This window comes from Pleurodeles waltl, chromosome 2_1 (assembly GCF_031143425.1).
Source record: "Pleurodeles waltl isolate 20211129_DDA chromosome 2_1, aPleWal1.hap1.20221129, whole genome shotgun sequence".
NCBI classification, from domain to species: Eukaryota; Metazoa; Chordata; class Amphibia; order Caudata; family Salamandridae; genus Pleurodeles; species Pleurodeles waltl.
In genome coordinates, this window is record NC_090438.1 from 54814025 (window position 1) to 54886113 (window position 72089).

The following is a 72089-nucleotide window of genomic DNA, read 5'->3' on the forward strand; positions in this document are numbered from 1 at the left end:
AGTAGGAAACACAAGACCAGCTCTAGTGGAACGGTTTCTCCGGCCCTCGAAGTATATAGGGCCTTTGCTGTGGCTTCTTATGGAGCAGAGATATGGGGTTGTGAAGATGGGGCCTCTCTAGTTCTAACTAAATATTAATTCATCAGGTCACTGTTTAGTTTGCCTTCAAGTGCACCTTTTGCACCATTCCGCTTTGGTTTAGCATTAAGTAAGGTAGACTCTGTGGTCCTTGTGAAAACTCTGGTATACTGGATACGTCTCTGGACAACACTGGAATTGGCCCCTTACCGGGATGCCCTAGTGGGACTTATTAACTTAGACAAAAGTGTATGCACCCCATGGCTCAAGAAGATGAAATACCTCTGTGTAGTCATTAAAATGGGGGAAGTGTGGCAAGCTCTATCCTCAATAGACACAGATATAGCTATCAAGGTGAAGAAAGCCTTTTGAGAACTCATACTATCTAGAATATGGATGACCCAAAAGAGGTGAGTATCACTGAGAACTTTCTTCAGCATAAATGTGTTCCCAGTTTTGAGCCCTATTTGGAGAGGATTAGGCCTGACCAAGCCAACATTTTTTATATTAAATTTACAAGTAGTAACTTACCGCTCAGATTTTTCACATGCAAATGAGATAACGGTATGACATCACCTAGTAATTGCCCTTTTTGCCTAATTTCCCCAAAGATGGAAGAACATTTCTTATTTTGTTGTCCAGGTTCCACTCTTCCTCCAAGAAGGTGGATCGTTCCACTAATGAGCACAACACACTGTTAGGAAGCCCATAGGCTCTTCAGATGTGACACAAAGGAGCAAAATGTTTTTGCCACCTCTAGGTTTCTACTCTGGGCATGGAGAATTAGATCATGTGAGCTTGCAAAAGAGGCTTGATGGCTCAAACTGGGGAGTGATGCTTTTAATACATGCCGTTTTCTGCATAGGTGGCATGTGCACTTTAGAAACTCTACTATTGTTATTTCACATTATTTACTTTAATGACGTCACTTACTAATAATGTGTTTTTCTAGTATTGAGAACCGGCTGGTATGTAATAATGTTTTTAATTTATTTATGAATGTACTACTTTTATGGTTTTTAAAAGGCGAGATAAAGTAGATATTAACTATTGGCACTTCTGCGTGGTGCCCGCAGTGGGAAGGGTATGCGCAGGTGTGGGTTCCGTGCAAGCTGTGCAACTGGAACCAAACTATGGGCCTCATTTACCACGCCCTACTGGCACACTGTGCCACCGGACCATCATTTTTTTGATGTGGTGTTCCCATGCAACACCCATGGAATGCTAAGGAATCTGACGCATTCCCAGATTTACAAGTTTGGGAATGCGTCGGATTCCTATGCCATCTCAGATGTGGCGTACAAGTGATGCAATGGGGAGAAATATATTTATTTCTATATGTGCTATTCTGCAGCGCACATAAATAGAGGAACACATCTCTCTTGATTGTTTTTGTGCAGGAAGGTGCCCCTTCCTGCACAAAATCAATCATCCCCACAACGCAGTCATCCTTGCACCACGGAGCAATGGTGCCTGCGTTGGCGCTAGGCAGCAATTTGTGCACCAGCGCAGGGCGAGACGACAGAAATACGATGTATCTTGTAGATACAGCATATTTCTGCCCTTTCCCGGTGGAGCAGGGCAATACAGAAAGACACTTGCTGCACCGCCCTGTGCCACGGGGCTTGTAAATAAAGCCCTGTATCCAGCTGATGAGGCCATAACAAGGGCGAAACCGGACCTGGGTTGCTTGTGTCCTGGTTCAGGGAGGACCTGGCCTGGCGGTTCGGGCTGGACTGACCCTAGAGCAGGGAAAAGAGTGATTTGCACTTGGCTGTGTCCAAACTGAGGCGACCTGGTGTGCAACATAACAATGGAGTGTGATGTGGGCCCAGAGATTACCAGTGGCTGAGACTAATTCACGCATTCCACCCATCACTTTTTTTGTGTTCTTCAGTTAAATAATAAACAAAGGCAGAAAAAGGGGGGAGATGGAGACAATCTATGGCAGCAGAAATGGAAGCAGCCTACATTTTGTAACTGGGAAACAAAAAAACACAGGAGTATTGCACATTGAATGCCTGATTTCATTTTTAAAGATAGCAAATTGTGTCCAGTTCTTGGGAACATACCCGAGAGGCATCATCTTTGTTTTGTTTCATCCTATCACATCACATCATAGCAGAGCACCTCACTTACAAAGGTATCACCCCTGTAGCTTCGAGTAGGTCAGAACAGTGTTTACTTTCTCCCTAAAGGTCATAAAGGCAGGATCACTGTGGACATTTAAGGAGAGGTTGTTCCCCTAAGATGGGCCAGCAGTCAAGAAGCCCCTGTCTCATCCTGTGCTTCTGGTTCTTGGGCAAGTAAGACGCGTGGTTGATTAAATTGGATCAGGTGTGATGATTGGGTGCACCTGATTTCCCTGCAGGTAAGGAGATGCAGAAGCTCCGACGTTTTTGTGGGTCGCGCAGTGGGGCCTGAAGCAGCCCTGAGGATTCAGTACTTTGGGTGCAGTAGAGTGACAGGTGCATGGAAGCACGTGCTACACAAAGCGAGTAAATCAATGTTCCAATTGGCTGTTCGCAGTGGCCATCATCCGCTTGTACCGCGCAGGTGTAACTGACCTGAGCTGCAGTGTCCTTCACCTGTGGCTGCAGTGTCATTTCCCCAGGAAGACCTGGCATATTGTTCTAAGAGGAAGAACTGTGATTAGCAAACTCAGGTAGACAGAGATTTGTGAGAACGGCCTATGCCCCGCCCCCATCCGTCCACGGGTGCGTTTTAGGTAAGTGGGTAACTTTTTGAAACTAATCAATGAATGCCAGGGAACGCAAGCACTAAAAAAAAAAACATCCGAAAACCAAAAAAGTTTGCTAACATATTTTTGAAAGAAAAACAATCAAAATGTGGTGAAAATGAGAGGAACACATTGCAAACCATTTAGACGAAGGTACACAGATACACGTAGAGGGGGATGGAGGTTATGGGTGTATTCCTATTTTCCAAGATTTAAAGAGACGATAAGAACGTCTTCAGACATGAACCACTAAGGTCGTACTAGAAATATATCAATGACCAGCCATGCACAAGCAGCCAACAGGAGTGTGGTAAACAAGGGCTGCTGCACAGCAAAGCCCAAGGTGGTAAAACCATCTTCTGAGGCAGAAATGACCAACATCACTAGACATGCAAAGAATGAAAGGAAGTAGAGGTCACTGGAGAAAAAAGGACGTCGACCAATAAAAAGTTGGTTACTGAAATATTTGCTTTAAACTTTTATACCAGTCGAGGTGAACAGAAGTTTTCGAATTTATCAATTAGATTTTTTTTTCTTTTCTGAGAGATGAGTTTGTATTTCACAGATAACTCCTTGGTATGCGAGATTTAAGTTGCTTCGGGGTATATTAATGTCGACTACAAAGTGATCAAGTGTGGAACAGAGGTGAAGAAGAGGCCCACCGTCCTTTCTGATTCTGGGGCACAAACATTGTCCATGCTGAGGGCACTCCACGGTGCATTATATTGAAGCAATCCTTATACCCAGGATGGTGAGTCTCCTTCCTACTGCAGGATATGGCATGGGCCAGAGTCTTCTCTTCTTGGTAATCATCTTAAATAAAAATGTAAACACTGCATATGTATCTTTCTGAAACTTACCATTTTTTGCATATCGCAAACTTTGCCACTTTTGCAAGTATTCCCCAGCAGGGAATGTTTCCCGTAAAATGGTTTTTGTTGAAGGATTCTCCCCATAAAAGATCATTTTTGCAGTGATTCTCTATCACATAACTTAAGTTTGGCAGGTATTTTCTGCAGACACCTTTCTTTTATGCTTCGCAAACGTTCTGAACATCTGGAAACTTGCAAAGTTTTAAGAGGGGAAAACCTTAATAACTTTGTAAACTCTGAATGAGATATGAAATGTTGTATATTTTAAGTGAGTTGTCTCAATAGAGTTCATGGTTACAAATGATCTCTCTTAAAAAGTTTAGTATGTAGACACCTTGGTGTTAGACCTGCGCAGAAAATTCATTAGCTGTTGTGACAGGTGCATTAATAAAATGCAATATATTTTGTGGAAGGCAGACAGCATTGGAAGCATGTTAAAAAGTGGGTTTCATGATTTGAAGCCGCCTCTGCACACTTGTATAATAACCAGGGACTGAAACAACTTTCCATTGGACTTCAGTTCCTCCCCAACCCTGCTCCACTTTAGGAAAGAACTGAAGACACAACTCTTTAAAGAGCACTAATTCACCTTTGACCTTGTACAGCCCTCTGATGTCTTTCGACCAGTTGTGCTCTATACACATACTACACGCATGCGTACAATACAGCTTACATCTGCACAAACCACTCTGCCTCTCAGTCTGAACCTCAAACCTTAACCCATCAACCACTGCCTGCCTAGAAGACCCCCCGCTGCTCCTGCCACCAGAGAAGACCACAGACTCTGGGATGTGCAAAGGGAAGCTTTTATTCAAATGCCAAGCAGCATTAGACAGGAAGAGATGGGTAGATGCACACAGGGAGATGTATTCTGTCTCCTCGGCCTGCTCTACTCCTGGGTTACACCAGCTAGTGGTGGAATCTCAAGCAGCCTTAACATACTATAGGACAAATTTATTAAAGTTTTGTGCCGCTCTGTGCCACTCAACGGAACACAAGGGCGACACAAAACCTAAAATGAGATTTACCAAGGTTTCCAAGGCCACTTGCATGGCCCTGCATGCTCTGTAAATTGAAAGCACTGTAAGGCAGCACAGATCCCTGCCTTGCCTTACTCTGCAGCAGGGAGACGTGCGTGGGTGGAGAGAGGGTGTTACCACGCACCCACCCATGGATTCTTACACATTCCCAGATTGACTCAAAATGGTAGGCCTGGAAATGAATCAGAATTGTACACCTCCCCACCAGAGACGCAATAAGAAGAAATATCTTTATTCTCCTCAGTGTTTCCTCTTTCTAAGTGTGCTGCATTCTGCAGGGCTCTTAGAAATAGGAAATGCCTCTGTGGATTGTTTTTGTGCAGGAAGGTGTACAGCACCCTTGCACCATGGCACATTGTGTGCCAGCGTAGGTAGAGAATAGGATAATAATGTTATTATCGGCACGTTCCTGCCCTCTCCCTTTCACGTAACGCAAGGTGGCATGCCAAGTGGTCTTGAAAGTAGGGGATCACAGCAAAAGCCCAGAAACTTCAGCAAAAAGACGCAGGGCATGAAGCAGGTGCGGGATGGACCTGCTCCTAGTCGGCATCCTCCAGGCATTCCTCTTCCTGGCCCTCACTGCAGCTCAGACGGTATTCGCAGATAAAGGATTGCCGCACCTGACAATCCCAGTTGTTCCACGTCTCTCTCCCTGTAAAAGAAATACTCAGTGTCAGACAGGCACCAGACATCTAGGGGCAAAGGAAGTGAAGCAAAAGTGGAAACTGGCATAAAAACATCGGGGGAGGGATTTATCACACTCAGGGGCATATTTATGTAGCTTCCATGCAGTGCTGTGCAGCAAGCAATCTTGCTGCGCTGAGCCACGTGAAATGGCAGAAATACGCCGTACTAATCATTATATGGCGCATTCCTGCCTTGTCCTTATGCTGGCACACAATGTGCTGCCTAGTGCCAATGCAGGCACTCTTGCATCATGGTGCAAATGTGCCTGCGTTGTAAGCGGAATCATTTTCATGCAGGAAGGGCCATCTTCCTGCGCAAAAACAGTCCCCTGAGTCATTTTCCTCTTTCTCTGTGTTCTGCAGAATGCAGCAGTCATAGGAGGAGGAAAAAACAAGGAGAAATAAACCTATTTCTCCTCGTTGTGCCTCTCCTGGGGAGGCGTAGCAGGTAGGGGACACTTTCCCCGGTCTACTGGAGGTGGTAAATCTGGGAATGCATCAAAATCCATGAGTGTTGCATGGGAACACACACACTCTACCCATGGAATCCTCTCCGGGTCAGAGTAACACAATACAGTGATTTGCACTCCATTGTCTTACTACAGATTTATCAAGCCACACAGGGCCATGCACCGCGGGCTTGCATGGCGTAACTAATCTGAATTAGAAGATGCGTCACTTATGCAACCCGTTGTATGGTGCAAGAGCGACACATCTCATTCATAAATATCCCCCTAAGTATGTAAAGTGAAAGATGGAGATGATGAAATGCTTGTCTCTAAAGAGCAGACCTGGCAAGTGAATACTGGGTTGAGAGCCTTATTTTGCAATGGAGCGAATCACACATGGTCAGACATACATACACACACGGTTACAGTCATGTCTATCAATGTGGCACACTTTATGAAACTCATTCTCTGAAAAACCCCACTCAGCACGAGTTAATTCGCAGGAACCCTGGTCAACTGTTTTGAATGTTATGGTTGCACTGTGTATGGAACATAGATATTTGAAGCTTTTGGTGCATATTCAACCTGCCAGGTTGGAGTCCATTGTGGAGTTTGTAAAACAACTGATTGCCCAGGTGACCCTACTCCAGAATGGCTATTCACACAGTTCACGCACCTGTGGACCCTTGTCTCCAGCCCTACCTTGAACTGCTCCATCCAGACCAAAACGTCTGAAAGAATATACCATTGTCTCCCTTTCCAAAAATCTAATCTGGAGCTCTCTGGTGCTGGCACATTTTGACCCCACAGTATTAGCAATAATTCTAGATACAATTGTTGTTACTTCACTCTAGTAGCATTTAAGCAATAACATTTATTATGATTCTAGACCAGATCTGTACTGCTTCTCCCATCTTCGGTCAGGCTCCACTCAAAGGAAGTGCTTGAATAGGTTCCTGGCGATTAAGCCTTTCAGATTGTGTGGATGATTTGATGTCCGCCTCGCTGTCATGTTGGACCTGCCTGCTGTCATTGATCCCATGTATAGGGTATCTACAGTTGCACGAGCTGAGATATCACCATCAGATAGTTCACACCTTTTCTCAGCAAAAGATCTCAGGTGGTCTCCTTGAATCATTTTCTGTTGCAAAAATGGCCACATCACTGTGGAACACCTCAGAGCTCCCCTTTTTCACTCAGAGATGATTTAAGGCCTGGTCAAATGGAGCATGGTCTGGGGCCTCCACCCTCTAAGGGCCCCCCCTCTCCCCTGCACATGAACATTCTCGCCATTTGACCTCTGGCTATTCTATTTCTCTCTGCCTACCTCTACCACTGGCTCAGGGCCTCATTACGACCCTGGCGGAGGTATTTACTCCATCACAAACATAACGGATATCCCATCTGCTGCATTATGATCTCATTTAAATATAATACGATCATAATATGGCGGATGAGATATGCGTCACGTTGTGGTGGAATAAACACCCAAGCCGCAGTCGACATCAGGCCCAGAGTCCCTCTACCCAGCGTCATCTTAATGATTTTAGGCGTCCCGGGTAAAGCTTTTGTCAACTGTTTTGTCACCCTGTAAAATATATAGGCCATCATTATGACCCTGGCGGATGGCGTTATTTTGGCGAAAGGTACTGCCAACAGGCTGATGGTAACTTTCCCCAAAATATACCACTCCATCCGCCAGGGTGGTAACGGCCGCTGGGCTGGAGACTTCAGTCTCCAGCCAGGCGGCCATCACAGTCCCACCCTCTGGATTATGACCCCGTCTACCGCCATGGTTTTCGTGGCAATCTTACCGCCACAAAAACCATGGCGGTAGGCACTATCAGTGCCAGGGAATTCTTTCCCTGGCACTGATAGGGGTTTTCCCCGCCCCCCTCCCTAGAGTCCTCCCACACCCTCCCCCCACTGCCCCCAACCCTCCCCGCATACACACAACTACACCCACAGACATGCACACGCATACTCACACGCATACCCACAGTCACCCACGCATGCATATATTCATACACACACATCACCACACACTGACATACATCCTACCACACACGCATTCACACAACACAACATACAAGCACACACACCCATTCATGCTCACATGCATTCCACACGCCTCACACCCGCATGCATGCATTAAAGAACAATTATCCCCCCCACACACACAAAAGACGCCCCACCCCCTCCTTGCCGCTGTCTGCCGCCATGATCATAGCCGGAATTCCGCCAGTATTCTGGCGGAATTCCGGCTACGGTGATATTATGGTGGACGGTAGGTAGCCACGCCGACGGTCTTTTGGAGGCTGTCACCGTGGCAGTAGTTGAGATTTACCATCAATGTTATAATGAGGCCCATAATGTAAGAATGCTTGGCCTCATGGATGGCATGAATTATCAGGAAATGGGTAATACAGTTCAAATATTTTCCATACAGGGAACCCAAAAATATGTAATGCCCCATGTCTCCAAAAACTACTTAAGATGACACTGCTTTCGCTGCCTAGTTTATCCTCTTGTTCACTTGATTCAGAATTCACAAGTATGTGCGGAATCCTCTGCAGGAGATAGGCAAGTGTACCGAAAACCTGCCCAATAGGATTCCTCGCTAGCGGATCTGGGGTAAGTCGCACTTGAAGAGCTTCATCATTGAACTTTATTTTCCTGATTCCCTCATATTTGGAAAGGGGTCAAACCACCTAAACACCCTCTTTCTTTCACTCAACTCATAATAGCTAACAACTGACAACAAATTATGTGTCTCTGTTTACTTACTGTTCATCACCAAACATGATCGTTTTCCACAGTGGTATCTGGGGTGTCCGTTAAACCAGTTCCGATAGTTGAAGGCAGTGCCATCTGTCCAAACATAAGAGTGTCTCTATAGATAAAGAGAGAAGATGCTTAGATAAGAGGCACACAGAGGTCAAGTGAGAGGGTGAAATAAAAAGACCAGCAAGAAAATAGCTTTGGAGGTAAGGTCTTCAAGGCACTGCAGCGACGTGGAGATGAATTGCAACCAGGAGAAAAGAAAAAGGTTACAAGTATAGTGCTTCATTTTCTGGTACATCCAAAACATCTTCCACCACACAGAATTTTCCATTGGGAATGTGACCTAATGTGACTGGGCCAAGTAATGTCTATTCTGGACCTATGCTAGTGGTTGGTCCATGTCTGCCACTTTATACCCATGCTTAGATATTTTTTTAGACTAATTGGGTCTGATGCACTACTTGTTGTCCTCCAGTCTTTCACTACTTTTTGAAGTATTGTTGGCATTTTTCTGACACCAGCGAACTTGTTTTAATTTTTTAATTTGAGCCTAATGAAAGTGGCTTTATTTGCTGTACATATCCTGTATGTTGATTGAAGGCTTAGAAACTATGAAAAACATTTAAAGATCTAAGAAATGGATTAAGACATTTTTGCAGTAGTTCAAGTGCCTTTTATTATAATTTTATTTATGTAGTGGTTACTACCCCTGACGAGACGTCAAAGCCCTTCTCAGTAAGTAGTATGCTACTCCTGAACCCAAAAAGGATTAGTGGTGGATTAGTATAGGGAACTATAAGGTAATTTGAGAGGTGGATAGAATAATGGTGGAGTAAAGGAGAGAGGAGTTTAGAAAATGTCATTTGGGAGATCATAGCAGTAAGATGAGGTTTGGTATGAGTCAAAGTAGAGATGGAGGAGGGAAGAGTCTAGAAAAGGGATTAGGGAGATCATCATAGTAAAATGAGGTTTGGGATGAGTCAAAGAAGGGATACATGAAGGAAGAATCTAGAAAGGGCTATTTGAGAGATCTTGGTAGCAAAATTAGGTTTGGGGTAAGCCAAGGAGGGATAGAGGAGTGAAAAGTCTAGAAAGTGTTATTATGGAGATCACAGTAGTAGAACAAGGTTTGGGCTGAGTCAAAGAGTGGAGGTAGGAGATATATTGAGAGGAGTGTAGGATGAGACACAGATTAGTGGATAGAAGACAGCCAAAGGCTTCTTTTGTGTTTTTTTTTCTTTTATAGTAGGAGTAAAGTATTAAATACGTAGATACATAACAACACAGTACATAAGTACATAGAAAGGGTATACATGTAAAAGGGAGATTATATATTGAGATATAAAGTTGTATAGGCTCAGAAATTCAAGTGTTGCTGTACTTGAACCCAATTTATTTGTGCGTTATTATATATATAAATATAATTTTATATTTTCCTCAATATGTCAATAGTGAAGCACTTGTAGAAACAATTTTTATGATAATGTTTACATATTTTATTAGACAAATAAAACAGAGACCCATAAGCATCTAATCAAATAACATATGAAAACCATGCAGTGACATATATACATGTTAAGCACAAAATTATATATATTAAATTTTTGGAAAAGGTATATTGATGGCTTGTTTGTCATTTGGGATGGCCCACAGAGCACATTGAGAGCTTTTTTGAATTTTATTGCTGATAATGATTTGAATTTGAAGTTTACTCATAAGATACACAAAACAGAAATTGAGTTTTTGGATGTGATGTTGAGAGTGGAGGGGGAAACCATACTTACCAACCGGTTTAGAAAGAGCACTGCATGAATAGTGTATTCCATGCCCGTAGCAGCCATCCACACAAGCTTAAGTGGAGCATTCCTTATGGGGAGTTACTCCGTGTTAAACGTAACTGCAGTACGTATATGGAGCAACGTAACATGGTGAAGAGATTCAGAGCTAATGTAAATGTGACCAAGGAAGCATGCAATAAGATGGTGAATGTTACTAGAAATAGCCTGTTGATAACAAAAAGAAAGATAAAGGCCAGATTAAGATTAGACTAATCACTTCATTTAATAGTGAATCGAACAATGTCAGACGCATTTTGGGGGAGCACTGGCACTTGGTTAAATCAGATCAGTTGATTAGGAAGATGGTTAGCCCTTACCCGTTGGTCACATACAGGAAAAGTAGCTCTTTGGGGGGACTGTTTGGTTCATAGTAATTTTTTTCCTGAACAGGAGGGCAAAAGCAATTGGCTCAAAGAACAAAAAGGTTTTTTTTAAATGTAGGAAATGCAAAGCTTGCACTGACAGTACTAATAAGAAGAACTATACATTACCAACAGGAAAAACGTGTACTATCAAGAAATTCATCATTTGTAATAGAGACTTTGTTGTTTACATTGTAGTGTGTGTTTGTGGCCTCTATTATGTAGGTAGCACCATTTTTTCCAGTAAAGAAAAAAATCATGTCCCAAATTACCCCATTGCAAGACATTGGCATAAGTTTCATGAATCTAGTATTCAGAAACTTTCCTTATTTGGTGTTGACAGAGTACAACTTTCTGCGAGAGGTGGCGATAGAGAACAAACTCTCAGGGAATTGGAATCAAGATACATTATTTTGCTTGGGAGTAGATATCCAGGAGGACTTAATTCTGACGAGGAGATGTTTGTGCATATTGGTTAAATTGATTTTAAGGAACAGCATTTCTGCTGATACTGATCATTGTTCTTTATGGAGAAACAACGTATTGCATTATTGCTCTGTCCCCTTCCGTGTTTATCTCTGCTCGCAATTTTCTTTCTCTTGCTCTTTTTCTCTCTCTCTCTTTTTTTTCTATGGAACAATGCTGATTGTATATGACAATTATTGCCAAGGGTAATAATTGTAAAAGTAATAATTTGCTTCCATGTATATGGTAAATGTTTTACGTTTTTTTACTTTTTGAGGTATCTTTTCAAATGTGATGTAGGGCTGTGAGTGCCTTCAGTGATGTAATTATGGCCGATATACTCCTATATTGCCTATTGATACTTTTGATATGTCACCTGACATTTTATTGAGTCATGAAATCTGATTACTTATTGGTCAATCAATTATATGTGTATATTTGGCCACTGGGCATTTGATATTTTCTTTATGACTAGTTACAAGTTAGGTATATTCATGTATATTTATTTGAAAAATCATCATTTTTAATTTGTGAATATTTTAGATCTTGATTTGGTTTGTAATACAATTGTGAATGAGTTTTTTAACATGGGGATAATCGGACATTTTTGCTTTTGGAGTATTTTATTTATGTTCCTTACATGTGTTTGTTGGATTTTTTTAAAGCACTCAGGGCTTGTTTTCACTATATATGTGGCTCTGAGGAAGACCGGTTGGTCGATACACGTGAGCCAGGCGTAAATATACTTTGCCAAGACAATGTCATCCTGGAGTGCGGACTTTTTCTCACCGTTTTTGGTATTGATTTGCAGAACAAGCGTTCTTCATATATATATATATATATATATATATATATAAATATGCAAAAAAGAATAGAGAACTCTGGATAGTTCCCAAGTTTAGGTGGAGAGCAGCTCTAGTAAGGAGCACTCTGTAACACCAGCGACACTCTAGATTTGCTCACCTCAAATGTGTGTTTATCTAGCAAAGTTTTTATGCATTGGATCAGCACAGTGCTGTCCTCGCCAAGCTAGATAGTGACAATGTCTTTTGCCGTTCATACAGCAAAGTCTTTAAGCATAGGCTTGACACAGTGTCATCCTTACCAAGCTGTAAAATGACAAAAACCATTTACCACTCCAGGCTCAGCGTTACAGCTTTGGACTGGTAAAATACCGTCCAAGCCAACCAGGAATGAGTAAAAGCAACCCCTGACACGTGTTTCACTCTTGTTAGTGCCCATCAGAGAGGTTTAGCTTTGTCCAGACACAGGTGATAATGGTCAAATTTGAAAGTTGGGTCATAAGCCTGGTTCATGACTTTTATATTTACCAGTTAAGAAGAGGTACAAATACACATGCTTGCCTGCGACAGTAGTCTTCTAAGGGATATTATTGGGCAGGCTGTGCAGAGAAAACAGAGGTCAAAGTGAGTCAGAGGGAACACGACCCGTGTTTGTACTCCAGAAACTATCAAGACTCACCCTTTCTCCTACCACCATAAAACTTACTCCGCTTATCCAGCCATATTGCAAATATAAATTAGATCCATACATATAAACAATTTAGGGGAGTTCTGCATTTTCCAAAAGGGTGTGATGTTTCAACATTTGTCATATCCTAACAGCCGGGTGTCTCTTAAAAAAAAAATCAGAGAGCAGAAACCAGCATGTTTTTTGGAGGGCAGTGCATCACTTGTTCATTCCGCATCGCGAGAGAAGATTTGCGTGATCGAAGAATGAAGAAAAATAGTGGCATGGCCAAAAAGAGGTCCCAGAGTTTTATTAGTAAGTGGCTATTTACCCAGCTGCTGGCCAAATAATACACAATCTCTGCTATTTACCCAACGGATGGCAAAATAGTACATAATCTATGCTGTTTAGCCAGTCACAGGCTAAGTGGTAGAGATGACGTACAAGTAAAAGGGTGGCTGGATAAACAGTAAGATAAAGTAGGGTGTAAATTGACGAAATGTGGCGCTAAGGGTACCAATCTACCCTACGTAAATCATGGGGAACCTCGTGAGGGAACACACCCTACCCTCTGAGGAAAAACAACCTCCAACCCAAGAAATTGACCCAACAAGGGTCCCCTTCTTGTTGCCTAGAAAATAATTTAAAGTCAATAATTCACCTAAAAAATTAATTAATCAAGTACATAAGTCCATGTTACACAAACTATTCCTCGGTCCAGGAGTCAACCACTTATTAATCGATGAGTCCAAAGTTTATTCAGAATCTGATTTATATGTGACAATCTGAAATCCACAGGATGTTATCCTTCCAGTCTCTGATTGATATTCACAAGTAAACAGTCCACACGATATATTGATCCAGCCAACACGTGTTTTGTCTTGGGAAGTTTTTATATCCCATTCGACTGTAAATGTTTATAACACCCAAGGGAAGTGCAATTCTAATAAGCAATCATCAGAAATAAGTAAGAGAACCAATGCAAAAAACACCCACAACCAAAAAATTAATTAATTGTAAAATAAATGATTAATCATCAGCAAATCACAAATAACTTGCAATCATGCTATGTGAACGTGCAAAACCATCCTCATTGAAAGTTAGAGCCAAAGAAAAAATATCCATGTCACCCAAAGTACACCTTAGTGTCATCACTCAAAAATTATACTCACAAAAAATACCTTGTTAATCCATCACTAATCAAGATATACTCGATGAAATAAGTTACTCCAATCCACATATGCTTGCAACACTTGTAATATGACAACGTAAAATCCAATCCACTGTCAAGATAGAAAATTAATTCAAAAATGGTCCAGAGTAAACACGTTCTAGCTAAGCCTCTATAGAGATTACAAAAATCAATGTGTATTATTATGTCCAGGCAAGAAATACAAATAAACCAACCAAACGAAGATTCGACCGAATCAATTCTTTTAAGGTTATAAAAAGAATATTTAAATTCACATAACATCCGAAAAAATATCCTTGGAGAGTCAGCAATTATATCGCCTCACACAGTAACCATTTAACATGACTTAAAACCAAGTTCAAAACAAAGAACTCACCCTGTTCATCTACTTCTTTCAATATTATGGTAGGCTGCGTCTACAGGTACGGACGCTTCGCGAGTGCGCTACTCGCGCGTCTCAAAACCCGGAAGTAAATATACTTCCGGGTTCCCCGCGGACCTCCACGGGTAACAAACATCGAGAAAGGACCATAACACGCTCAAAAAAAAAGAAAAGGTATATTTTATAATACAACCAACACGCGTTTATGCAGACTATGCCTTAAACTGGGTAAATAATATGTTTTTACCAAATCTATTGTGACTAAGCAAACAACTACTTCGTCAAATAGCCCATTACAGTCCACAGAGTTAAAGCAACACATATAATAATGCTCAAATCACAACCAAGTCAACAAATTAATAATGTGTACTGTCAAAGTTATTTCTATTAACAATAACATTAAGAGAAAATATCAATTAATAACTGAATATTGACTTCACTACAACACAAATAAGAGTCCAATGAAATAAAATAAAATAAAATGAAATAGAGGAACCCAAGTAGGAGAGAGTAAGTTAAAAGTAAGAATTAAGTACTTATGTGTACTAAGAAAATACTCTGACGTTTGGGGATTTTGGTTATCAATTTATAGGAGCATAGATTACAACACATATTATACAATATGAACTTAGACAAAACGTTAACATACATTAATATAGAGTACTACATGATATTGCTATAGACTTAAATCAACATTTAATCACCCAGAAAAAATTCTAGTTCTCTATCAGAGTTCAATCCTACCTCCACAGCTCTTAACCTCATAATCCATATTGCTTCTTGTCTGCGTAGACGTAGTTCTCTGTTACCCCCTCTCGAGTCACGGGTAATATGATCAAGACCAAAAAATTCAAAACTTTTCTGGAATGGTTGTGCCTCACAAGAAACCATATGTGATACCAAGGGATATCTCATATCCACATTTTTCAGTGCCCGTACATGTTCTCCTATTCTAATTCTAAGTGGTCGTATAGTGCTCCCAACATAAACTTTAGTACATCTACAACGTATTATATAAACCACAAAATTAGAATTACAATTCATGGTGGAACGAATTGTGAATGACTTGCCTTCATGAGAAAATTCTTGTAACCTATTACATGCCCAACGGCATACCCCACAGAAACCACATAAACTGGATAAACAGTGTGAAGGAGGTCTTTGTTGAGTTGGGCATTAAGAAAAAAGGATCAACAAGCAATGACGGGATGGTGGCCACCTTGTAATGGGAATGCAACATGTGCGAGGCATTTGAATGTAAGTGTATATACAAATGTACAATAGTTTGTATGAAGGTGAGTGCATAAAATAATTATGGAAGGAAAAAACAGTAAAATCAACTTTGAAAGAAAACATTAATGTTATTTTAATATTAAGATATAGAAATATAGGAATCAAAGTTCTGTTTCAGGAGCTTCAAGATATGGCACACAGAAATTTTGCATTACAGCCTAGGAGTTTTTGGTGACCTGCCAAGAATAATAAGTATGGTTTAAAATGTTTTATGCCCTCATGACAATATACAGTGCTTTTTCAAATATTCACGATCCACCGTTTGATGATTTTTGAGAGGGGCTGGGCTCTTTTTGGACTTCTTATGTAAGGCCTTGTAATAGTTTTAGGCTTCTTTTTGAGGGGGATTGTGCTTTCTTAGTATTTCAGATCTGTCAACACTGCAGCGGTCGACAAGCAGCAGCAAACATTTAATGCAAACAGCTGTCTGAGGGAGGGACACAAACCAGGGCTGGCAATTATGTCAGATCAGCCCCCCGGGGTGAGGGGTGATTAGCAAGTGCAAGGCACTGTTGCATTTGTTATTGGGGGCTGGGTTAGCAGCACTGCTGCAAAACTGGCCCCCAGTAACAAAACTGGCCCCTACAGCTGCAAACCCAGACACCACCCTTCCAGCCTCCTGAGGAAATGCCGATGCCCACCACGGCCAGACTAGCCCATGACAACTACAATAGGCAATTGGTTCTTGGGGACACAGTGCTTTGGGAAACTTGCAGGAGGTAAATTGTGTAATGGGACTTCTGTGGAATGGGGAAGTGAAAGCAGAACACAGGAAGGTAATGCATATAGATTATTCACAGGAGAAGTCAACTCTGTAGTCTGTGATCAAACACACCTGTTCACAGTATTCACCCAGCAGAGTAGGTTTCAGGCACAAATGCTTATTGATCCGATGAGCCGTTCAGCCACTCTGACGTGTCACCTGCACAATATACCTTGTAAATGGTGGTTTTGATTTTTAACTTGCCAAGCAGTGTTTTAAGTGGGCAAGGCCCTGTCCCTACTGAGCCCTCATTTCTGTTCTTGAGAGTGCTGTCCCAGCAAAACAAATCATTAACTTTAAAAAAAATCTGGGTGACAGGATTTGAGGCTGTACCTGACTAAAGCCTTTGTGGAGGAGGTCCGGGGAAGGAAGGATTAGGTCCAATGTTGTGAGGCCCTTTCAGTACCCGGGTTGGGCATCAATGTCCTGGCATAGTTTCATGACTTGTGTCTTTGTTTACTTGTATTTTATAGAACCTACCTTTAGCATTTATTTTTACATATTCTATAAACTTCTTCTTCTAGGAAGGCAAGGTTGATGCTGCACATTTAATCAGCCGTGCACCATGTGTAATCTGTACTCCTTATCCAAGGCTGGCACATACAGAACATGATATGCTACCTTGTATTGCCAGTCAGGAGTAAGCTTCTATCTCCGAGACACAGCATCAGACCTGCTGTCCAAACGATGTATGCATCATTATATAACCTACACTTAGATCTAAGGGGGATTGAGGGCATTTTGGTCATGAACATCCTGGGACTCTTTTCCTTGCGACCAACAGCTTCACTGATGTTGGAGGTGATATATCAGCCTCTCAAGGAGATTGCCATCTGCATCACAGGCAGACCCCTGCTGTTTGAGTCAGATATGAGGTTGGGGATAATCGCTTAGGTTGGGCAAGGCAGCGGGTAACACCCACTATGCTCTCAGATTTAGACACAGGGTTTTGGTAGAAACATCTAGACTCTATATAACCACACAATACTCTGTGGTGCTGCCATCCTGACATGCAGTCCTATTTTTAAGATGGGGAACCACGTAACACCAGTAGGAGCAGGATGATGACAAGTAGGAGAATAAGCGCCAGAAGGAGGACCACCCGGAGGGCTAGGGTGACCACAGCCAAGAGGACCAGGACAAGCAAAACCAGGCCCAGGGAGAAATAATCTACAGGAATCAGGGTTATCAATGCCAGAGGGGGCCAGGAACAAATAGATGATAAAGAACAGGACAAGGAAAAACAGGACTTCAGGATTACCAAGACCCAGGTGAGAAAGATCAAAAGGGCCAGGAGGATGTGGAAGAAGGGAATCTCAGCCCAATAGATGAGGCCCCGAAGAAACAGAAACACTGGGATCAGAAGGAACAGAAGGCCAAGGACCATAACGAAGATGAGGTCTAGGAGGGCCTAGGAGCGTCAACCAGGATCAGAGGAACGAGGAGGGCCAGAGTTAGGAGTAGCAGATCCAGGTAGACAGACCAAAGAGGACCAGTGCCAGGAGACAAATGGAAAGAAAGACTAGAGACAGGTGGGCCAAGACCACAGACGTCAGATCAAGGAGGACGAAGGGGCCAGAAGTTAATTGACCAGTACCAGGAAGACTACGACCAGAAAGGATCTGGGCTAGCTAGACACGGAGACCCTAGATTAGGATGACTGGGGTGATATAAAGGACCAGGAAATCTAAGCCCAGTGGGGCCAGGATAAGAAGCTCCATGAGGGTCAGACTCTGGGGGATCCTATATCCAATTCATGAGGCTCAGACAAAGGAGTACCAGAACTAAGAACAGGACTGCATGGACCAGGAGAACCAGAAGCAGAAGGATTAGGAGCATGCAAACCAGGTGTGATGGAGGAGAATTAGGGTGAGGGGAGTGAAAAGGTCCAGGACTGGGAACTTGTGAAATATGAGACCTTTCTTGACCTGGGGTACCAAGAACTAGGTGAAGGAGTACGTGGGAATGATAACCAGCCTTACCAGTACGTACAGGGTCAATATGTTCTAAGGCTTGCATGCCGAACCATTTGGGCAAGGAGCGAGTGGACTAGGGCTAGGAGGAACAGGACCAGATTGAAGAAGACTATGAAAATCAGGACCTGCAGGGCAATGGCAAACAGAACCAGGAAATGAGGATACGAAGGATAGGAACTAGGAAGACCAAGGGGACCAGTACCAAGGCCACCTTGAAGACCAGAGCAAAAAGGACTAGTTGAACTAAAAGTATCATTACTAGGAGGACTGGAAAAGGGCTAATGTCGATGAAGATTAGGATCTAGGAGACCAGAGCTCGGATTACCAAGTGTGGCAGAGCAAGGGGCCTTGACAGTGGTGGCCAAGAGGACTAGGACCAAAATGGCAAGTCTCAGAAGGACCCAAACAAAGAGAACCTGGATCAAGAGGTCCAGGATCAATGGCTGCAGTACTAGTAGGACTAAAATGACAAGAGAAATATCCAGGAAGATCATGACAACCCACATCAGACAGAAAGACTATGAGGGCCAGGATACAAGAGACCAGGATGGCCAAAAGGGAAGATTTATGGCAACTAGAGCCAGAAGGAAGTGCTCTAAGATGACTAGGAAATAAAAGACTATGGGGAGCTAGAATATCAGGGCAAAGAGGATCAGGACTTTGAGTATCAGGACCAGGAGGACCAGGGTAGAGAGAATGAGGAGCAGGGACATCAGGACCAGGATGATCACAGCCTGGAGGTCTAGGCCACAGGGCTAAGAACAGGATTGCAAGAAAGATAAGCAACAGGATCGCCAGGCCCAGGCAAACCAGATAAAGCAGGAGTTTGTGAAGAAGCACAAGGACAAGGTGAAGGAAGACCAGGGCCAGAAGGATAAGAACCAGTTCCAGGAATACCAGATTGAGGCCAATACTACCAGGGGGCAGACTAAACAAGGGAAATTCGGGGACCTGTGCCAAGAATACCAGGTGGGCCACAGCCAGGAGGAACAGGACCAGAGCAAGAAGGTTTAGAAGGATCCTTATCAAGATGACCAGAAACGGGCCTTTAGAGTGCCAAGGGGACCATAACCATAGGACTTGGGTCCAGAGTACAAACTGAAGCAGAAAGAGTGGGGTGGGAGGACCAGGGTGAGGAAGATCAAGTGGACCAGAACAGCCACGACGACTAAGGGGACTGGACATCGATGTACAGGAGGAGCAGGACCAAAATTACAAGATTCTGAAGGGCCCAAACAAAAAGAACCAGGACCAGGAGGGCCCAGACCATTAGTGCAGTGAGGACCATGAATACAAGGCTCAGGGCCATGAGGCCAAGGATGATCCAAACCAGAAAGAGAAGGGCTAAAGGGGCAAGACCCAAGAGGGCCAGGACACAAAAGGCCAGGGAAATCAAGAGGGCCAGCAGGACCAGGAACTGATATACTAGGAATCAGATGAACAGGGTAAGAAGGAGCAGGGTAAAAAGGAGTAGAAGAACCAGGTCAAAAGGACGAGGGTCAAGAGAAGCAGCAAAGGAAAGGAGGAGGTAAGAGAATTGGGCTTGGAAGGACTAGGATGGCCAGTACAACTAGGATCAAGAGGATTAAGCATACAAAGATCCATACAAGGAGGACCAGAAACAAAAGGACATCAAAGAGCAGGATGAGGAGGAAAATGAGGACCACCACTAGGAAACCAGGGTGAAAGCATCCATAATGACCAAGCCGGGTGGCTAAGAAGATGATAACTCGAACAAGGACAAACGTGACAAAGTGACATGTATGACCAGGATAACAACAAGCAGGAGAACCAGGTCCAAGAGTATCATTACATGTTGGAGGAGGAACCAAAGATCTAGTCGTGTCAGGAGCAGGTGGACGAAAGGCAAACCCAAACAAAGAAGAATAGCAGTGCTGGCCCTAGGAAAACGAGGACCACAGGGCTAGGTGGATAAGGACCCAGCATACCAGCAGGATTCAGGTGAGGATCAGCATTGCCAGGATCATGAGGTGCGGGAAGGGCTAATACAAGGATGAGCTAGGGGCAGGGCCAGGAAGATCATGGTCAGGAAGGACTACAACCAGGAGCACTACGGACACCAACACCAGGGTGACCAGAACTAGTGAGACCAGGGGGAGGATGAGGATCAGGAGGACCAAAACAGCCCAGAAAATGAGAACTTAAGGCATAGAAGGACCTAGAAGAGAAGAAAGAAGACCAGGAGCAGGAGGACACTTATGTGAGTCTATGCAATATGTATTAGCATATCACTCTTGTAAAAAGTTTTTATTCACGCTTCTGATGCTGCCAACTCTGAGAAACCCCACCTCTTCAGCCCATGTATAGAACTGGTAAGCATTTGCTGAAAAATCAGAGCATGCAATAGGAATAAAAAACTAGGACTGTTACACTCTTACCATTGAGTGATTAAAGACACTGTCTGATACTGGCACAGTAGTCTGATGGTAGATCTCAGGGCATAGGGTCTGAAACTTGACAGAGGAGTTTTGAGCTGGATAGGTGCAAATGAGTGTGGTCTGTGAAGGATAGCAGAAAGAGTTTGAGAAACTCAGATGGCTGAAGTCAGGAAGAATGGTTGATGGTTAACAAAGGGGTCAAAGGGATCTGGCAATTAGCAAAATGGGGGGAGGTCTGGATCATAAGAAGTCTCTGATGAGCAGAAGAGGAGACTCCAGATAGATCATCTCAGATGGCCCGAAGAGGGTTTTATATGACTCCCAGTTTCCGTGTGTGTATGTGAAGTGGGTATTTAGCAAGTACGTAGTAGTAAGACGCCTTGTGTGATGAAAGTCTGAGTGCATGGACCAGTGGGATGCGTTTTGCAAGGTGTGATGGAAATTAGATACAGCTTCCCTGCACAGTGGGCTTGTATTGACTGCATCCCTGTGGAGGGAGGGCGGACAACCAGAACTAAAGTGAGGGAGAATAGAGAAAAGGCTACCCAAAGAACTTCTGTGAGTGCCTTTTTAGCAAAGGGCTGCTGATTAGTTCTTCCTGAGTGATGACAACGGGCAGATGGTATGAGTAAGGGATAGGTCATAGGTTTCTATTGTTAAAGGTGTCAAGGTTTCTAAGCATGGCAGCACTTTTGTCTGTGTCTGATGACTGTTCAGGAATGCTGATGACAGCCAGGTGCTGTGATCTCATGCTTCATTGTGTCCCAGTGTTGGATACGTGTGCTAGGAGCCAGAACTATTGCTTCTGTTGTGAGAGCCATCACATAGCACGTAGGCTATGTCTGACTTACAGCCAGAAAATGATAATTTAAAGAGAACCCCCCAAATTAGTTCTGAAATCTCAACAGTTGATCCACCTCCCCTGTTTGGAAAATGAGTATTAACGTGGAGCTGTGAAATGATCGATCCGTAGGTCGCAAGAATGGAGGTAACAAAATATCTCTGCTTATTCAGTGTCTTATTTCTTACAATGTTTGCAATAAAGTCAACAAATAAATATTTCTGTGAGGTTTTTTCTTCTGTGTCTTTGATGCCCATATGTGTATCTCTGATATACTGGGAAATGTAATTCATATTCCATTGACATTCAGTTCAACTAATTTTAGCCCCATTCCTTTGCTTGTGGTTCCTCAGCAGAATATGTCCTCTGCTGGTCTGACGGAGTAGGGGCCTTTGAAGGAAGGACTTTGTACTGTCTACCTTATTTAGAGTAAAACCTGGCTGAAAGGGACAGGAAAAATATAATGACCCCGCCACCCTGGGAGAAAACTGTAAGCATGCGGGACCTTCAGCTTTTTGTTTTTCATAAACAAACTCCTGCTTGTTTGGAAAGTTTGCTTGCAGGCCATCATGTCTGACAGTCCTGTCCCTCAGTATTTCCTTTAATAGCACTTGCATAGTTCATGGACGAACATAAATGTCTCTGGATAAGCTTAAAGTGTAGAGGTAAAGGGCTAGATTTACAAGGCCCTAGTGCCTCCCTGTGCCACACTACCGTCATATTTTTTTACGCTAATGTGGCTCAAGCAGGCAATTTTCGCTGCGCCATGTTTACAAATGCAATGCTTCAGGCATAATGTACGCAAGGGGGGTATTCTGGCGTTAGGAGGCACGCAAAAATGGCGCAATTAAATTTACAAGATTTCACTGCACCATTTTTGGCGTCATGTTTAACGCCTGCTCAAAGCAGGCGTTAAAGTGACGCACCCATTTTAATCAGTGGGCCTCCTTGCACTTTGCTGCACTAGCGTCCAAAATTTTCATGCTAGTGCAGCAATGCACCACAATAGCGTCAATCATTTTTACACTATTGGCTTAACATGCGCCATGGTGCGCTGTATTGTAAATACGGTGCATCCATGGTGTCATTAGGTGGGGCAGGGGTGACGCAAGAAAAATGATGTGCCAGTTTCTTGTAAATATGCCCCAAACTACCTACATCACAGAATGCAAATTGACCGCGCAGGTTTCAACCAATCTCAAAAGTCATAGGCCTGGGATCGGAGAGGGGGCGTTCTTCTAGGCTTGAGTGTCCCCGACCCCAGGCGCTCTGACAGTACAAAGGTGTGATGATAAACGTACCTGTGGTAAGTAGCGTCCTCCCACCCAGACATGTCTCATCCCGCAGGGAAACAAACGTCTAAGTTTTCTGTTGAGCTGTTGGCGATGTATAGAGGCCAGGTGACCACGTCGGATGCGCCTGCTGCAGAACGACTGGCAAAGAAAGGGGGGACAAGGTGTTAACACGCCACGTGACACACCTGATAGTCCTATAATTGAAGAGGAAGATCTTTATAATATGAAACAGCGCACCTGGACAGGGGCTTATGTTAGATTTGCTCACAAATGTCTTCTTTGAAACAACTCACATGCACCTGTCCCATTGAGGCTGGATTACAGCGGGCGTGTTTGCGCAGGCGCACCGTGCTGACACAGACACAGGGCGCCATCTTAAATGTCAAATGCATCATTCAGGAGGCTCCTGCCTCTTTAAACCACTGCTCCATCTTTTAATGCAGAAAGAGGGAGGCAAGACTTCACAGAAGGGGAGTGAGGCCATGCATGGGCTGCACAGTCTGACTACATGTGGCTGCAGGAGGAAGCTTTGAGGGGGTGGGGCTCAGGAGGGGTGTGTGTTAAAGGGCCGTGTATCTAATGCCTAAAAGTCTGCTGAATTCCTGCCAGTATCTTACAAGACATTTTTAGAAGAGTCCCATGCTAAAAAAAAAAGCAACATACCAGTGGGATATGTCTCGCTCCGCTATTTGTTGTGCATTGATCCATACACCCTCTAAATTTAGCAATCGGGACATCCACCAAACTCTAAATAACCCCCTAAATCTCCCCAGATCAACCTCCAAGGAGGAGAATGTGTCTACATCTGATGAGGACTCACTGATGGTTCTAGCTCCCAAAGAGCTTCCCGGGTTGCTCGTTCCTCTACGTATCTGGACATCAATAGCGAACCCCTTTATGGTTCATTTGAAGTCCCCCAACCCTATGCCAAGGGACTGGTTCCTTTCATGACCTGTGTCTAGCTCGCCCTCTAGGAAAGGACCTTGTTTGCTGAGCTAAGTTCCCGAGCCCTTGATTGAAACTTTGCTTTACCATGGGGAACAATCCTTGGCTGGTCTCATCTCTTCTGGGATCTGATAGAGACACCAAGAGGAGCGCTGGGCCACCTTTTAGATGCCATGATACATTGTCTCATTGCTAAGGGGGGCAATTAAAGATGACATTGCCATGTAATTTGCACCTCTATCAATAAAATCCTTTTTGAAGGCACATATTGTACTGTCCATATTCACTGGTTATGTAGGACCTGCCCTATCTCTGGAGTGGTGGTCTTCAAACTGTGGCGTGTACCCCAACCCTCCCGGGGGTCCATGACTACATTCCCAGGAGGTGCAATTGCCTCAACAAGTACTTGTAAATGAGGATGTCCTGGGACCAGGACTTTCTTTACTGGTACATTTCCAGGCTGTCTTCATTTACATGCAGCCCTTGTAGTGCTTTCAAAATATATACAAACATATTTACTTCGATTAGCTTAACTTGCATGCATTTTTCGTTTAAGGTTTGTGCATTATTTTATATGCAATTGACTGAAAATATAAAACAAGACACATATAGAACATTTTGTTGCTTTTAGCCACATTTTTGACCCTGCCACAAGTGGCAAATTAATTGGAAATACATTATTTTACATTATCAAATTTATTTGGTTAATGTAAACACTTCAGATGGGAGGAATATTGACTTCTTTACTGATAGTGTTATGATGTCCCAGCCTGGAACATAAAGCGCTGTAAATATGCATGTCATTATTTTAAAATGGTATTGTACATAGTATAAGGTTGCAAAATGATAAGGTGTTTAAAGATAAAAGAAGAGTTTTCGATGTATATAATTTAGTAATAGGTCATTTTACATAGTGTAAACATGTTTGTGTCTATCAAAAGGTAATTTTCTATAACTCAGCTTAGAACACCCAGGCATTAGAGAACACCCTGATATTATGTATCAAAAAGAATGACTCATCGTCACCATGAAGCTTCAAGTGACTCCATCAATTAAAGCCTACACTGGCCCCAGCCAGCATTACATTTGGTAAATAACATACTGCACACATGTACATTTCTTTCAGGGAGCAGGCACCCTGGTGAGAAGGCCTCTCTCCTCCTTAGCTTTGTGCCCTGTCCTCCCCTGAGCTTCACAGCACAGGAAAACCCTTTCCCATCCCAACCCCGCTCTCCATCCACACTTTACGCAGGGGTACGTCCAGGGCCTCATTAACTCTCCAGGAATGCGTTTTGTAACAAACAGTTATGGGAGCTGCTTTTGTAAAATGAAAAAAGCATGGCCATGTGGATGCTCACAGATCCTGTCCATTTCAGCCTCTGTTTACGTGCAGATGTTCTTTAAGGTGAGTCCAGGTGTTTACAGGGAGGAGGCCGGCAAGGCCACCTTCAGATGCTGAGCTCCGATTGTCCTGTACCATCAGCCCGCTGAGAAATGGCCCCAGTGAATGAGTAAATTCGTGAAATCCTTGGACAGCATTAAAGGGATGGCCCTGATGAAGGGACTCTAAATGGGAGATACTTTTTTAGTTTACATATGACAGAGACAGTTTCCTCTGAGAGATGTCTTGAGGATGGAGGGGAGTTATTAGGGCTCTTTTTTAAAAGAGCCACTGATGCAGCAGATGCCGTGGGCTGTGGGCCAGGGTTGTGAGGGCAGTTTAGGCTGTCTCACTAGCAAAACGTTGGAGCCATTTTCCTTGCTAGTTTTAGGGGCAAGGTCGTCCTTGCTCACAGGGAACATGGCACAAGCAACGTGGGGTGAGAGATGGAACTCCCCCCCCTTTTCTTTTAAAGAAAGAGGCAGACAGCCTGCTTTGGGCGTCAGGCCTAGGAGTGATAGCCCAGTGGAGTGGCCTACTTTGCAGGGCTGGAGCTATCATTAGTGCTACAGGTGCAGTGGCACCATGGCTAAATGGTGTTAAAGGACAACTAAACCCCAGTTATGGCTGTTGGACTATGCTGCCTTGCTTGTCTTAAGGCCCAGTACACATTTGTTTTGCCAGCCTTGCTTTGTGCCTAGGATAAATGGCCCAACAGAGGCAAACATTGAAGCAGAGGCGCTATCTTAGCTGGATCTCAGAGAGATGGCAGTAAGATGGTGGTGCAAGATAGAGGCCCATGTCGTTAGCACAAGATAGAGGAGACTGTCTGCTTCTCAAGGCAATAACTATCATTAGTGAAGCAGAAACAGTAGCACAGGAGCCCAGGACTGTGAGGGTTCACTGCATCAGAACCATGACTGCCTGCCGTTACACAAGGCGACAAGGAACTCATTTCCTTGCTAGTGTTAGGGCTGAGGGCATCCTTGCTGCAAGGAGTAGACACTGCATGGGAGCTCATTCCTTCTCAAGACAGAGTTTTTTAAAAGATTGGAGTGATGCCCAGGCATGAGGGGAAAGGGTGAAAGAGGCAGCCTTCTTCTCAGGGTTGCGGCTGCCATTAGTGCAGCCGGTACCCCGACTCACGACACCCCAATTATGAGGCCTACTGCTTTTGGCCAGTTTCTGTTTTTGTTTGATATATTTGCACTTTTAGAAGTCTCACATATAGTGTGGATTATGGGCTACGGAAAAATACCTCTGAAACCATCTCAGCCTTGCCCCTCCCGCTCCCCTATTGTTGCCATAAATGTTTGGAGAGGGGCCTGACTTCAAAACATTTTGCTTAGGTGGACTCAGAGCAAAAAATGTTTAAGACCTCTGCTCTAGAGAGATAAGAACTATTTACAGAACAGAAAATTTGCTCTTTAAAGAAGAGAGTTATGTACTTTACATACCTCAGCTCTGTTGAATGTAAACTTGTAAGTGAAAAGTTTGTAGCAGGTGTTACCAAACCGGCGCCAGCTCTGGATTCCACGTACGGGGCACCAGGTGGTATCAGAGATGTTCATTTTCTCGCACGGTTCTGATGCTGAGGCCTCCTCCTCCTCCTCCACCATGGCATCTTCCGTCATTACTTCTGCAGAAATCAATGGTAAAGAAACTCTCATGATGCTGAATTGACTTTTGGTTCTAATGCAAGTCTTGTGACATGGAATGTCACCATCACTGCAGATGTCCCTTGCACTGGACCAAAGGCATGTCCCAGAAGGGGAACAACTACCACCTTCATTAACCTCCTATCAAGAATGCTCACTAGTGCAGGGTACTTCCAATTGAGTTGCTTTTTTCCACATGCTACTTACATATCAAAAATCCCAGCATTTGTAAGACACATCTCATGACCAGTTCTGCTGACAGTCCACCAGGTGTGGGGCTACACTCTTGGCCCCCCACACCAATATTGTAGACTATTCCTGTCCTGTATAAGAAGTTTAGACATTTGTGGTGATGTAGGAGTGTTGAAGTGTTTAAGAAGGTTTCGACTACCATGTCATGGGCATTCAAATAGTCCCAGCACAGCTACTCCTCACTCACAAAAGAGAGGATGACCTCATGAGCAGGCGAGGTGAGGTCATTAACACTTTATCTGCTGTACTAGAGAGGAGACTAAAGCAAGCAGGGCGTGGCAATGCTTCCTTCCCCTTTTGAATGCAAAGTGTCTTAAAAATACTTCATTCTGGATGAGGCCATAGGTTCCTCCTCCTGTGCCCAAGGCTTAAGGGTCCTGGATCACTTCTATGGAAAGTCAAGTCCCCATCTGAAGAGGGCATTACACCATTCATTCCCCTTCAGGTACCAGATGTCATGCGAGCTAATTGACAGGATATCGCCCATTTTGTCACTATAAACCTTGTTAGACATTCAATATGAAGGGCTACAGATCACAGAGACCACAATGAATGACCATGGATGAATGCCCATGTCAGCCAAATCAAACTATGTAGAGATAGCTTGACAATGCACTTTTATTGTTCTTTTCTTATTCACGCGTGACACCCCTTCCAGATCTTGTCCTCCATTTTCACTACGCAATGTCACCACGGTGTGCCCTCCCAAGCCATGCAGAGCTTTATGACTTCCTAAGGTCACCTCAAGTTGCTAAGAGGGGAGAAGAGAGATGGAAAAGAGGGACCAGGAGAATGACAACACAGGGGAAAATCGAGTAAAAAAGGAATGAGGTTAATGGATTAGTATGTCACTAAAAGTTGCAATATTATAATGTTAGGGACTGCCCTGAGGGTCCCGGCTGTTACGTTTGCCAATTGGCCAATCATCAGTGTAGGCTTCTAGGGGCTGGTATAGTTTGTGGGTAGCTGCCTGAGATTATAAAGTAACAGCAAGGTGGTTTTCTGTTGAGTACAAAACATTAAATACTTGTCATTTTCACACATAAAAATGGTGGGTTAATCCACATTGCGGACATTTATGAAGCTGACAAGATAAGTCACAAGAGACATATCACAGCGCTTCTACTGGAACATAGCTAAGTAAGAGAATGGCCACTAGGATTACATGCCTTGTGAATCATACATGCAGACACACCAATAGGGAGCAGGGCTTATTTAATTATACATGGGGATAGGCCAGGAGGGAGACTGGATTTTTGAATCAAACACAAACATTGGCCAATTAGCGAGTAGCGCTTGTGAACTAGAGCACATGGGGTGAAGAAGGGCTAAAAGGGCAAAGGGTCTTCTGTGTGAGGATGGGCCAAATGGGCAAAGAACATTGTAAACCTAACATACTGATGAACCAGTGAATAAAGAACTTTGAGATCCTTATATGGCTTGTCCATCTTTTCACATGGTTGAGAAATGTCAAATGTTCTTCTTGAGCTCCCCATCACTAAATGGAACCCATCATTGAATCCATCATTACCTTAGTGATATTTCTAGTGTTAGACCCATCCTCACTGTGTTATACTTCTTTTGAGAACTCCCTTATCCTTGCCTAGTAGGCACCATGTTTTTACATGACACTTCCATTCATTTTCATGGACTGCCCTTGACAGAGCCCCCTCAGAGTCCTCCTCATCAGTGTGAGCTTCTCATCATGCACGTCACTAGGCATTACCCGGCTCAAGCCTGAATTGAGTTCAGGGCCAATGCCCCATCAATCCTGGCCTCTCAGAAAAGAATGCCAACAAAAATATCAGTTCTGTGTCACTTTTTATCAAGGTTTTGTGGAAATAATATACACACGGAGTAGGGAAAGACCATCAAATCCAGGGAATATAGCCCACAAGAAGCCTACAAAAATCTTAGCTCTGGACCAACTTCAATGAAAATGATGAAATGATGAAAACAGTGTCAAACAGGTGAGGGCATTGGGCAGACCTGGCTGAAACGAGGAGACAAACACTTGCATGCTAACCCTCTGCCAGCCTCCCAGAGAAGTATCTGTTCATGAAGACGTCAATTTCCATCCTTTTACTTCTACTCAGATCTGAACTTTACTAGCTTTTATGTCCTCATGCTGCTCCCCTTTTGCAAGCACCAACTCCGGACCCTAGGATGCTCAATGCAGTGGTCCTCAACATTTTGACTTCTGTGGATCCCCACTTTATCATTATTGGAACCTGAGGATCCCCACTGAATCATTACGGGAGTCCAGGGACCCCCACTTAGCCATTACTGGAATCTGAGAACCCCGGCCTAACCATTGTTGATGATTTGAAAGGCAAAACAATACACAAAAAATACAGAAAAAAGCATTCATCCAGCACATACACAAATGCTAACAAATTTTTTTTGTTTTGCAAACAAATATAAAACATTTTAAAAATTAATTGGAAGGTTTTTCTAAACTTAATTGAAGCCACACATCATCCATCATATATGCGGTTTGATGCACCTGCACCGCTCCCACAAATCAATCTGAGGATACTAATTAAATTTTTAGTCTCCAATTTCAAAATCTCTGCACATTCACAATATACTTTAAACATTTCAATTGCATATTTGGCCACTTCATTTATATAGACTTTATTAATCTGTTAATATTATTTAATTTTCTAAGCAGTCGCAAAGCCCCTGAGAAGCCTTCATGGTCCCCCGGGGGTCCCCAGACCACAGGTTGGGAACCCCTGCTCTCTGCACCTACGATTCTCTCTGCTATGTGTGGTGCACAATGAAGCCCCTTATTCAGTGAAGGGCTTGGCAATTGTTTTAGACTCAGAGCCATTACATTCTTTCCCTGGGGCGATCTGTACCTACTGCCAATGCACAGCACTTTATATGAAATGATCTTACTATCACTGCATGGCACTTCACATGAAATGATCTTACTGTCACTGCATGGCACTTTACATGAAATGATCTTACTGTCACTGCATGGCACTTCACATGAAATGATCTTAATGTCACTGCATGGCACTTCACATGAAATGATCTCACTGTCACTGCATGGCACTTCACATGAAATTAACTCACTGTCACTGCATGGCACTCTTCATTGATTGATCTCACTGTCACAGCATGACACTTCACATAAATTGATCTCACTGTCACTGCATGGCACTTCACATAAATTGATCTCACTGTCACTGCATGGCACTTCACATAGACAAAGTCAGTGCATGTCACGTCCCATGGGATGATCTGATTTTACGGCCAGTGGACAGCACTTCACATGAAATGATCTCACTGTCACTCCATGGAATATCACGAGTTGATCTCACAGGCACTACATGGCACGTCACATGAATTAATCTCATTGTCACTGCATGGCACTTTACATGAATTGACCTCACTCTCAATACATGGCACTTCACATGAATTAATCTCACTGTCACTGCATGGCACTTCACATGAATTGACCTCACTGTCACTGCATGCCACATGAATTGATCTCACTGTTGCTCCACTGACACCCCACATTGATTGTTCTCACTGTCACTGCTTGGCACTTCACATAGACTGATGCTTCTGCATGCCACTGGGAAGTGGGGTGATCCGTTCTTACTGTCAGTGCATTGCACTTCACATGAATTGATCTCACTGTAACTGCATGACACTACACAAGAAATGTTCTCACTGTCACTGGATGGCACTTCATATTGAATGACTTCACTGTCACTGCATGGCACTTCAAAAATTGATCTCACTGTCACTGCATGGCACTTCACATAAATTGATCTCACTGTCACTGCATGGCACTTCACATAGACAAAGTCAGTGCATGTCACGTCCCATGGGATGATCTGATTTTACGGCCAGTGGACAGCACTTCACATGAAATGATCTCACTGTCACTCCATGGAATATCACGAGTTGATCTCACAGGCACTACATGGCACGTCACATGAATTAATCTCATTGTCACTGCATTACACTTCACATAGATTGATCACACTGTCACTGCATGGCACTTCACATTAATTGGTCTGACTGTCACTGTATGGCACTTCACATTAATTGATCTCACTGTTGTTCCATGGGCACACCCCATTAATTGTTTTAACTGGCACTGCTTAGCCCTTCACATAGACAATGTCACTGCATGTCACTTCCCACGAGATGATCTGATCTTACTGCCAGTGCACAGCACTTCACATTAATTGATCTCACTGTCACTGCATGCCACATCACATGAGTTGATCTCACGGGCACTGCATGGCACTTCACATGAATTGATCTCACTGTTGCTGCATGACACTTCACATTAATTGATCTCACCGTCACTGCATGCCACTTCACATGAATTGATCTCACTGTTGCTCCATTGACACCCCACATTGATTGTTCTCACTGTCACTGCTTGGTACTTCACATAGACTGATGCTTCTGCATGCCACTGGGAAGTGGGGTGATCCGTTCTTACTGTCAGTGCATTGCACTTCACATGAATTGATCTCACTGTAACTGCATGACACTACACAAGAAATGTTCTCACTGTCATTGATGGCACTTAATATTGAATGATTTCACTGTCACTGCATGACACTTCACATTAATTGATCTCACTGTCACTGCATGGCACTTCCCATGAATTGATCTCACTGTCACTGCATGGCACTTCAAACAGATTGATCACACTGACACTGCATGGCACTTCACATTAATTGGTCAGACTGTCACTGTATGGCACTTCACATTAATTGATCTCACTGTTGTTCCATGGGCACACCATATTGATTGTTCTTACTGTCACTGGATGGCACTTCACAGTAATTCATCTTACTCTCACTGCCTGGAACTCCACACAAATTGATCTTACTGTCACTGCATGGCACTTCACAGGAATTGATCTCGCTGTCACTGCATGGCACTTCACATAAATTGATCTCACTGTCACTGCATGGCACTTCACATAAATTGATCTCACTGTCACTGCATAGCACTTCACATACATTGATCCAACTGTCACTGCATAGAATTTAACATTGATTGTCACTGCATAGCACTTCACACCACTTGCCACAGATGCCTGTTCCCACACAATGAACCTTCATAAGTATTTGTTTTGTAAGTCCACGGCCCTGAAAATCTCCCTCCATGGCACATTATATAGAATACAACGTTCGGTGCCTTGTCTCACCACAAAGTGGTGTCTGATAACACTTTGATGTTCAGAAATTGAGGGAAAGGCAACCCATGTAGACCCGGAGACAGCAAGTGAAGTGGAGAGCTGGAGAAATCAATTGGAAGTTAGAGCTGGAGCTAACATATGAAAAGCAGAGCTGTCAATGCTAAGTAAAGTCTAACGCTTGGTATACTTAGTGAAGTCTGGAGATATCAAGTGATGTGCAGAGCTGGAGATATCAAGTGGAAAGCTGAAGATATCAAGTGAAATGCAGAGCAGGCGATATCAAGGGGCTGGAAAAATCATGTGAAGAGTAGAACCTGAGCTAAGTGTAAAGCTGGAGACATCGCATGATGTGTAGAGCTGGAGATATCAATTGAAATGTAGAGCTGGAGCTAAGTGTGGAGCTGGATGCCACATGATGTGAACAGCTGGATGTATTCTGTAAGGAGCTCCCCTAGTCTGCAGCCCAGGAAAATGCCAAAATATCAAAATAACAAGTCTGGACTTTCCAATGAGGTGGTGGCACACTGTCCAGTTATGCTTTGCTTGTGCCTCCATGGGTTCCCTATTTATAGTCCCTCTCTGCTGGCATGGATCTACCATTAAACTCCCTCTGAGCTGGCTTGGCACTTCCAGTAGACACCCTTTCAGCTGGCACATGTCTACTCTTACACACCTTCTGAGCTGGCGTTGTTGAACCATCAGGGCCTTCTAACCTGGCATAATGCCACCCATAGTCTCCCTCCGTGCCTACAAGGTAGAGCAGCACTTGTGGATAGGGTCTCCGTATATTCCAAAATGATTTAAATTCAGTAATTTGTCAGTACAAATGATTTTTGGCTCGGCATCAAATTATTGAGGCCCCATAGAGGTCATAGTTAGTGGAAACATGGAAAAATGACAAAAAGCCAGGGAGTGTATATCATGATTAATTTCTGGTGGCTGGAGCAGGGTGTGATGAATGACTGCATACAAATCATTCCAAACAGACATTGTTTTCTTTGCTTATAAGGTAGAGCGCTGATTTGCGTTACTCTGAGTAGCTCTGCGTCGAGGTGGGGTTCCATGGGTGGTACATGGGCATTCCCTTGCAACCACCCATGGTTTTTGATGCAGAATGCTATCTACTAACAATAGTATACAGAGTTTTGTGTCACAAATTCATGCCACTTGAAAGCAGGCATTAAAATGGATACAATCGTGTATTTCTCCTAAGTTTCCCTGCTTTGCATGTGTGCTGCACTGTACAGCACACTTCCAAAGTGGGAAAAGTTGTTAAATTAGTCTAAACTCAGTATTTTGTACTGGAAGGATAATCTTCCAGTGCAAAACCAATGCTAGACTCGCCCAGACACCTTTGCACTACAGTGCAATGGTTTGTTTGTGGTGTTTGTGTGTGTAGCCCTTGGCAGCCTGATTGTCCACCGGCGCTAGAGAGAGAGCAGGATAGTGCCATATATCCGTAGATAACCCTCTCCCTGTAACACAATGCAGCACAGCAACTTTGGGTGTGGCACTACCTTGTGTGACAATTTTGCACATCTGTGCCTCAGTCTCTGCAAGGCACGGGGAGATGAAGGCCCTATGTCCCTAGAAGGACTTCTCTTTTGAGCACAATCTTAAGATACAACAGACACTGTGTTCTTACCCAGATGGCGGCACGCCCCCAGTCCCAGGAGGGTGAATAGTATGAGCAGGGATTTCATCTTGCCAGAAGATGGATGGTCCTGTCCCTCTGTAACCACCAGCAGAAGATGGTCGCCTCTAGAGATCAGCCTACGGCTTGCTCCTTCCCTCTTTTGGGGAAATCCATTTATAGAAGGAATTTGCAGAAGTGTGTAGTTGAGCCACCTTTGATATCTACCTTATCATCACCAGTATCACTTTTATCTCTAAGCCAGGCTTAACTAAAGGTGGAGAAACACTTGAAAACATCCAGGGAGTGTCAACATGTAAACCCCCACCTCGCGTAGGACAGACACAGCCTACAGTGTGGAAAGCACCACACACTGGACCTGATGCACCTCTTGTTATGTTATTTGAGGACAGGTCATGAGTGAAGGCCTCCCTCACTTTAGTAAAGAGAGGAGTACATGTAAGGTTGTGATTGAGTCAACAAACTATGGTTGTGTGCAGGTTAATAGAAATCTATTCATTTAGAACTTGCATTTTGGACATGGAGCAGTAAATATGCAGTAAATTCTTAACACTGCTGTACAAAGAAGACACTGATTTCGTAATATTATTTTTTATTGTTTCAGCACAGGTGGACTGAGTCCTGTAACAGTGGCACCGTGTGCAGCGTATCTTGCATTGACCTAATACCCTCACCTCAAGCATCAACAGTTCTCCAATACTGAGGTCCCATGAGGTCACAGCCATCCCTGCAGACCTAGGGTCTCTAACACACAGGGGGGCTTATTTTCAATATTTTGGTGCAGGGCAGCGCCACAAGGCTTCTTGCAGCACTGCTCTGCATAAAAAAAGGGCAGCAATGTGCCTTATCTATAAGACATGGCAAATTCCTGTCATCTTCCACTGCACTGGTGCACAGTTGGCTGCCATGCGCCAATGCAAGCACCCTTGCACCTTGGTGCAAGGGTTTCTGCTGTGTAGGAGAGATTTTTTTTGTACGTGAAGGGACGCCTTCCTGCACAAAAACAATCAATGGAGGTGTCTCCTCCTTCTATGTGCGCTGCATAATGCACCACAGTTAGAAAGAGGAAAAAACGAGAAAGAAATTATTTCTCCTCATTACGCCTCCCCTGAGGATGCGTAGGCTTTTGACGCATTACCAGGTTCACAAATCTTTGTAAATCTGGGAATGTGTCAAAATCCATGGTTGTTGCGCAGGAAAAGCCTCCTTAATGCCTGTGAATGCCTTTTTGGCTCAGAGTAAGGCAGTTGTAAATATTACAAGGCCATGGAAAGCCACACAAAGTGGCATTGCGTGGCCTTGTAGATATGGGCCTGCAGTCTGTGCTACTGGTGCATCAAAAAAAACGACACACCAGCGGAACAAGCCGCTTGTAAATTAGACCTAGGTAGCCCCTCACATGAAGCTTCCACATTTTTCAAGTACTGAGTCACACTCATGCCTGCAGTCCAGGATCTCTAACTCACTGTGTGTCTCTGACCTGAATCTTCTATATTGTTTCAGTACTGATGTCACACTCATGCCATGGCTACAAGCCAGGGCTTCAAACACCATGTGTGTCTAACCTGAAGCTTTCATATTGTTCCATTAGTGAAGTTACACCCATGCCCGCAAGCCAAGGACTCTAACCACAGGGTGTTTCCCACTTGAAGCTTCAATATTGTTCCGGTACTGAGGTCACACACATGACTGCAAACCCTGAGCCTCTAACACACAAAGGTGGTCATTACAACCCTGGCGGACGGTGTTAAAGCGGCGGTAAGACCGCTAACAGGCCGGCGGTAAACAATTTGCAATTAAGACCGTTTGCGGAAACCGCCAACAAAGACAGCCACTTTAACACTCAGACCGGCACGGCGGTACAAACAAACAGCGCGGCGGTCACCGCCAATAGACAGGTTGGAGACAATGTACCACCTACACTATTATGACAGGCCAATCCGCCAGCTTTTCCGGGGCGGATTCACCGCGGATAAAAACACGGCAGAAACAGGAATTTCGAAGGGAAAACGCTCACCTCTACACACTCCACGAGGAACGACGACACCATGAAGCCAGAACTCCATATTCTTCCTGCACTAGTCTTCCTTCTCCTGTACCAGGAGCACCAACGCCGGCGGCGAAGACCACGGTGAGTACTGCACCTACGACACAGGGGATGGGGGAGGCAAAATACAGGGACACGCAACATGCAACACCCCCACCCTCACCCACTACAACACACACACCAATGCATTTCCAAACATTACAGTAACACCCCCCCACCCCCCCAGAAGAATGCAAAGACAAAAGGAAATGAGTGGAACCATTGTGATATATCAAAATAGAGTAAGCAAATATATACATATATACACTATTAACAAAATATACACCACGAATAGTAGTCCAGATATTGCAATATTCATAGTCCGTGGACCACTGAGCCCAAAATGCATGGGCGAGGCCCACACAAGATACCCGAACATGACAGAGAGAACACTGCAGGGGCATCAGATAGAAATACAACAGGCACCTCAGGGGGAAGGGAAGGGGGGCACCTCAGCCGGATGAGTCAACAACGCCAGATCCACGAGGGGGCTCCATGCCCATTGATGTATCCTGGGGAGTGCAAAGCCACAGTGTCTCAAGTCTCTCCAGTGGGTGGTTTGCCCACTGCATTATCCTGGGGAGTGCAAAGCCACAGTCTCTCAAGTCTCTACAGTGGGTGGGTTGCCCACTGCTGCATCCTGGGGAGTGCAAAGCCACAGTCTCTCAAGTCTCTACAGTGGGTGGGTTGCCCACTGTACCATCCTGGGGAGTGCAAAGCCACAGTCTCTCAAGTCTCTACAGTGGGTGGTTTGCCCACTGCTTTATCCTGGGGAGTGCAAAGCCACAGTCTCTCAACTCTCTCCAGTGGGTGGGTTGCCCACTGTACCATCCTGGGGAGTGCACAGCCACAGTCTCTCAAGCATCTCCAGTGGGTGGTTTGCCCACTGCTTTATCCTGGGGAGTGCAAAGCCACAGTCTCTCAAGCCTCTCCAGTGGGTGGGTTGCCCACTGCTGCATCCTGGGGAGTGCAAAGCCACAGTCTCTCAAGTCTCTCCAGTTGGTGGTTTGCCCACTGCTTTATCCTGGGGAGTGCAAAGCCACAGTCTCTCAAGTATCTCCAGTGGGTGGTTTGCCCACTGCTTTATCCTGGGGAGTGCAAAGCCACAGTCTCTCAAGTCTCTCCAGTGGGTGGTTTGCCCACTGTACCATCCTGGGGCGTGCAAAGCCACAGTCTCTCAAGTCTCTCCAGTTGGTGGTTTGCCCACTGCTTTATCATGGGGAGTGCAAAGCCACAGTCTCTCAAGTCTCTCCAGTGGGTGGTTTGCCCACTGTACCATCCTGGGGAGTACAAAGCCACAGTCTCTCAAGTCTCTACAGTGGGTGGGTTGCCCACTGTACCATCCTGGGGAGTGCAAAGCCACAGTCTCTCAAGTCTCTACAGTGGGTGGGTTGCCCACTGTACCATCCTGGGGAGTGCAAAGCCACAGTCTCTCAAGTGGAAAACAGTATCCACTGGTTCTGGAGGGGGACTGGTGCCAGAGTGCTTCATCCTGTTAAGGACAGAGGTAGTGGATGCTGGTCACGCTACTGGTTCTGGAGGGGGACTGGTACCCAGGGTGCTTCATCCTGTTAAGGACAGACAGAGTGGATGCTGTTCTCCACTGGTTCTGGAGGGGGACTGGTGCCCAGAATGCTTCATCCTGCTATGGACAGACGGAGTGGATGCTGTTCTCCACTGGTTCTGGAGGGGGACTGGTGCCCAGAGTGCATCACTCTCCCCGTGATGGTCCCAGTTCCGTCACTGCCCCTGCCGCACATGGGCTAGCGATGCTTGTGTTGGCGGTGCTTGCCCTGTTCAGTGGTGCTTGCCATGGCGGTCTTTGCCCTGTTCAGCGGTGCTTGACTTTGCTGGCTCAGACCTGGGCAGCGGTGTGTGCCATGGCGGTCCCTCATTGCCCAGCGGGGCTGTGGCTGCCGGGGCCCTCCTGGGCACTGACTCTGGTGGTGGTCTCCTGACCAGTGACGATTGGCATTCACAATGGTAGACTGCCCAACAGTGAGTGACCTGAGGAGGTCAATGGCCTCCTCACTGAGGGCAGCAGGGGTGACAGAGGCAGGGGCTAAGGTGCCTGGGGTTAAGGTGATGCCCACCCTCCTGGGTGAGCGGGCACGGGGCGAAGGCTGAGGGGCTGCTGGGAGGGCGGTGCTGTTAGGGGGGTGGCGGCTGTACCTGTTGAAGTGGGGGGCACAGATGGTGCCGCCACCACAAGGGAGCTCCCATCGGAGGACGAGCCCGTGTCGCTGGTTGCTGATCCGGTGACCACCGTGAAGCTCCCCTCGCCCTCCGTCTCACTGGTGTATTCGGAGTCTGTGGTGTGGCCCTCCTTAGCCATGTGGGATGCAGCCCCATGGTGCTCCGGTGCCACTGTACCTCCGCCTGATGATGCTGATGCACAAAGGAATGGGGAGAGCACAAAAAGGGGTTGGGAAACAGAAGAAAGACAGGCTGAGTGCATGGCTTACCGCTGCCGTTGGCAGACAATACAGACACAGCAGCCCCCTGCACTACGCCGCGCTCTTGGACTCTACAGATGCAGTTCCTGGGATATGGCCTACATGGCTATGGTGGACATCTGCACACATAGATGACACAGGGGCATGTATACCTGTACTTGGCACTCTACAGAGGTGGGGTGGAGTGGCACATGGCCTGCATTACGGAGGGGCCTAGCCTATGGAACTCGCCCTGGCCTAGGGAAACCCACAACCCTCCTCCCCCACCCAGACCCCTCCACTGCGCGCAAAGTCAGCAGAATGAGAGTATACTCACCCCCTTGTGGCTGCTCTGATGCCCTCATGCGCCCATCCAACTCAGGATAGGCCACCGCCAGGATCCAGAACATCAGGGGGGTCATGGTGCGACGGGCACCCCTCCCACGTTGGGAGGCCATCCCCAGCTGAGCCTCCGCCGTCTTCTTGCTCCAGTGGCGAATGTCCTCCCATCTTTTACGGCAGTCAGTGCTCCGTCTCTGGTGGACGCCCAGGGTCTGGACGTCCTTGGCGATGGCACGCCAAATATCCTTCTTCTGGTGGGCGCTGACCTACATGACATGTACAGGGGAAGAAGAGAAGTCATTACCAACTGCACCGTCGAAGTGAGTGGCCCACATCCCTGTCCTTGCCATGTGGCACATGCATTCACACTCCTTCATGCTCGCAGAACTCAGCCCCCTTCCTTCTTCCATCCAGCCCTCTCCACACAGCCATAGCCCATACAACTTGCACCCTATGTACTCACCTGTTGGTCTGGAGGACCGTAGAGTAGCGTGTACTGGGGGAGGACCCCGTCCACAAGCTTCTCCAACTCCTGTGCAGTGAAGGCAGGGGCCCTTTCCCCAGACGCACAAGCCATTGTCTCTTCCAGACCGAGGTCACAGCAGCACTTGCAGTGTAGGTCCTCTCCTGTCGAAGATCAGGTATCGAGTGATTGAACAGATAGAAAATGGCGGTGACGTCCGCGGCGGTGACGTCTGCGGTGGTGCGTATCATCACCGCCGGCGCACTGCGTCATTAGCTCCTGGGACCCATAGGGTCCAATGTTAACCAATGCAGCATTGCGCAGCGGTCTACAACCGCCTACCGCGACGGTGTACAACGCCAGCGCAGTTACCTCACATCCCATTGTCCCAGTTTAGAGGTCAGGCAGCCGCCATTTCATGGGCCCACATGGCTTCATTTTCAACTGTGTCACACATACCGAGGCCTGGACTCAACACACATACAGACAACTTTTGGGAGTTTGTTTCGTGTTCTGTGTAGATGTGGGTACATACCTCTGAATTGCTTGACTCTGTGGTCTCTGTTGTCCTTCCTAGGCACCCTCAGCTGGGACATGTGAGGAGATGGCAGAATCCTCCGGTGTACCGACCGCTGGTGGACCTGTTGACAATGGAGGAGCGACATTTAATCATCACCTACAGGTTTGACCGTGCCACAATCCAGGAACTGTGTGCCCAGTTGGAGCCTGACCTGATGTCACCAATCTGCCATCCCACAGGAATCCCCCCTCAAGTGCAGGTGCTATCAGTGCTCCATTTCCTAGCAAGTGGGTCCTTTCAAACAACTGTGGCCATGGCATCAGGGATGTCCCAGCCTATGTTTTCCAACGTGTTGTCCAGAGTGTTGTCTGCCCTGCTGAAACACATGAGGAGCTACATCGTTTTGCCTCAGGTGGAGGACTTAGCTACAGTTAAAAGTGACTTCTATGCCCTGGGACATATCCCTAACATCATAGGTGCCATTGATGGGACCCATGTAGCTCTGGTCCCCCCCCCACAGGAGTGAACAGGTGTACAGGAACCGGAAGAGTTATCATTCGATGAATGTACAGATGGTATGTTTGGCAGACCAGTACATCTCGCAGGTAAATGCTATGTTCCCTGGCTCAGTGCATGACGCCTACATTCTGCGGAATAGCAGCATCCCTTATGTGATGGGTCAACTCCAGAGGCATCGGGTGTGGCTATTAGGGGACTCTGGTTACCCCAACCTGTCATGGCTAATCCCAGGACCAGGGCAGAGGAACGCTACACTGAGGCCCATGGGTGGACTAGGAGGGTGATCGAACGCACCTTTGGCCTCCTGAAGGCCAGGTTCAGGTGCCTCCATATGACAGGTGGTTCCCTATTCTACTCACCAAGGAAGGTGTGCCAGATCATCATCGCCTGCTCCATGCTTCACTATCTTGCTTTGCGATGCCAGGTGCCTTTTCTGCAGGAGGATGGTTCAGATGACGGTGTTGTGGCAGCTGTGGAGCCTGTGGACAGTGATGAGGAGGAAGCAGAGGAGGAAGACATTGACAACAGGGACTCAGTCATACAGCAATATTTCCAGTGACACACAGGTGAGAACACTTTCTTTACTGATACATTTACTTTCACACTTCTACCTCTCTCCTGTCTGTCAATTTCAAGCAGTATTTGGTAACTGAGTTGTACATTTCCATTACGGTTTCACAGGTGTGGTTACCAACGTGTGTCATCTGCTTGCATCCTTCATGGACTTGTGATGTGTGACATAGGTATGTTAACATTACTATTGAGAACGGATTTTGTCATTGTCATAGCTAATACACTTTTTCAAAATCACAGACTGACTCCAGATTGTTTTGTGGTTCAAGGTTGTTTATTGAAGTGCTAATTATTGGAGGTGGTGGTAAAATGGTGATGGGTGATGGTGGAGGAATGTCCATGGCAGAGTCCAGTCTATTAGTCTCACAGGTGCACTGCCCATATGGGCATAGGAAGTGGAGCTGGGGCAGTTCCAATATGGACAGGGTTACAAAGTGGAACAGTGGGATGACAATCAGGGTGGTCTAATTTTTTGGCGGGGGTCTTGCCATCGTGCTCTGTCCTGTTCCTTGATCTCAGGGACCGCTTGCGGGGTGGTTCTCCGTCTGCAGGGGGTGGGGTGCTGGTGTGGTGGTCCTGTGGTGGGGCGTCCTGTCCACTAGCGCCGGCGGAGGTGGTGGGCAGTTCATCGTCCATGCTAGTGTCAGGGGCCCCTTGTAGTGCCACGGTGTCCCTCATGGTGTTCTGTATGTCCTTCAGCATCCCTACGATGGTGCCCAGGGCGGAGCTGATGGTTCTGAGTTCCTCCCTGAACCCCAAATACTGTTCTTCCTGCATGCACTGGGTCTCCTGAAACTTGGCCAGGACCGTAGCCATCATCTCCTGGGAGTGGTGGTATGCTCCCATGATGGAGGAGAGGGCCTCGTGGAGAGTGGTTTCCCTTGGCCTGTCCGCCCCCTGTCGCACAGAAGCCCTCCCAGTTCCCCTGTGTTCCTGGGCCTCCGTCCCCTGGACGGTGTGCCCACTGCCACTGCCCCCAGGTCCCTGTTGTTGTTGGGGTGGTGGGTTATCCTGGGTCCCCTGTAGTGGTGGACACACAGCTGATTGACGTGTCCTTGGGACGGAGGTATGGGCCTGCTGGGTTGGTGCTGTACTGGTGTTTCCAGAGGGTGGAAGGTCAGTGTTGGGCTGTGCCTGTGCGAGGGGAACCGACTGTCCCGAGGCCCACAATGGTCCGGGCTGGTCATCTGGATCCAGTTAGCCAGAGCTGCTATCATCACTGTGGGCCTCTTCTGTGGGTGGGGTACAGATGTCTGGACCCTCCTGTCTGGTGACGTTAGGTAGTGGTCCTGCAGGGGTATAAAAGCATGGTTATTGCATCTGTGTGTGTCATGGTGTGCAATGGGTGGGTGACCATGTACCCCAGTGCTAGCATTCCTGTGTGGGGGCTTGTGTGATGATGGTTAGGGGTTGTTATGGGTATGTGCAGTGGGCATGCTTTAGTGATGGTGTCCATGCTTTGTTGTGTCATGCAGGGCTTGGTGTTGGGATGGGTGGTTTGTGTTATTAGTACATTAGTGAGGAGTTGGAGTGATAGGGGAGGGGGTGAGGGTCTGTGATAGCATGCAGGTAGGGTGGGGCATATGATAGTTAAGATTTGACTTACCAGTGTCCATTCCTCCACCGACTCCTCCGAGGCCCTCAGGATGCATAATGGTCAAGACCTGCTCCTCCCATGTTGTTATTTGTGGGAGAGGAGGTGGGGGTCCGCCGCCAGTCCTCTGAACTGCGATGTTGTGCCTGGAGACCACGGAACGCACCTTCCCCCGTAGGTCGTTCCACCTCTTCCTGATGTCGTCCCGATTTCTTGGGTGCTGTCCCACTGCGTTGACCCTGTCGACTATTCTTCGCCATAGCTCCATCTTCCTAGCTATAGAGGTGTGCTGCACCTGTGATCCAAATAGCTGTGGCTCTACCCGTACGATTTCCTCCACCATGACCCTGAGCTCCTCTTGCGAAAACTTGGGGTGTCTTTGGCGTGCCATTGGGTGGTGTAGGTGTTGTGTGGGGTGGTGAATGTGGTGATGAGTGTGGTGATGTGTAGTGGTGTGGGGTGTTTTGAGCGTGGATGTTGTGTGGGTGATGGTGTTGTGTGCCTCTGTGTGGTGCGGTTGTCTATTGCTGTGCTCTCGCTGTCGCCTTCGTCTCTATTTTTTGGTCGTAGGGGTTTGTGGGTGATGTGGGTGTGTGTTTTATATTGTGTTGGGTGTGTGGGAGTGGTGTTTGTATGTGTATCAGGTGTGTGTATTTTGAATTGTCCAATGTGGCGATGTTTTGGAGATGTGTGTGTATTTTGAGCGTGGCGGTGGAATACCGCGGTTGAAAGACCGCCGCGTGGATTCGTGGGTCGTAATAGCATGGGCGTGTTTCTGTTAGCGTGACGGTGGAGGTTTTGTTTTCGCCAGTTTATCACTGACTTTTAGTGTGGCGGACTTGTGTGGGTGTCTCAATTTCGGCGGATTCCGTTATGTGTGTCATAATAGCTGTGGCGGAATGCCGCGGCGGTGTATTGGCGGTCTTCTGCATGGCGGTAAGCGTCTTTTACCGCCGATGTTGTAATGACCCCTAGAGTGTCTCTCGCCTGAAGCTTCCATATTGTTCTGGTTTTGATGTCACACCCATTCTTACAACCCATGGACTCTGACACACTGCATGCCTCTAGCCTGAAGCTTCCATAATATTCTGGTACTGAAGTCACACCCATGCCACAGTGTGTCCCTGGATGCTGAGGAATATTTTCAAATGGCTCCCAATCAGCGCCCAGAAAACTCTCACACACGCTCTGGTTACAGCAAGCTGAACTACAGAAACACCCACTATGCCAGGATCAACAAAAAACTCACCAGAAAGCTGCATACCATTTAGAAGTAGCCAGAATCATTCTCAACCTTCCTCGCCACACTCACATCACACACCACCTGAAGGAGCTCCACTGGATCCCCATTCAGAAACAAGCACAACACAAACTCCTCACCCTCACTTTCAAGGCACTACATAACACCGTGAGCATTTTTCAGCATCTTTGGTCCCACCGGATGAGACTGACGCCGGACCCGGTCTCCGCTCCCCCGGAACCTTGCCTGCCCCCGCAGTCGGGCTGTCTTTGCACTGAGGCAGCTGAGGGCATCTTTTTCAGTGTCTTTGGTCCCGCCGGGTGAGTCAGACACTGGTCTAAGTCTCCGCTCTTGCCCCTACCTCTGAGGAGCTGTTATCGCCAGCTCCTGCTCGTGGGAACCTACCCGACCGCCTTCTGTACTGAGTCGGCAATTGGGCATTCTTCTGCGTCCCTGATCCCGCTGCCGGGCCGCGGGCGTTCTGCCCTCCCCGAACAGTTCGGGTCTGAAGGCAGGACAGGACTCCTACCTCCCGGAGCCTCATCTCTGGCTCCAACGGTTAAGGAATCTCCTCCCCCGACTCTGACCCGCGAGGAGCCGCCTGACTACACCGTCCCTAGAGGCCCCCAACCTGGGTTGGTCTACTGGAGCCCCCTCTCTGGCCCCAACCTTGGAGGTGCCCCCATCTCCGGCTTTCACCTGTGAGGAGCTGCCCATCAACCATCTTTGCCGACGCTGAAGACCCCTAACCTGGGGTAGTCCTCCTGTTGTCCTCGTCCTCCTGATGTCGCCCCCCACAGGATACACCTCCTCTCCCATTTCCCCCTTCCTCAAACCCCACGGGCCCAACTCCTTCTCCATTTCTCCCCCTAATCACCTCTCCCCCTCTGCGCTGAAAAACTTCAAACGCAAACTTTCCAGGCAACATCCGGAGCTTCTTCTTGTGGACACCTACTTCACTGCCCATAAAGGCCCGAAAAAGACTGATCTCATCTTCTTCACTAAACGCCCGGCTAAATGGAACACCCTCCTCACTACTCACCTCCACCCCTTTAAGACTACTAATATCCCTTACGGTTGCAAACTCTCTATCTCCAGCTCCCCGGCTTTCCAGGGAAATGTCATCATCTCCATCTTCAGAAATGGAACCATCATGATTCAAGCTAATGACTCCAACCTCCGTGCCTTTGAATCCTTATTCCCCTCCCTTAAGTCTACACTCCCTCCCCCCATCCACCCCCAGCCCATTGACACCCCACCCCACCCCCATTATTCCCCCCACCACCACCCTCTGCCCCCCCGGCTCCCAGTGCCGACAACCCCATCCTGTCTGACCCATTCATCCCCATTTTCCCCTCTCACCTCAATCATGCCTCTTACTCCCTTAACCTCAATACCCCCAGTCACTACGCCCTCTCTGTCTCCTCCTCCCAAACTCCCTTGATCCTCCCCCACATCACTGCTCCTTTCCCCGAACCCCCCTTCGACTCCCCCCCCTCTATCGCCCCTCATTCCCCCCCTCTCCCCCGGATCTCCTCTAGACCCAACTTGTTGACCTGTAGAGACTTTCATACCAAGCCTGCCCCCCCTTTCTCCCCTAACCCTTACTCTGACTCTAACCCCTCCCACCCCTCGACAACCTCCTTTAACCTTCTGCCCAATGATCCTATATCCCATCGTAATCAATCTCCCCAGCCCCTACCTAAGAAGAATTTTTCCTCCCACTCCTTCACCCATAATTCCTCTCCCTCCACTAATATTAATTCACGGCTCTCCAACCTTGAATCCCAACTAAAACTCATCATTCAAGGCATTAACAAATTAGCGAGAAGCCTTGACTCACTGTTTCCCCCAGTGCCGACCCAGACACTCACGCTTCTGTCAGCCAACAACTCTTCCCAGAGCTTCCACTGGCCCTCTATACCCCTTCCTCGTAACACCCCGAGACCTAGAAGAACCAGCCCTCCTTTATCCCACAAGGAAGCCACTATTCTCGCTCTCTCCTATAACCCGTCCCTCCCCACCCCGACCCCTCCTTCTAACATACCAGTCATCACCGGTTTCAGGAGACAACGCATACAACCTCCCTCTCCCAGACGCCCTGCCCACCTCGTTAATATCCCCCCTCTCCCTTCCAGACCTGACCCTAAGATCCATCCTTGCACCAACTGCATGCTCATAAACTGTAGATCAGCAGTCAAACATGCTACGGATCTTGCTGATGCTATCCTCAACCATAACATTGACATTGCCTTCATCACAGAGACCTGGCTAACCGAACTCTCTCAACCAATCTTGGACACCCTTGTCCCTCCCGGCTACTCTATCTACAACAAAGAGAGAAAGAACCGACGGGGGGGAGGTATTGCCATCATCCACAAAAATACCATAGAAATTGATTTCAAAGAAGCTCTCATTTTCAATTCCTGTGAACACTTGAACGCCTCCTTGAAGACCAGCGCCAACTCTAAGGTGACCTTCCACCTTCTCTACCACCCCCCGGGTAATACCCAACCTTTTGCGGATCACCTAGCTGACCTAATAACTCACTGCTCCCTCTCTGACCCCAACATTATCATCTTGGGCGATCTCAACCTTCGCTGGAATGATGAGAACAATGCACTCACTCAATCCCTACATGACCTCCTTCACAGCAACAACCTTTCTCAACACTGCAAGGGCCAAACCCACAGCAAAGGTGCTATACTAGATGCGATTATAGCACATAAAGATTCCCTCAAGGTCGTTGATATCCTTCCTGTCGACTGGTCAGATCATCATATCATCCTTTTCCATCTCAACTATATCCCCCAACTCACTCCCCATCCCCAAAAATCCTTTAGTTGGAAAAGAAATGTCAGCCAAATCCCCCTATCTACCTTTGAAGAAAAAATCACCTCTCTTCTTCCCCCCCCCTTCAACCATCCTCTCCACGACGGACTTAACCACCCACTACAACTCAACTATAACTACCATATTCGATCAGCTTGCCCCTCTAAAACTAAAAAGACTGCGAAACATCCCATCTAGAGCTTGGTTCAACAATGACCTCAACTCAGAGAGAAGACAACTCAGAGCCATGGAAAGACTTTGGAGATCTGACCTCCTCTACCCCGCTATCAGCTCAGAAGTGCACGGAGATGTTACAAAAAACACATATATAATGAAAAAGATCCTTCTTCCAGAATACCCTTGACAGAGCCATAAACCGCCCTAAAGAGCTCTTTAACATCATTAAACAACAAACGACCAAACCTGCTCCCAACCCCTTACCCTCTACCACGGTCACCTGCGTTAACTTTGCCAACTTCTTCAACGATAAAATCACTGAGATTGAACTTTCCTTAGCAAGGGACTCTCCCCACAACATTGTGCCCCTCCTCCCATCCACTGTCAATCTTATCCCCACTCTATACCTCTCCGACAACTCTTCCCCCCTAACCGAAATCACTCTCCCCACCCGGACGCATCGGCCGGCCTCTGCTAACTGGAGTTCATTCCAACCCCTCCTGGTATCGGACATCTCCAAACTCATGTCCTCCTCCAAAACCTCCTCCCACCTAGCTGACCCCCTCCCTTCCTCCTTGGCAAAAAACTCCACCAGTCCCTCTCCCCTACTTGGACAATGATCATCAATAGCTCCCTTCAGACTGGCGTGTTCCCGGACTGCCTAAAACTAGGCCAAATCACGCCAATTTTGAAGAAACCAGGAGCAGACCCGAACAACCTCCACAACTACAGACCTGTCTCCAACCTTCCCTTCCTGGCCAAAATTCTCGCAAAATGTGCTCTCCAACAATTAACCCAACATATTGATTCCAACAGCCTCCTAAACCCTCTTCAATCTGGTTTCCGGAAAGGCTGCACCACTGAATCCGCCATCCTCAACATTGTAGATGACCTCCTCATCTCTCTTGACTCTGACAGACCCTGCCTACTCATTCTCCTTGATCTTACAGCAGCCTTTGACACTGTCGACCATAAACTCCTTCTCGACTCCCTCCAAAAGAGAGTAGGCATTGAAGGCACTGTCCTCCGCTGGTTTTCCTCCTTCCTACAAAACCGTACACAACTAGTAAAACTTCTAAACTCGACCTCACCCCCCTCCCCCATTACCAGAGGGGTCCCCCAGGGTTCTGTCCTCTCTCCAACCCTCTTCAACATCTACATGGGCCCTCTTACCACTATCTTCACTCGAGCTAATATCCCCTTCCACCTCTATGCTGATGACACGCAACTCTATATTGAACTATCTTCCTTAGATGACCTCCACCGTCTGAACAATACCCTTAAAGAAGCCCTTTGCTGGCTCTCACATAACCACCTCAAACTCAATCACGACAAGACGGAAATAATCCTCCTCTCGAAATCTAACCAGCTTCCTCAACTGCAAGAATGGCTAAAATCTATTGACGCCCTCAAATGTACTCTTTCCCCATCTACCACGGTCAAATCCCTGGGAATCTCTCTGGACTCCAACCTGACCTTGCAGGACCATATTAAGTCAAACGCTAATAATGCCTTCCGCAGCCTTAAACTTCTTCACAAAATCAAATCCTTCATACCCCAAGATGACCTCAAACAGTCCATTCAAGCACTAGCACTCTCAAGACTTGACTATGGGATCTCTATCCTCACTGGCACGGCCAAATCCCGACTCGCCCCTATGAGGTCCACTCTGCATGCAGCAGCTAGACTAGTGACAGGAACTAAAAAATTCGACCACATCTCCCCAGCCCTGAAGAACCTGAAATGGTCTCGATTGAGGCCCGCTGCCTGTTCCGCACTGCCTGCCTGACACACAAAGCCCTTCACACTGGGAAACCTGAATACCTCGCTAACAAGCTAGTGAAAGCTGGTCAAACCAGATCTTTGAGAAGCACAAACTCTCTCCTCCTCCTCCTTCCGAAATCCAACAAGCAAAAAACTCGATCATGCTCCTTCTCTAACAACGCTCCGAGAATATGGAACTCCTTACCCATCCACATTAGATCTAACACCTCCCACATGACCTTTAAGAAACTACTGAAAGAATTCCTCCTAAACCAACCCTCTCATTAATAAGGGTCTCTCCATCTCCACCCCCTCTTCCTCGAATTGCCACCCTTCTATTCTTGAGAACCCATATGTACCCTCATTGTACAAAGTGACTCTTGACTTGTGTGTCTCTTATGTTTATTCTTATGGTTATTTCCTGTTCTGTTGTAAAGCGCTCTGTTACCCTCTCGGTCTTGCTAGCGCTATAGAAAACTCTTATAAATAAAATAAAAATAAAAAAATAACACTGGCTCCACATACCTCAACAATCACATCTACTTTCACAAACCTTCAGACATCTCCTCCCTTAAGAACTCCTTCTTGCACCAATCCAGCCCATATGGGAAACTATATCCGGCAGTCAAGCCTTCACCCACATCGCTCCCAAAGCATGGAATGACCTTCCACTTCACATAAGAGCCTCCCCTCACTTCTTGAATACCACAAGAAGCTAAAGCTTTGGCTTTTTGTGGAGTCCCACTGAGCCCTAGGTTTTGCTAGATTCAAACCTGCTCAGCTCCAGGATACCCTCCAGGGTGATAGTGTGCTCTAGAAATATGCATAACATAACCTGCATCTTCCATGTTGTTCCAGTAGTAAAGTCATACCCATGCCTTCAAGCCAAGTACTCTAACACACAGGGGGCCACATTTACAACTTTTTGGCACGAGACAGCGCTGCAAGGCTTCTTGCCCTGCAACAAAAGGAAAGTGCAGGAATGAGCCATATTAACGAAATATGGTGCATTCCTGTCCTTTCTGCCTGCACACAAATTGGTGCCTAGCGCCAAAGCAGACACTCTTACACCATGGTGCAACTCTCAGTTGAGCTCACATTATCTCAGCAGCAAGGCCCGTGGGGAATGCAAGGCAGTTTTCTAAGGTAGCCAAGCGCACATCCAGAAGTCACCCCTGTTGTAGATATTGCAGAATCCCTTCTTAGAGTTACAGTACTTCTAGATTCCCACTGCTGCATAGGCCCCTTTCCAGATTCTTAAATGAAATGGCGAAACCAAGTGCTCATGAGCCACAGGTCAAGCCCACCAACACACTCCAACAACAGGGAGTTCATTACTGCAGACTCAGTGTGATACCCGTGAACAATGTCCAGGGTTGTAACATAGGAGAGACAATTCTTGATCACCTAATAACCACCACCTATATAATTTCTCTGGAACTCAAAAGAGACTGCTGTCAATTCGCACTGACTTCCTGGGACAGGGCTTAGCTCTGCTTCCCCCGCTCACAGAGACCCTTCATAGAACTAGTACAGCACCTTGGGAACTGCAAGTGCCATACGAGGAAGAGGCAGCCGGCTACTGAACTCTGCTGTTGAGCATGTGTAGCTCATGGAGCTTCTTGAGTTCAAACAGAAACTCCACCACATCAAAGATCTGCACGTTTGGTCTGGAGCGGTGCAGGCGACAGTAGAAACTCAAGAATATATATGCTTGGGGCTGGGCCCATGGCTACATGGCCTCCAACTCTGCCACAAACTCAACTAAATACTTTTCCTTGGTCAGTTATTGAAAGCCTTTGTTTACCTGCAGATTGATCAAAGTGCCAAACGTTCAATACCTCGACCTGGCAGCTCAGGACGATGTTGCAAACAGTCTCTGTGGGAAATAAACTAGTGGTCCAAAAACCCAAAGCTCTTCCAATGAACTATGATACTGCAAACCTAGTCTATGGAACTGAACGTGGCCCAGGGAGTTGGCTGTGTGGTCTTACTATGGAGTCTGGTGCGCATGCCAAATATTGAAGTCAGAATACCGATGGTACTAAATATGGAAGACAAAATATAAAATATTCAACAGGTCAACAGGTGTGTAAGTCTAGATCCTATATACCTGGCTTCATATTTATGTACCTATGCTGTACATCTATCTTCAAAGTATGTAGAAGTGGGGTTAGGAGTAGTAAATCACTGTAATCACTTATCTTTCAATATTTTATCCCTCGCTATTATGTCTTCAATTTACTTGTATGTCAATGGTCTTCATGTCTATATTCAGTAGTACAGTCATGGAGTCTGTTATCAAACTAGTAATGCAGAAGGTGACCAGGGTGGCCTGTAATTGAGTCTATAAAACTTAATACTACTCAAATGTGTAACTTAGTGTGTGGTGAGACTATTTTCCACCTTTAATGCACAAAAATGTTTTTCAACCTCTTACGTAGTGAATCGGGTTACAATGGATAGAAAAAAAGATCCTCTTCCTTATGGTGGGCGAGGTCTCAATTTCCCATTTATAGGTCAGAGAAACAAATCAATTGCAGAGTCCCTAACTAAAACCTATTATAATTTGAACACAATTAATATAGTTTGAGGCACAATCAAGATATATCTCACTAGCCAGACAGTTATTTTGCCCCAAAGTCTTTGCCCCAACCCTGATAGTATTCTAAAATAGTGTATTAAAAGTATCTATTTCTTTTTGTTTTATTCATAAGATATGTCCTTATTAGCAGCTTTTGTATCTCAGTCCAACTTCTCAGGTTCAGACAAAAGCAAGGTTGTCCAAGTCTAATAAAAGTGCCCCCAGTATAGGATTATAGCACGCTGCTGAGACCTACAATGGTTTTTAAAGTCCCTCTGTAGTTTTGGCCTATAAGAAGGGAGAGGGCCTTTAACAACCAGAATTGTCAGAGGCAGACGGCATATACTGCTAGTAGAACATTGCAGTCACTGATGGAAGAATGTTCAAATTTTAGGCGCATTGCCTGCTGCTGAGGACTATACTGACCAGAGGATCGGGCCGTATTATAGGTCCGAACAGCTGACACAGGCCTATTATGAGGGTGACGGCCTTTAACAAATTGTACAACCCGAGGCAGAAGGGCTATAAGGCTTTTAGATCATTCAACCCACTGAGGGTGGAATGTTCTAAATTAAAAAAAGAGCAAATAAAGACAAAGGCCCATATTTAAGGGAAAGTGATGCAGAGCAGCACTGCATCACTGCAAAAGGGCACAAATGCGCCATATTCAAGGCATATGCGCATTCTTGTCCTTTCCCTCTGCACTGATACACAATAAGCATGCCTAGCACCAATGCCGACACCCTTACACCTTGGTGCAAGGCTGCTGGCATTTCATGCAGGATTGTTTTTGTGCAGGGCGGGGTACAGTCCTGCACATAAACAATCCATTGAGGTGTTTTCCTCCATCTATGTGTGCTGCAGAATGCAGCACACATCGAAAGACAAAGAAATAAAGATACTTCTCCTCATTACGCCTCTCCTGGGGAGGTGTATCTTTTTGGTGCATTCTGAGGTTTACCAGGTTTGGTAAATCTGGAAATCTGTAAAAAACCATGGGCATTGCATGGTGACACCCATGCAATGCCCATGGAATGCCTCCCTTGCGCAGAGTAATGCAACACAGCGATTTGCACTGTGTTGCATTACTCTAAAGGTTTGGAGCCACTCAAAGCCATGCAAAGTCACTTTGCATGGCTTACAAATATGACTTAGAGGTTTGTGTCATGCCTGCACCATGATGCGTAGTACAAGCATGACGCAAACCTCTCAAAAATATGCCCCAATCACTGGAATGTTGGAGCAGAAGTCTTATTCTAGCCATTATGAGCCCAGAGCTACTCCATTGTCTTCAATGGAGTTCTCAACGTTCCAGAGTTCTTCATCCCATCCTGAAACACCACAGTTAGAACAGAAGTTAATCGAGAAAATGAATGGCCATATGGAAGCCTTGAAATTACCATTCCCCAGCACCTTCCTTCATTAACAGCATCGTGGGCATGGGTTTCTTGGAACACCGGTGACTTCATACAAAAACTCATTTTGCGCAATTAGTATAGGAAGAGTATCTTCAAAGGCCCATGGCATGCTTGATACTAGTTTTGCTTGATTTGTGCAAATCTGGACAGACAGGAGCTCTCAAATTATAAATGGTCACCCCAAGGCTGGAAAGATTTTGATGGATATTTTTGATTTTATTCTCCCACTTATTAAACTGAGTCCTAAAATTCGTACTCTGGCACAATGCCAAGCAGGGTATTATTCACTCAAGCTTTATCAGAGTTATATAATGTTTGCCTATTGTCAACAACTCACAATTGTAGACGCTGGGCACATTTTCTTATTTTAACAATAAGATTCAAATTTAGATACCATCCTCTGTAGGGCATTTTCAGTTTGGTCTATTAGAATGAAATCAAGAGCTTATAAGAGGCATGTTAATGCCACCCCATAAAGATGAAGTATGTCAATATAGGTAGACAGAAGTGCAACAGGAAAAGCCATAATAAACTAATTGAACAATATTGGACCTGAGAGGCAGCTCTGTCTTACTCCCTTTCTGAGCCCAAAACAAGGTGCACATTCTCTCACTGTCCCAAATTGAATCTTCTCACTGTTTGTAACAGTAAAACAAAAAGTTACCTTACTCAATAGGCTTGCGATGTGTAGACTTTGCAAAGCAGCTACCAATAAGTGTATGTCTACTTGAGAAAAAAACAGCTTCCGAGTCTAAACAAAGGGAAGCAACTCCCTCCATCATGAAAGACATATTTCACCCCCATATATTCAACCAAAACAGTTGCCCAGTCATTCCTAAGCACTGGCATAAGTCAGCTGGACGGTCTACGAGTTTACCCTTACTTTCTTGCTGGCTCAGTAGCTGATCTCAGAGTTTTACCAAATAACATCCCCACCCGATTAAGCAATGAAATTGGGCAGCATAGCTTTGGGACCATCTTGCTACCTTTGTTACTAGACCAGTACAATCAGGGTCCTTTGTTGGGACCTAGTAACTTTTCCAGTTCTTAATACATGGTTAAGAAACACAGTTAGAGCCATCCAGCATGATATAAAAGGTAAAAAAGTGAATCCACACCATATCAGAGTCCCGGGCTTTGCCTAATTTCTGCTGAGATAAAGCGGTCTGTTTTTCTTCAGGAGTAAAGAACTGTAGATCTGTTAGCTTAAAATTATGTTCGTGCACAATACTGGAAGAGGAATCTACCATCAAAACCTCTTTACTTGGATCTCTGTAGAGCTCCTCCCATAGCTTCTCATTCTGTCCAATATCTTCTCATCCTGGCCTATACTTTCTCAAAACTGGCAAAATACTTCATAGAAGCATCATCTTTGACGTGAAATTGACCTCTTATAGAGCACATCAGTTTTTGGTAAATTGTGTCAAGATCTAAAGTTTGGCACAGAATGAACTATTGGGCTGCGCGATGGGTTAGCACATACATGAGAGAGTCTGGTTTTGGGAAATAGTGGAAACATATTCTGGCCTCCTTCTATTACAATTTTTGAAAAGTATTTCTTTAAAGGATGGTGGGCTCTCACTCACTGGCAGGCTTTGTCACGGAGTATCTCCTCGCTACAACCATTATTCAGGTTAGTGTGTTGCAAGTGTGTTGCAAGAATAAACCTGGTTCAAGTGTGTTGAAAGATAAAAATCCCATGACTTCTGCATGTGAAGGGACCTTAGGGTTAAAGTGCATAGAAGGGAGTCTTCAAATAAACTCTTTATTATAAGTCTCTTCTTTGCATATGATGAAAAACACGACTGACCTAAAAGGTTTGTGCAATGGAAGTCTTTAGTGAAGTCGACATGTTTCTGCCCGCAGAATAGTCAGGGTCATTCTTCAGGGCTAATTATTGTGCCTCCTTCGTTTGTGTCAATCCTATTCAGTATAGTCATGGGAAAATGAAAACTAGGAGGAGGCAAGAAGAACAGGCACCTGGGTATTCCCGGTGTGAGAACTGATCACACTGACCTGTTCGGAAACAGATAGTTTGCAAGATTTTTCACATTAGTTTCACATTTCCACATCCATCTCCTCATGTATATCTTCTTTGTCTTCACGTATAATCTCATCAGTATATACTAATCCAGCAGTCAACAGTATTCTGGCCTCAGATCAGTGCTCAGTGTGATCTACAGTGCTTCGCTGGCACAGCAATAGTGTCCCTACACTGTACATCCCATGCAGTGTGCCACTGAAAGTTGTGTGTTGGTAATTTAGCCACGTAACATGACCATGCCCCTTGCTGCCATTTATTGGAGAGTTAGGGCAAAAAAGACATCCTTTTGTCAGTTAAGTCAAAATTGGTCAGGTTTCTAGCATGAAAGGTATTTCTTACTGTCTCCTTGACTACAGCTTGTCCTGCTCCCTGGGTCAGCCTATTGAAAGTGATCAAAGAGAGTGGGAGACCAAATGTTCAGGCTGCTCCTTTGCTGTGGCTGAGCTTTATGTCACAACATCATTACGCTATGTGCCATCCTGATAACAGGGGTGCACATTCCTCACCAACAGCAGCACCCAAAGAAATGACATTTGGGATTTCTTGATCTGTATGCTTCCTGCTGTACCCTCATGGGTGGACCCAAAAGACCATCTAATCTGAATTTCACTTGTTGCTTTGGAACATGACCTTTCCACCATATTTAACGGGCAAAGGGCAAGCTCAGATTTGACTAAGTCAATCTGAATAAAATGACCCTTGAATGATTGGGGAATCCTTCTCTATGCACAGTTCATGAGACAGACAGGATGCTTTCTATCACAGTTGAGAAGCCTTACTTTGTTTATCCTGTGGATCATCTGAATAAGCAGAGCACACTTTGAAATGGAAATTCCAGCACCCAAATGAAGATCCCCTCCAAAAAGGTCTACCACTCTTAGAACCTTAGCCATTGCCCCACAATTAAACTTCCTCCTCCGCTTACCATCTATAGCTTCTGGTCTAGTCGGGAGCTGCCCTCATGGAAATCCAATCCAGTAGATGAGGGAGAGCAATAATGATATCTAATTATGACCTCACTATACCCTGCAGCACAGTAAACTCTTCCTGCAAACCCACACAACCAACAGAGTGGCTTACATTATGTCCCATATTACATCCTGGACACAAAGGGTGGCAGAAAAAGCCAAGTTTGTAGATCCACTGCAGAGTGGTTCAGTAATTAAGCTGGACATCTGGGCCCTGATTTATACTTTTTCTGCACAGCATTAGCGTCATTTTTTGTCGCAAAAGCGGTGCAAGCTTACAAAATACAAGTGTATTTTGTACGTTTTCGCTTCTTTGGCATCAAAAAATTACGCTAATTCGGTGCAAAAAAAGTATAAATCAGGGCCTTGGCCTTCAGGCAATAGCTCTGGAATCAGGAGTCAGAAACAAGCTTGGGATGCAGCACAGGCACGTGAGGATCACGGGACCTGTGGTTCTTGAGATGGAGAGTAACAAATACACCCAACTCACCAGCAGCACAAGAAAACAGTCTGGGCTTCACCTGGTTTATATCAAAATACGGAGTAGAAAAATAGTGGCCTAAATATCGACGACCATAAGATTGTGAACGTAAATGTATATATCTAAGTATAGATTTACTGTTCCTAACTCCACATCATCGTACTTTTACAATATGTATATTGTCTAGTATATATATTTGAAGTTTAGTAAAGTAAATCTATACTGACTTATATAGACAGAAAACAACAAAGGTTACATTGACTTTATAGTTTTGTAAATGTCAGTTTGAATGCAAATTTTAAGCTTAATAAAAACTCTGACATTCACCAATTATAGTTAAGTGAAGTAAATATAGCTCATCCCCTCACCATGCACAGCAATGTCATCCGTAACAAAACTTAAAATTTCATCTGTAATGTTGTCAATGATGTCACTGAACATGCCATGAGTGATTTAATATCACTTCAGTGAACCTTAAGCATGCCTTCTAGGCAAAGAACTATCTTTCTGCCATATCTGGTGTAATTTCGTTCAACCGTATTAGCTGTAGCACTTTCAAAAATACCAATGAAAGTGCATAAGGAAAATGTGTTTTGGGACCCACCCATTTTTCCTTGGCTCCCGCTACATGTGTCACTCCAAAACTTTCCAATAGGGAGCTGAGGTTTAAAAAAAAGTTTTGGAAAGATTCTTCAAATGGAGGAAAAGTTATTAGCAAACCAAAAGATCAGTTTCCTATGATAGCTATATATATATATATATATATATATATATATATATATATATATATATATATATATATATAAATTCACTTAAGAAACAAAGTTTACAAGGACGTTATAGTTAGGCTCACAGTTTAGACATACAAGACCATAGAAATCCACCTGTTATAGTTTTAGGATCTCAAGTACATATACCTCGTGCCTTAAGGTAATTACAACTTGCGCCCCCACCATGCACAGTTTTTTTGTCAAAACGTTTACTGCAAATATTACATTGATATTATGAATGATGTTATCAAAGATGTCATGTGTAGGAAAGTGCCACTGTTGGCATGGTTACCTCTCACTTTTTGCCTAGTGTTGATGCCAACTTTGATTGAAAGTGTGCTGGGATCCTGCTAACCAGGTCGCAGCACCAGTGTTCTTTCCCAAAATCTGTACCTTTGTTTCCACAATTGGCACACCCTTGGCACACAGTTAAGTCCCTTGTAAAAGGTACCCATGGTACCCAGGGTCCTGTGGCCAGGGAAGGTCTCCAAGGACTGCAGCATGTATTATGCCACCCAAGGGGACCCCTCACTGAGAACATGTACAGTGTCTTTGAGCTTGTGTGTGCTGGTGGGGAGAAAAGGTCAACATGGCACCCCTCAGAGGGTGTCATGCCCACAAAACACTGCCTGTGGCATAGGTAAGACACCCCTCTAGCAGGTCTTACAGCCCTAAGGCAGGGTGCACTATACCATAGGTGAAGGCGTAGCTGCATGAGTAATATGCCCGTACAGTGTCTAAGTCCATTCTTAGACATTGTAAGTGCAGTGTAGCTATACTGAGTATATGGTCTGGGAGTTTGGCATTACAAACGTCACAGCTACATAATGGATCTGCTGAATACAGGGAAGTTTGATATTAAACTTCTCAGCACAATAAACCTCCACTTATTCCAGTGTGGGATTTATTATTTACTGAAAAATGCACACAGAGGGCATCTTAGAGATGCCCTCTGTATGTTAGCCAAACTGCTAGTGTAGGACTGACCGGTCTGTGCCAGCCTGCCACTTTCAGTCAAGTTTCTGACTACATGGGGTGGGAGCCTTTGTGCTCTTGGTGGTCAAAAACAAAGCCTCTCCTGGGTGGAGGTGCTTCACACCGCCCCCATACAGGAACTGTAATACCTGGTGGTGAGCCTCAAAGGCTCAAGCCTCAAGTGACAGTGCCCCAGGGCACTCCAGCTAGTGGAGTTGCCAGCCCCCAGACAAAGCCCCACTTTTGACGGCAAGTCTGGTCGGAAAATTAGGGAAAACTGGGAGGAGTGACCACCCCAGCCAGGGCCACCCCTAAGGTGTCCAGAGATGAGGTGACCCCCCTCCCTGCAGAATCCTCCATCTTGATTTGGAGGACAGGGACCAATGGGATTAGGTTTGTGCCCCCCTCCCCAAAGGAAGTGGGCACCAGTAGGGTGTAGCGACCCTCAGGGGCAGTAGCCATTGGCTACTGCCATCTGACCGCTAAAATGCCCATAAATGTAGGATTTAAGGGCCTCCCTGAACCCGGCTCACCAGATTCCTGGCAACCTGACACGAAGAAGAAGGACTGCATAGCTGAAACCCCCAGCAGAGAAGAAGGAAGACAACAACTGACTTTGCCCCAGCACTACCTGTCTCCTGCTTCAAAAAGTCTCCTGTTCCTGCAAAACAACAGCGACACATCCAGCGGGGCCAGCAACCTCTGCCAAGCTCCAGGGAACTGCCCTGTACTTGAAAAGGCAGAGAACTCCTGTGGACAGTGGCCCTGTCCAAGAAGAAACAAGAACTAAGGACTCCCATCTCACTCCGAATGCGTGAGTCCTAACCACTCTGCACCCAACGCCCACGGCCTGTGTCCAGGTGGCCCAACCTGCTAGAGAGGATCCCCAGGCGATTCCGAGCAAGTGCCCACCATGGGTTGACTTCTCCACACCTCCAAGATGACACCTGCAGAGGAAATCCCGAGGACCCCCCTGACGGCAAAAGCTCCGGACGAAGATATCCGACTCCTAAAGACACACTGCACCGCAGCCCCCAGGCCTAGGAGAATCCGACTTCTGGTGCAGCTACGTTCAGAAGGCAGCCCTCCTCCCTATCCAGCCTGTGGTTTGCCCGATACGACACCCTAGACCTCGCCTGCAGCCTCTGAGTGACCCCTGAGGTCCCCTTTTAGAAAATCATTGGCGACCTGACATCTTGTTTGCACCCTGCACCCGCTGCACCCCTCCCGCTGATGGTGTATGTTTGGTACCTACTTGTGCCCCCCAAGTGCTCCTCTAAAGACCCCAGGTCTGCACTCCGAAGTCACAGGTTACCTGCCTGCAGATCTGGAACGAGTGTCCCCAGTTTCCATAGGAGCCCATGTTAATTTTTCTTACACTTTGACCTCTGCACCCGGCTGGCTCCGTGTTGTTGGGTGTTTGGGGTTAACTTGAACTCCAACTTGCGGACTAGCTAACGCCCAGAGACTGGAACTGGAACTGTAAGTTTTGCACTTACCTGTAAAATGATCTAACTTTTCTTCCCCCAGTAACTGTTTCTGATAATTGCACAGTGTCAAGTTTTAAAACAGATTATTGCCAATATTTCAGAAACTGTATAACTTATCTATTTCAAACAAAGTACTATTGATACACATGTGAAATACGAATCTATTGAAGTACTTACCTGCAACTTGAATCTTGTGGTTTTAAAAATAAGTTAAGAAAATATATTTTTGCTATATAAAAACCATTGGTCTGGAGTTGTCATTTAGTGTGTGCGTCTTCTATTGTCTGTGTGTGTACAACAAATGCTTTGCACTACCCTTTGATAAGCCTAATTGCTCAACCACACTACCACAAAAGAGAGCATTAGTACTATCTACTTTAGCGTCTGTTAAGCCTCTGGGGAACCCCTGTACTCTGTGCATACTATGGCCCATATTTATACTTTTTGACGCTAAACTGCGCTAACGCAGTTTTGCGTCAAAAAGTTTTGCGCCGTCTAACGCCATTCTGAAGCGCCAAGCGGGTGCCGTATTTATGGAATGGCGTTAGACGGCGCAATCAGACCGGCGCTGCCTGGTTTGCGTGGGAAAAAACCACGTAGACCAGACAGCGCCGGCGTAGGGGGAAAATGGCGCATGGGCGTCTTAAAATGGGGCAAGTCAGGTTACGTCGAAAAACTCGTCTTAACCCGACTTGCGCAATTTTTTAACGACGCCCATCCCCCATCAACATGACTCCTATCATTGTAAAGATAGGAGTCATGCCCCCTTGCCCAATGGCCATGCCCAGGGGACTTCTGTCCCCTGGGCATGGTCATTGGGCATAGTGGCATGTAGGGGGGCACAAATAAGGCCCCCCTATGCCACCAAAAAAAAATATAAAAAATAAAAAATTATACTTACCTGAACTTGCCTGAATGTCCCTGGGGTGGGTCCCTCCATCCTTGGGGGTCCTCCTGGGGTGGGCAAGGGTGGCAGGGGGGGTCCCTGGGGGCATGGGAGGGCACCTGTGGGCTCATTTTGAGCCCACAGGCCCCTTAACGCCTGCCCTGAGCAGGCGTTAAAAAGTGGCGCAAATGCGCCGTTTTTAGCCACGCCAACTCCCGGGCGTCTCTTTTGCCCGGGAGTATAAATACCACGTAAAGGCCTGGGAGTCATTTTTTAGACGGGAACGCCTCCCTTGCATATCATTAACGCAAGGAAGGGGTTCACGCTAAAAAATGACGCACATTCCGGGAACTTTGGCGCTATTCGCCTCTAACGCCATAGTATAAATATGGCGTTAGTTGGCGTTAGTTTTGCGTCGAAATTGCGTCAAAAAAAACGACGCAATTTCGGCGCAAACGGAGTATAAATATGGCCCTATATCTCATTTTGATATAATATATACAGAGCCAACTTCCTACATCATGAGTGCCATAATTTGTGGAGTAATTAGCAGTGAATGGTGAGTGCATGAGTTATAGTTACCTGAGGGCACAAGTTATAGTTACTTGAGATAAATCTAACAGGTGATTACTATGGTTTTGTATGTTTAAAATGTGAGCCTAGCTATAACGAGCACCCCCGCATTTAATTAACTATAGTGCCCCAGGGAGGTGGTGGTCCCCGGGGCTGCTGGGGGACCAGGCGCCCCCCCCCACATTCAAAATGTTAATGCCCCTGGGACCTGGCCTGCCCGGGGGCTCCATTCAAAAAAGCGCAGAAGCCCACGCTTGTTTTTTTTCTTTTGAATTTTCACTGAAATTTGCAGATCTGCTCCAACTCTTTGCGCAAATGAAAATAAAAACATTTTTGCTCTAGGGGGTTCCCTCTGGGTCCCGAGCACCAGAGTTAAGTGGGTCAGGGTGTCACTGCTCTGGGCCCTTTTCTTTTTTTGTCATCTTTTTTTCTTCAGCCGAGTCCCAACATGGCGGCCAACACTACATTGATGAAGTGTTGGCAGCCAATCAGATCTCAGCACGAGATCAGGAGGGTTCGCGGAGCCTTCACATCTTTATATATACAAATTTCTCTACTAAACGGATTTACACCAAATAACAAAAAGGGCACTTTCTGGACCCAGAGCTACCTTTCTGCCAAATTTGGTGCAATTCAATCGACTGGGTCGAGCTGCAGACCTGATCCCTGTGGGAATTAACACTGGAAACACACCTATTTTGACCCCTCCTTTTTCTTGCCCTTGCTTGACGGATCACCCCAAAACTTTCTAGACAGCAGCTGATGTGACTGTCAAATGTTTTGGGAAAGGTTTGTGAAGATTCTGCAAGCGGCGCCAAAAATATAGGCAAGCCAAAGAGTGATTTTTCAATAGAAAGTAAGTGCTAACTATAACTACCTAGTGACAACTGCCACTAGGTAATATATATATATATATATATATATATATATATATATATATGTCTTGTGTACATCTGAAAGAATATATATATATATATATATATATATATATATATATATATATATATATATGTCTTGTGTACATCTGAAAGAATGCTGTGCTTATGTAGACGTATTCCTGGTGTAACAAAAGGGTGAAAAGGTGCAGCCCATGGTGAACCCCACAGGATGCTATGCCTGACAGACTGATGAACAATTTCTAATACGCTTGCTTAGGTCATAATGACATTAATAACTGGTCCCCAAAGTTCTTTCCCCAGCTGATAAGAATAGTATGCATTGTGGGGGAGCAGTGTCACAGTCATAAACGTTGCAAAATTATGGAGCATTTGTCACTTTCGTCTTCTGTGTTGGAGAGGGTGGCCTGAAGTAGTGATAGTGCATAGATGAATGTATTTATTCCAACAGGACAACAAGATGAGCTGCTGTCCCCACTCCTTCCTGGGCTTCCATCTGCTTTCCTATCTGGGAAAATAGTTCTTGTTTATCTGGAGCTTCCACAAGCTCTTGGGGCTGTATCATGATGACCCGAATACATGTCTTTTGTGTGTGAGGTGTCTAAAGTTCAAACATATAACTCAGAAGTTCTCAGAGTTAATGCATGGACTTCAAACAGAAGAAGTTGGAACCTGTGAGCAGGGATTGCCTTGCTGCGTTTCAGACTTGTCCTGTTTAAAGTTCATACATCACCTTGGAAACATTCGGAGTTGTAAGCTGGAACTTTAGACACCTCGTACGCAAAACAACCACTCCAAACATCATGATACAGTCCTTCGAATAGAACTACATTGAAGCTGCCGAGCACCTGGAGCTGTAGGGAACATCAGAACGCCCCTCATCAGGATATCTGGGCTGCGAGAATGGAGAATGCCCACAACAGTGAAGTCAGACTGGCTGTCTGTCATCAGTGCTTTAAGTCTTTTAATCAACCTCATTAACAGCAGTTGACAGAGCTACTCCTGAAGAAGGCCTTAGAGAACATGTTGGTGCTTCTCGATGAAAGATACACCCTGCACCCTCAAGCCTAGATCCTAGCCAGAAATTCAACCTCTGACTTTGCTGATTTTATGTTTATCTGACTGCTGACTGGAAATGCTGCCCTTGGAGTGACCACCAGCCATCACAAAGAGATGTGAAGAGCTGCCAAGATCCTCCAGATTCATTCTAAAAAAAAATCAGCAGAAATGATGGGGTGGGAGATGGCTGACCCCATATGTGGTGAGTGTTCCTAGTGAAGATGCTCGCCTGCATTGAGTGACCTTTTGTTAACCATAGATGTCCACCAATTTTCATCTGGTATGGCATGTTAATGGACCAATGCTAGTCTTGAGCCTGAGTGCTAAAAAACTGTCTAAATGCCACACGAGGGCCCCTTTGAGTGGGGCTAGCTCCTGTGTCCTTAATCCTGAGCTTGTTGACTTAATTCAATCATCCAATTTGTGCCTGATTCACGTTTGGAGTGTGATTCTTTTCTTTAAGGGCTGAATGCAGTCTCAAGCGTTTTCATTGTCTAAAGAGACTCTCAAGTTCTAGGACCATTGGCCAGGTGAGATCCACTTTCGGGGAACAAGTTATGTAATCATTATAGGGGCAAACTCTGAGCCCCCTTCTGCATGGATCTATTGCTATTTCTCAACCCAAGAAGGAAGTGGAAAGTTTCCAGTAAGTTTTGAAGGGCATCTTTCAACCTTACACTCTGTGTTTTCTCTCTACTGCACCACTAGGGCTTCTTGATAGACTCCAGTATTAAAGATGTATGAAACAAAACTGAACTGCGATACAGTAATCCAACCAAGTCTACCATAGGCAGAAAGGTGTGCACCCCTCAAGGCTTATTTTGACAATCTCTATATATTAGTTATGGCTGTCTTGACTCTACCACATTCCTGTCAGCGTTCACTGAACTGTAAATTTGAAGGTGTTTATTACAGACTTAGGGCCTGATTTAGAGTTTGGTAGGTGGGTTACTCCGTCAAAATGCAATGGATTTCCAGTCCGACATATTAAAATTCCCATAGGATATAATGGGATCGTCATACAGTGGCGGGGATATCCTTCACGTGTAATGGAATAACCCCATCCACCAAACTCTAAATCAGGCCCTCCATTTCTTTTTAAGTAAAAGCCCTGACTAGGCAATCTATATGGAATGCTTCTAGTCTAACCCTCGAGACTGTGGGGTAATCACAGTCTAAGAAAAATCTTAACTTTTTCTGTGCCACAATGAGGCCCTCACAAACACACACTTAGGGCCTGGTTTAGATTTTGGCGAACGGATTATTCTGTCACAATGGTGGCAGATATCCCATCCGCTGAAATATAAATCTTGTAGGAAATAATGGGATTGATATATCTGGCAGATGTGATATCCGTCACTGTTGTGACAGAGGAACCCATGCAACAAAATCTAAATCGTACCCTTAGTCAAGGAACACCTCCTCGTGGGCCTTCCACCACAAAGCCAGCCATCTGCCATGGCCATGTGTGGATTTACTGCTGAAAGGGTGGTCTGGCCATAAGCAGGTTAGTGGAAGGGATGGTGCTGGTGGACAACAGCAATTTAATGAATTCTCCATGATCCTGAAGAAAATTATGCTGAGTGACCGTACAGACTGCCTAGGTAAACAGAGATCGTGTGGGTCCCTTTAGAAAATTGTCTGCACTTCTGCGACCTGGGGCACCCCACTACTAGCTGCAAACAAATCTCAGAGTGGTACCTGCAGACCTTGTAGATGGTAAACCTTGCAATTGCTGTGGCAGTGCCAGAGTGTAGAAGTGGAAAAATCTTCTCACATGTGAGGCAGACTGAGGGCACAACTCCTAGGACTCCCAGGAGAAGGAAATGTGACTAGAGGCATTTAAGATCTGGTAAGTCCTATTGCTACCCCGGATCCATCCTGCTTCACCAAATGGCCATATTGGAACTGCAGATATCATCACTTTCCCATGCCTGCAAACCAGGCGTTTTGTGGTCTACTGACTGAAACATAAAAGAGAATTCACCTTCCAAATAGTATAATTCCAGCATTTTCTCCATCTTATAATTAGCATACAGGGGTTACATGGGTTTACCTTGGCTGTGGGAGAAAACTGCATCCCTCTCCAAAATCTAAATCTAAGGCCTCATAAGTTGGACATCTGGTAGTGCCTAAACACCAAAGAAATGAAGGATGCGGGCCATCAGTTAAGGGGAGGAAGTTGTAAAAGCTTTATCAGGAATGCTGAAGAAGAGTCTGATGGCATGCCAATCAAGAACAGAGCTCAGCAAGGAAAGAGGGTAACAGCAGCTAGTAACAGGCAATGCACTAGCAACAATACAATATGCCCGTGCATCCTAGTAAACTCATTTTAGCATAATCTACAGACATTGTACCATAAAGACAAAGACACTTCTAGGTGGCCTGGTCTCTACATCCTGGTAGCACCTCCCTGAAGGACCTATACTTTGATACCTGTTTAATGTGTCACTGTTGCATTTTGGCAATGAGAAGACTGATGGATTAGTAGTTTTACTTCTTATATTTGTCAGGATTTGTACCACAAGAGCTGTACTTATGTAATAGTAGATGTACATTAGAGTAAAAATCCAGATTACTTTCATTTAAACCATAATGGTGGGCATGAGTGGGCTACAAGAAAGTTGGTGAGTCAGAAAATGTTATGTAGTTTACAAGTAGCAGCTCAGGGGCTCATGGCGCCTGCAGCTCAAGAATAGTAGTCAGTGTAGCTGTTAGATTTTGAGATCAGCTCAGAAGATCTGGAAGGAAGATTTTTAGAGAAGAGGATGCCAAGAGTGAAAATATGTAGATGTGGCAGTGGAGTGGTAAAGTGATGCTTGCATAAGGAGTTTAGGAGGAGATTGAAATGGTTTGGCTGTTCGAGGGACTCAGTCACACATGCTGGTATCCCAGTGCTTCTCTAAAACTACTGCCCCTCAACCCTTCTATAACCACTAACTTTCACCCCATCTGTTGTCTCCCTTTCCAAATGTCTGCACGCCATCAAAACCCATCAACAAACAGTTTATTTAGAAACTCTTCTTTCACGTCTGCAATCTGGTTTCTGCCATGCCCCATTCCACTGTGATTGCTCATTCACTAACATTCAGCTCGTAACAAAAAAATCAATCAATCATTCTTTCCACCCTTCAGTGCCTTGGTTTTTCTGGTACTGCCCTCTCCGGGTTCTTGTTTTACCTTTGTGGTCTTGCACTGTGTCATGGACCAACTCTTTCTCTTCTTCCAACCCACTTCTTTAGAGGAAGGCCTGGATATGGTCTTGGACTTCCTCTCCTCTCCAGTGAATTATCCCTTCTTTTATCAATCATTGCTTCCTTCTATCTCTCCTATTGATTCTAATCAGATTACTCTCAACGTGTCTTCTCATTTTCTTCCTACCCCTCGCCCCACAATATGATTTGTAGATGTTGTTCATTTTCTCTTCGATATACTTACACATTTTATATTTCAACCCTTCATAACAGAGATTCTTCTATTTCCTGCTACATCCCCACGTTACTCTTCTCCCACATTTATATTCATGTTCTTCTGCCTTTTCACCTAACTTTGCCCCTCTCTGCTTGCAACTTCAATTCCTTTTCTTGATTCAAACCTAACATCCTTCAAGCACATTATTGTGGTCTCTTGCACCTTTTATTTGCAGCTACCTGTCCATTCTACCGGATTTCTTTAACAAACACCCTTCTTCTGCAAGCATTTTCAGGAGCTGTCGGGAGAAAAAACACAGACATCTTTTGCAAAACATTGGCTCCAAAATATAGATGTAAACATTTGAACCTTAAAGAAATATCTATTTACAACAATATCGGCTTTAATTTAATTATTAAATCCACCCAGAACCTATACCCACATATTTTAGGGCTGGATAAATTTACCATTCCAACTGCAGTCCTAGTATATTTGGTGGAAAGTGCTGGATAATGGGATTGGGTGCAGGTTGACATTTTTGGAGGGGGACATTCATGTAAGGTTTACATTTTTTAGGTCTTTATTTTGAATTCTAAACATCACAAGATAGGTAAAGTGCAAATAAGAAAAAACAAAGTCACAGGCCTTCTCCATCTGCACATCCAGCATCTGGAACAACTTCCCCAAACTCATCAGGACCGCCCCTGCTCTTCAGTAATTTAAGAAAGAGCGGAACACTACACAGTAAATGGTCCTCCACACACAAGAAGCTATTTAAGACTCCTAAAGTCTTGCATTTACTTGAAGGAAGTATCTTGAAATTCCATGTCATATGTGCCTCTCTTTCTGTCTTTGCTGCAGCCCTGGACCCCACATGGAGAAGTTCTGTGTTGGCAGCAGTTAGGCATAGCCAGCCTTTACACATCCATATATAGATGTGTTGCATGAGCCACGGGAGGGTATAAGAGTCATGATTGAAATCACTAAGGCTGTGTGCCACCAGTGTAGATGTGAATACCAGAACCCTTGTGTCTTCAAAACTATGCAGCAGTTTCAAGTAAGTATTGCAGAGCACATGGTTAGGTGAGAACCTTGAGGTACAGCACAACATTGTGGAACCATATGTCGACCCCGATAGAGCAGTTAGAGAGTCAAATCTTAAATGTCTTTAGTCCACAATCTTAGAAATATGGTACTGAACCCCTCGAAAACTCTGCTATACTAAGCTGACGGAGGTGTTCCCATGGCCACTGCGGCTTATTACACATGCTGTGGAACGGTCCCCTCCTGTGACCTTATTGGACGGCCATATGGGATAAGCTACAATGATTGAGTGAAGACCACATCTTCCCTTCTCCACACTTCGCCCTTTTACATGACACTACTGACAATGTAGGTGTGAAAATCGGGTTGTTGTTTGAGGGTAAGTCTCAATAAAGAGCCACAGTCCTTGTCAAGATGAACCACAAAGAGTCACTAAATTAACCTGTGCTTCACCCTCTGGTAGGTTGGCATAAAGGAGTCAAGCTTAACTTAGAGGCAATGTGTGAAGTATTTGTGCAGAACACAAACAATAATATAGTAAAAAACCCTAAAATAAGAACAATGTCACACCAATTTAGAACATTAGAGTACATCTTAATAAATAAATGAGACCAAAAATCCAATCAGTAGGACTGGAGATATGCAATTTTAAAAGTTTAAGTAAAAATGGCACCAAGAAGCAGAAAGTGCAAACTGTGGGTATATGGTCGCAAGTTCAGATTGACCACGATGAAGTGTGGGACGGATACAGGGGCCAGGATAATCCTGCTGAAAAGGTTACCTTCTCCAAGTCCAGCCACAGAGTTCAAAACATCAAGATTTTAAAGAAGCTCAACTGATGCCAAACAAGAGTCCACTGCCTGAGAAGGCACCTCTTGGTGATCAGGAACTCACTCCAACAGAGGCCAGCAGAGCTCAGGCAGGTACTGGTAGGTCCCGTTGCAGGTCCAGGTAGGGGCAGGTGCAGCAGGTCAGCAGGGCAGTTGCAGGGAGGCCTCTGGAGCATGTTGTGTCCATATAGCTCAGAACAAGTGGTCAGCCAGCACCCCAGAAGTCACTCTGGTAGTCCTGGGTTCAGGAAATGGCCCTCTCTTCTTCAAGCAGCAAGATAGGCCTCAAGCAGCATGGCAGTCCTCTGAAAAACAAAGTAGGTCTCAAGCAGCAGGGCAATCCTTTAAAGAACAAGGTGCAAAACAGTTCCCTGGTAGCAGCGAGTCAGAACCCTGAGAAACAAGGCAGGCCTCAAGCAGCAGGGCAGTCCTCTGGATCCCAAGGAAGTCCTTCCTTAGTCTTCCACAGGCCCAAGAGTGTACACAAGAGTGGGACTGAGGGTCTACTATTTATACCTGGTACCAGCTTTGAAGGGGAAGAACCTAGTGGAGTTGTTCTCCCACCCCAAAAGATGGTTCTTGAATGTCCTTGTCCAGGTCTGGGTACATGTACTGCCCTAATTGGCATGCATATCCTCAGATGTGAGTCCCATGGTCACTATGTCTCTGAAATCAAGCTGTACCCAACTGATTAGCCTATAACTAGAGCAACATCACTTGTGTTCCCGAAGAGGGGAACTTGGCCTAGCAGTTTAGGCTGTACTGTTCCCATGAGGAGCAGGGCCAATGGCGATATGCATATGGCCGGGTCCAAATTAAGGTGGCATGATGCGCAAAAGAGCAATGGGTTGGGACGCTACCCTGAGCGATTGCCACCTCTTGTCTGTTTCAGTAAACTTCTACACTATTATCCCTTGTGAATAAATACTAACTAAAAAAAGGAAACATATATGTACTAGTAACCTCAAAGTGTGCAAATAACTGGGCACGTTAGTTGCAAAGTTCAAGTGAATATTGTGCTGCAATATAAAACAGCTTTGCTAAGACGGGAGATTCTTCAAAAGACAGGCACCCCACATTGGCCATAAGTCTCTGTTCACATCAGAGCCCCTTTCTCCTTTCTGGGGTTCATATGTGTGCGCAAAGCCCAAATCTATGGCATCGAAGTCCATAAAGGTTGATCCTCCCTACTACAGTGCTTCTTACTTCCTACTTGACACTGTCCGCAACATGAAGAATCACCTTACAATGAATTTAGATTTTCTGATTTTTTTGTACTATTTTGCTAAATGTCCTATAATTATATTGTGGGGAAATGTGGATTGTTATATGGTGAGTTTGGGCGACTTCACGATGTAATAATGTCACAAACCTGCATCAGGTCCAGTCAGGTTCATTTGCAAAGTCTTAGCCTAGTTCAGGGTAGCTGCGACTCTGAGCAGTCAGCTTTTATTAAAGGAACATGCACAAAGCATTTAGAAGTACCATAACAGTTGAATAAGAAAAAAATGCAACACAACAAAATCCAACACCAATTTATAAAAATATGTTGCATTGTGTTATCTCTAAATAGACACCTGAAAAGGAAATATCCACTGGAGGGTTCCGGAGATAAGAATTTTCAAAGAAACAATAAATCACTGCTTTTCATTAAATGCAATAAATCTTTGTAATATACAGCAATTATAGTTTAGGGTTAGTCACAACAAGAAAGTTGGAAACAGCCACATGGACGCTCTTAGGGGTGACAGCTTTGACAGAGATTCAGTCACAGGAACCAGTCGGGCCCAAGGGGACAGGTACCTGTCGTGTTAAGCAGTGTCCTGTCCTGTTCTGAGTCCTATGGGGGAACCACCAAAGAATTCAAGAGAGTCATCCTGATGAAAGTGATACAGGATGCTGAAGATGCTCAAGGATGTTGCGGATAGTGAGTTTGTGTCAAGGATCTTCCTGTGGCCACCCCTTGGTCCTCGAACTTGGGGGTGCAACACTGGCCCCAGGAGTCGATGTCCCACAAAGTCCGGGTGAAGTCCGGCACAAGAAAAGTTGCCACTGATCTCCACTTACATCAAAACCATTGGTTCCCTTTGTCTTGCAGTAACATCTGTGCTAGGTGACTAAACTGTACTATGACAACTCTTTCAGCAGGCTCAGCTGCTTTTGAGAGTCAGGACTCGGTCTACCAGGCTGCACCTTGGTGCTCAGCGGCAGTAAGGCTTTTTTTGTGCTGGACTCTCCAGGGTGCAGGCTTTTCAGCTTTTATGATATTGTGGCTGTAACAGGGAGTCAACCAACTGAGTCTTGGAGTCACCTTTTATGTCTGGAGCTTGTGGACAACTTTTCCGTGAGTAGGGCACCACATGCACAGTCCTTTCTTTGCCAGTCCAAGGTACAGCAAGTGCAGTCCAGTCTGAGTCCAGGGAACAGAAGGGCAGTCCTTCTTCAATCCCTTCTTCAGTAGAGAGGTGATCTGAGAGCCAAAAGTACCACTTTTATGGCCACTACGAGCATAGGGAGATTGGGTGACTAACTAACCAACCCAGAGGTGTGGCTACGTGGGGGCTATACTCCACTTGAAAAACTGGCTTGGCAATAGCTGTTCCCTCTTAGGCTGAGATGACAACCTGCCTGCTAAAACAAAGGGTAGCCCCTTCCATGTGTGACTAACAGTTGCAATTCAGAGATGGCTTCTCTTTGAAGATTGCCTTTTGGGTTCACACTCACTCTCGCCATCCTGCGAGGAGGAGGTCACACCTCTACGGGTCCTTTGTTCCTCTTCCTAAGAGTTGCCTCAACTCTTCCCAGGATGACAGCAGGCTGTCTTAAGGACAGCATCAATATGTAACCGAAAAAGGCTACTGGAAAGATTTGGCAGAAAAGTGACATCTTTTCAAAGTTGCCATCTGTAGAATAGTTACACTAATTTTCACTTGAGCAACAAATAAGGTTCAATGCAATGATTTATTTGCAACCTTGAAGCATCATATTTAGTAGCACCATTTGGAAGTTAACACTGCTGAACTGTCAATTGGCTTTTAAATATTATGCTCCCTGACTCAGGGGTGACATAACATATTAAAAAGGAAGGTTTGGGGCATGCCCAAGTATAATTAGCAGTTTAAAACCCTCTGTGCCAGTCTGCAATGGCCGACTGGGAGTCCTGCTTTACTTTGACACACTCGTGGTGGCACAATAAGTGCTTCAGTCCATGAAGGACACAATTTACACACCCTAGGTACCCTTGCTATTATATACTCTGGACCTCTAAGTAAGTTAAATTATGGCAGTCACGATTAAACAAATTAAACATGAACTTTTTAAGGGTCAGAGCACGTGCACTGATGCCTGGTCAGGAGGGCCCTGTGCACTACAGAGTCATTGCACCAGTGCCTAATAGTCAAAATGTGGGGTTAATGTGTGGGTGAACCTGCAGAAAGCCACTGTCTTTTATATATATGTTTGATGTTCCTTCCCATGCAAAGTAAATAAGTACTGCAATGTTTGTTAAGTATAACATTTCTGTACAGAGGACTCCCTGGGCCAGATTTGGAAGGCCCTAGCGCCACTGGAGCATCAATTTTTTGACACTCTGGTGGCACTAACAACTTCTCTATATTTACAAGGAGGTGTAACGTCTCTTTTTTGTGGCTTTGCGCCTTCTTGTAAATATGGGCACCACCAACACAGTTTTCTGCTGCAGAGGGGCGTGTAATGGGTGTTGCTGTGGGCACTCCACTGCAACACACATTGCTTTTGATGCTGCCCTGATTTACAAGAAGGCGTAAATCTGTGGCAGCGCCAAAAACTAATGCCACCCCAGGGGTAGAGTTAGATTGAGGCAACAAGGAGGAATGCTTTTATTCCTCTTTGTTTTTTCCCTTTTCTAATTGTGCGGTATTCTGCACAGAAAACAATCATTCAAAAATGATGCTTTGGTACTTCGATGTGTGCTGTATTCTGCAGCACACATAGAAGTGCCACATTGCCATTGTAGATTGTTTATGTGCGGGAAGGGGCACCTCAATATCCTGGCCAAACTACAGCTATAGCCCAAGAAAATCAGAGGTAGGTTAGCAAAACCCACCATCAGCTCATTCTAGGCTTGCCTAAGAAAAAAC

At 45.4% G+C, this 72089-nt stretch overlaps 1 protein-coding gene across 1 annotated transcript; it reads right to left on the reverse strand.

Moving 5' to 3' along the window:
* Positions 1-4482: 4482 nt before the first annotated feature.
* Positions 4483-34145, reverse strand: LOC138261251 (struthiocalcin-2-like). Its single transcript, XM_069210022.1, has 5 exons — positions 33989-34145; positions 26709-26890; positions 22932-23063; positions 8653-8758; positions 4483-5382 (listed from the first exon to the last, which is right to left on the reverse strand). Exons 1-5 carry the CDS (start codon positions 34044-34046, stop codon positions 5270-5272), a joined length of 591 nt encoding a protein of 196 aa, XP_069066123.1. The 5' UTR covers positions 34047-34145; the 3' UTR covers positions 4483-5269.
* Positions 34146-72089: the final 37944 nt, after the last annotated feature.

Coding starts and splice junctions, on each gene's coding strand:
- LOC138261251 (XM_069210022.1), bottom strand. CDS start 34,046: ATGAAATCCCTGCTCATACTATTCACCCTCCTGGGACTGGGGGCGTGC. Junction 26,891..33,988: donor GGGGGCGTGCCGCCATCTGG/GTAAGAACACAG, acceptor TGATTTCTGCAG/AAGTAATGACGGAAGATGCC. Junction 5,383..8,652: donor ATCATGTTTGGTGATGAACA/GTAAGTAAACAG, acceptor TTTCTTTTACAG/GGAGAGAGACGTGGAACAAC.